Genomic DNA, 72,089 nt, shown 5'->3' on the forward strand with positions numbered 1-72,089 from the left:
AAGCATGTGCTAATCATGTTTTTGTTACAAGTAAACGAATGTTTTATGTTTTATGTAAAAACTTGTCATTTATTCCCATTAAGTAAGATAGGAGTTTCAAAATTTATAATAATATAATAATTATTTATTTATTTAAGCAGAAAATCACAATTCCTTATAGTTATTATTAAAACATTAAATATAAATGGTTTATACAAATAATACATTTAAATTTAAGGTAAGGTATCTTAATAATTAATTTTAAATATTTACAATGATATTAATCTGAACTTGAACTTGATATCTAATAATAACACATAACAACATATTATATAAGACATTATTAATATAAAATTTAAATAATATGGATTATCTATCTGCATCGGTAACAGAAGGGCAGGGCATGTAGCAAGACTGTCAAACAAGCGATGGACAATAAGGGCGACCCGATGGAAAAGCTCTATTACAGAGGAAGACCGCTTACTAGATGGGCGGATGACATTATCAAAACAGCTCACCCGACTTCAGGTTGCCCATGACAGATACACCTGGAGATCCTTGGAGGAGGCATCACCCGAGGAGGGGTCTTGCAAACTAATTGGAAAATATACATCCTTTAGTACACATAAGAATAAGTGTAATTTATTTTCTTTTTTTTTAAATTATAATAGGATTAAGTTTACTTTGATCTTGCAAGAAAAAAAAGACCTATCATTTTTTATATTATATATTAACTCAGACATACACAGACACATTTTAATAGACTACCAAATTGTCGAGTAGTTGTCGAATATGGCTACTCTACACCATTGGTGAAGAGCACTTGAGTTATATAAATAGCGCCATAATTTCGCATTTTTATCCGTTAATAAAGGTTTAATGATAGATATAGTCCTAACATAAACCAAAAATTGAACAGACTAACATTAAGCCGTGACACACGCTGATAAAATTATCAGCAGTGTTACGAATATTAAAAAGTTGAACGCCAAAAATTGCGTGACTGAAATATCTACTTACTATATATAGAAGGTATATAATGCGCATCTGAACACGTGTTTATAAGGAAATGGGGTATCCGCACCGAATGACAATAGAGGTTTCCCTTTCAAGCGGAAAATTTACGTGATAAAAATTCGGAATTGCTGCGTGTGAAAAAAATATGTAAAGGTCCAAAATAAAGTGGCTGCGGTAGGTGTCATTACTGAGTCTTATGGCGGTTGTAAATCAGCGAAGAACGTGAGAATGGAATCATTATGTTATAGGCATTGGGTGGTGGGACTGGCGCGTACGGTTTCTGTTTCTTTATTTAAACTTTGACCTTTAGCGACTGAACTTTGCCTTATTTACCTTTGACTTTAAGGTAGGTACCCTTACATGTTTAGTCTTAGTTTTATTAGACTAGATAATTTAATCAATTATTATCATTTATCATGCAAAGTTTTTGAAAGTATGACACGTACTTAAGGCAATGAACGCAAAAGCTATGCTGTTTTGAGCTAAGCAGCACTGTGGGCTTCATTTACTCTTACTAAGCTTGACAAGATCAGATGAACCTTAGCCGACACCGACTGGTCTAGAGCGGTCGCCGCACGGTGATCTGCAGTTTCCATACTAAATTCATATCCGCAATACACGGACCGCTCGAGCAGTTCCTGAGCGGTCGGAGCAGTCGCTCTGCGGTCGAGTTTCGAAGAGCGGTTGACTGCTTAGAGCTGCCGGACCCACCATATACGGACCGCTTCAAGCGGTTGCTGCCGACCGCGCGCCACTTCTTCCCGCTCCCCGCTGAGTACCAATTCTAGGGGTACAAAGTATGAAATATTCCATGCTGTTCTCTTGATTGTTGAATTGGATGTACCCACATATTACGGTGTCTTCTACGCCTACGCGTGCGTAGTAGTACCTACAAGAAGCAGTGTTTATTCATCGAAATCCATCTTGTTAATGAACTCGCATCAGTATTATTTTGCGGTCGAACACAACTGCTCCAATCAATCGTAGTCGACTGCATTATGCGGTCGTGTTACAGTCGTGTACGACTTTAACGCGACCGCTGTAAAGCAGTCGGTCTCGGCTGCAACATGCGGTCCGTCTATGGCCAGCGTTAGACCAAATTCCTATTGTTCAAAAATATACAACGTTTTAATAATCCATTAATACGTGACAACGGTTTTTATTAGTGTCTATATTATGTTTTGTTATCTATTTTATAATTAAGAATAAAATGTTTTTACTATGAATACTAGTATGGAGACTAAAAAAAAATAGTGAAGAAAAAACTGTGCAAATAGTGCACCCTACTTGTAAGTTAGTTCTCTTACCCCTCAAAAGATGGCGTTAAAAAAGAAAAAATAAACAAATTTATTTATAAGCAACAAATGGATAAATAAGATAAAATATTCAAATTTAAAAAGGCTTTAAATTCTAATAGGTCGGTAATGACTGTAGGATTGTAGATATTTTTTGTTTAAATATAATTTTTTTGTATCAAGGATAAAAATTAGGGTTTCCTCGTTCTTGGGGTGGTAATGCTAGAAGGTAATTCATCTTAGTTCACCAGAAGTCATAGAGATGGCTCTGATATTAAAATAAATTTAATTAAATAATGTATACATATATCTTTTTTAAATCCTTTTACATTAAAACTGTAGGTAATTAATTATTGAGAAATGTATTGTCATGTTTACGCAATACCAAATTTAATTATAAATAGATATATAACAATTCTTTTAATTTAAAAAACAGTAATATTTTCCTATACAGAGAATTGATGAAGACATGACTCGATAAATTCCAACGTAAAACCTTAATCTATACTTACCATCGCTCCATTGTATCCCAAAAGCGAACTCAATGAAAATATTACCGACAAGCCATATAACACCTATGAAAACATGTATAAAAAGCGAATTTTGAGACTAAGGCTTTTGAGGAAAGGCCGGGCTATATCGGCACTTTACACGCTCTACGGAACCTCCGCCCAAATGTAATAACACCGCCTGTTCTCTGTTTCAATTTAGAAACAAATTGAAATTGTTTTTATTTTAATAATATTACTGTAACAACGCCTTTCAGAGATGATAATAATTGTATTGGCGGATGTTCTTGAAATGTTTTTAAATGTTTATTCTTATTGGTAATTATTATTTACATAATTTGATCAAATACAGTTTAAAATGACTTGAAGATTGTATTTTACAATTTGTAAAAGAACGAAAATGATTTAGGCCTTTTGTTAATAACTTTTGTTTCTGCATTAATAAACTAGTGAAGTAGTCACCCATCGGCGTAGATATGTTCTGTTTCAAACTTTTTATACAGACAAGGAGATTTTGCTACTTAAGGTTTTAATATAACTTAAATAGCATCAAGGCTGTTACAATCAAATTTTTAATTTTAAAAAACATAGTGTATGAAAACCCGTCGATTAATTAAACATATTTATTAATATTGTAATAATTTAATAAAGGCATTAAGAATTCTCCGTGGCGTGGTTGCTGCGTCCTTTATCATGGTAGGGTCGCGGGTGGGACGCCGGAAAAATTGCACATAAATATTGAAGCCGCCACTTACACGTGCGCCCAGCGGTTGTATGTAGCTTAATGTGGATATACTATATATTATATTAAGATTCACGTTTACCTGAGACCATTGTCTAAAATAAGTATTGAGCTGTGTTTATCAATGATTTAATTATGAAAATCTAATATATATATTATAAAAAACTTAATCTTAATTAATTATTATACCTACGTGTTTTTTAAGCCCTACTTCTCCATTAATCAAGAGGGGGGCGTTGATTAACGGAGAAATTAATTGATCATTATTTTAGGCATATAAACAAGCTAATACTTAAACTTTTGAAACGACTTAATTCAAACAACAATGTAACTAATAATGAGAAAGAATTTATTTTGCTTGAACTTAAATTCGAATTATTATATTATAAGTGTTATTGTGACACCGTCCGCAATTATTATTGAGACCACACATTGGTTACAATTTGTATAACTTGTTTTTTTCTTGTGCGACCTTGTTTTTGCGGCTATAATTAAATAAATAAATTCTCCCGGATACATACTTAGGCGTCCAATTGTAACGGTAAGGTCAGTACTCAAACCAAACAACTAGTACCTTAAATAAAAGATGAAATGTTTAGCAACTCTCATGACATTTTTATTCTTTCAGTACAGTTTTTTGAATCGTTATAATTTTATATGCACTATTATTTAATTAATAATATACTATGTAGACGCTATATATGAGCAAAAAGAGCTGTGTTTTTTTTTAAGACAATTAACACCAATTGACCGAGTCCTATGCTAAGCTGATGAAGCTTGTGTTATGGGTACTAGGCAACGGATATACATACATATTATAGATAGATAGACATATAAATACATATTTAAACACCCAAGACCTAAGCACAACACCAAATGCTCATCACATCGATGTTCGTCTCAGCCGGGGATCGAACCCGGGACACATGGATTTGCAGTCAGGGGTGCTAACCACTAGACCAATGAGTCGTTAATGAGTGTTAGCACATGATACTGTGTAATTTACAAAAATCTTCATAAGCATCATTGTGACTGCACCAATTCAGAAGGATGATGTATAGACACCTAGGTATATAACATTTAGATTAACAATGTTAATGTTGTTATTGCATAACGGTAAATTTGCTAGAACCATATTACCCGTTTAAGAATGTCCACAATAAGCGAACGAAGGCAAGCGCAGGCCCTCTTTCTTTTTCTTGTAGCAAATTTCGCAACAATCTCACTTATTATGCCACACAAATTTCCGCGACCCCGGCCTCCTCTAGAAATTAAAATTTCCTACCCCCCACGGCTTGTACACGACGTGAATTGCTTAATAAATATAGCCTAACATTGTTTACATAAAATTATATCTAATTTAAATTAGTAGCCGGAACATTATGGACAGAACACGCACTCTAGTTTAGTTTTATAATCCCTGTTAGAAATGTACGTGAATTTCGTGTTCCGTTCTCTTATTGTTATAGTTTCTACCGTGTTTTATTTGTAACATTTTGCTTTGCCATTATAGTACCTACGTATTTGACCATTTTCTACCATCGAGAAAATAGTATTTTTTGAGTAAAGAGAAAATAGAGTATACAATAGGTCTGAATATCACGCTAAGATTAGATTTTACTATATTTATATAGTCTTCAATTATTATTTTCAAAATCTAAGAAAATTGTCAGTTGGTTTTAGAGACTCCAAACTTTCCTTTCCTTGCGAAGTAAAACACGCCTTAATTTTCGTTATTTATTTTATTTCCCTTATATTTATAGGATTTGTTTTTACCTTTTTAGAGCACAAAATAGTAATAATTTAATATTATTAATAATGATATTCATAACTAATATATTTCATTTGTTGCAGGTTACAGTCATGATAAGGTAAGAAATAAATATTCAAAATATACCACAGATAAATATCTTTTAAGTAGTATCCATTAATATTTATGTTTATCTACATTGTATTATGGCATAAAATTAAAATTATTTATTAGAAATGGACGTCTCGACAACTACAGTAAATTCCTAGAAGTTTTCCACGTTATGCTAATTCAGAAACCGAGCTTTGAACTCGCGTTACGAGTTTATAATTTTTAATGCAAAAATAAATTATTGTAAATTGCTTTGCGGGTTGTATATTAGTGACAAATTTTTATATTCTAAGCCGATTTAGTGATGATAATCTTAATAGTTATGAATTGTTAATAGATTTCAAACTAATTGGAAGTAACATTCCGTATTGGGGCAAAATATTAATGCTCCTTAACCCTTGATTTGTGGTGAAGGTATAAAGCAGGCCCTTTCAAACGGAAGTAAACTCTTGTATTCATAAAACCAATACACTGTAGCTGCTCCAGATCATCTCTTTTCAACACAGCGTAAAATCAATATGATAGAAAGAGTTAATTAGTTTCTTTTATTAATCGATATTCTACAGCTAACATATATTACAAAAAAATATACTAAAAATACCTACCAAACATGAAAAACATTATATACACAAAAAAGTTCAAACATTTACGAAAGTAGAAATTCAATAAAAACTATTAAATACATTTAACTAAGAAATACCTAATTCGGTTGTGTTGTGTGATGGTGTGAAATTGAGTGTGTGTAGGGTGTGTATGTGGGGTGTGCTTATGATGCAGGTTAATGCTACGGGTAGGTATTCTTAATACTTGTTTTAAGCATATTCGATAGTTCAAACAAATAAATGGTCGTTGTAAGTTCGGGCTGCGCGAAATAAAATCTGAGTTTTTGGCATAGTGTGTGTTAATGTGAGGAGCGTGAAACAAAACACGATCACGAGTCTGGTATGCAGGAACATGGATGTAGTCGTAATAATAATTATGTCTATCACCTACCACGTTTCTAAAGTACCTACTTGACACGAGTGTATGTAATGTTTATAATGATAAAATATCACAATCTTATGTCTGTACTACGAATTATTTGTTTGAAGTTTGTGACCTTCATGATATACATGAAATATACAAATTTTCACTTGTCACTGTCAAGGCAGAATAGAAAACCCCATCCATCCGTACCTCGACGTCCGTCGTTCCACAACTGAGCGATTTTTAATACAGTTTCCCCGCACCACCACTATGTGGAAACAACTTCCCACTGAGTATTACCGAACCAATACGACCTAGGGTACTTCAAGAAAAGAGCGCCCCAATTCTTGGAAAGGCCGGTAACGTAAAAAAAAGAAAAACTGTATTAAGTAGCGACAATAAATAGATAATTTTTGAGCAATTTCAGTCGTTCTAAATATCGTAAAAACTCGCGTTCAATCAATTAACCATTTATAAAACAATTGTCATCAACGTCACTTATATCACTTTGATGAGCTCTAAAGTGACAAAACAAGTATATAAAGGATTTAAAAGCGGTTCTATAAACTGCTCGTTAAATCTCAAAAGCGATAGTAAATTTTCTCAAGAGTTGAACTTTTACGATGCCACACCCACCTGAGACTTTGTGGCTGTATGATCCATACATCGATCCCCTATAAAATGTGCGATGTGCAAGCATTCCTTTTGGTCGATATATGGACGTATGGGTAATTAAATTTATCGCTGGAGTTAATTTAATATATTGGCCGTTTGGTACATGCCATTTGGTAAACAGCTCTTTTCAGCAAGTTATATGTAAATAGTAACTCAAACTCAAAATAACTGTATAGGTAACCAAGTTCACTTATGAACGTCAAGAAAGATGTTAAATTGATTCTAAATTTACATTTACCAGTTCGAAAATCAAGGGCGTAAAGCGGGCAAGAAGAACTGGCATGAAACTCTCCGCCACTATTTAATCGCCAAGTTTTGAGTCATACAAATTGTTTGAACTGGAGCAATCCCAAGGATTAGGATCATTTAAATAATATGTCAAATGTATAAAAACTTTATTGATTAATTTACGTTTAACAAGAGTTTTGAATTTATTCAGTGATAATTATTTGATTTCGCTTGGGAGTTTTTCATAAAAACGAATACAATTTCCATATAAGGAGTGGTTTATTTTCTGAAACCTGGTTGGTCGTACGCTTAGATTAGTTCTGTTTCGAGTATTATACTGGTGAAAGTCACCATTTGTTTTAAATATTCAGTAAGTCTAATCATTCCTCCACATTTCTACTATGTATAGTTAAATGGGGTTTTGCGGTAAGAATTTCAACAGTCTTTACTAACAAAAATGTACTTATAAGTATAGATTATGTCACTACAACATTTAATTGTTAATGACCATTGTACTTAATTGTATCTGAACAGCACTTTTATTTAACAATAAGTATTTAACAATAAAAGAAGGTTAACTGAAAATATGTAAAGGTTATGATATGTTGGAAATATACCTATATTATTATTATTATTTCAATAATAAAAAATCCAGTGTTTTGGTAGGAATATGATATATGAGTAGTTACTTGCTGTAATAAGCGTTTTTATAAATGAATCTTCTCTCATAAATACCAATATTTTTTTTCCTTAATAAGTATGATATTATTTATCAATAGAACTAGTAACTAAAATAATAATACTTGACTAAAGCTTCTATATTGTTTATATTAAGAAATAAATTTGTAATTAATAAATTCAAAATTCTTTAGTTAATTTCTTCTTAAAAATATCATTTTCATTTTAAAAACAAATAAGGTAATCAAACATTCAAGTGCTGACAAATGTTATTGCTCATATCAATATTTCAGCGCTTCCTAATTGGCAGAGGTAGGTAGGTACCTGTATAAAAAGCTAAATAAATTATTAAGGTAACTTTAAACAAAATCCTTAAAGGAAAAATTACACGTTAATATTTTTCATAGTAAAACTTTCATTAGAAAAGCCATGAATTATGTATGTTTCAAGATAAATTATCTATTTAAAACTATACAATTATTAATCTGTTTCATATTAGTGAATATTTTCTCTCTTATATCCAGTCTTATTGATATTAGCTTCTAACAAGACTGCATCGTTCAAATTGGTCAGTGAAATCAATTATAGACCAATAAAAAAATGCTCCTATCATAAAATAAATAACCTAAATTGTCCATATCGGAGTCGTATACGATTATGGGCTAAACATCACAATAACAACATAAACTCAATACTTATGCAATGTTCTACTGCCTCACCGTGTACCAGCGACCTGATAAAGTTGAAAAGGCAACTTAAGCCTATAAAAACCATGCACTAAACACATTTTAACAATCAAAAGTGTGCTAAATAAATAAAATTCCCACGCAATAAACAGTTTTATTTAAATAGTCGTAAAGTTTGTTATTGCGCACGTGGCTGCTGTTGTTACGACCGGTGAGCATGAATGAAACGTGTGAAAGAGAAAGCGCTCGCTCGAGAGGGACAGAAAGTGCCAGTTCGACCACGTGGCCGGCGTTACACCTCGAAGAGCCATTCTTATTAGGATTTTATTGTTTAATTTTATTGATATGGCTCTAAGATATTTATTTGTTGCAAACAATAAAATTTGAATAAATTATTCTTAACGAAAGCTAAAGTGAAGATGAATATAAAATTGGACAAACATAGACATTATTGGATTTTATTTTTGCATTATAATATCGTTGATGTTTCAAGAAATTATAACGTTAAAGATACATTTGTTGAAATGGTTACACTGACGTATTAATTGATATAACACACTTGCATACTATATTGCTTATCTGTAAAATGAATAAAAAAAAAACATTCAACTAATTTTTGTAAAAATATATAATAACCGTTTATTAGATTTATTTAGTACTTACTTCCATTTTGTTGGATTCTTGTAATAAGTCATCTCGCAGTATCCTTTATCCTAAAATTCTCCTTAAGGGTTGTTTATGTATACCTAATTGTAGTGACCAAAAAATAAAGCAGTTATGGCTTCCTTTATAAGTTAACTACTTAGGTAATACCTAGACATTTGTATAATTTATTAATAAAAAATATTAATAAGTTAGACTGCATTGTAAAATTTAATATAGGTAGGTACCTACTACTTAATCACATTATCTTGGTTTTTGTATAAAAATCTAATAAGAATACACTTCTAATTAAAGAATTTGAAATCCATGTTATGTAAGCAATTTTCTTTTAATTTAGACTATTTATTTCGTACATTTTCATTAATTACTCATTAGAGGAATAGCATTTCTAAGAATAGATTCTTGTTTACTGACTTGTATTTTTTACAATATTACCAAATCATATAACTTGTTGTATCTTTTATCCTTTATATTATATATAATTTGAAAAACATTTAATGGATAAGTAGGTTTAGAACCTATAAAAATCTTACCAGATAGATCACTACTCTGTTTACGAAAATTGTGTTACGCTATTGCATAAGCCCGTTCAGTTTGACAGCTTAAAGTGCCGGAATGGTTTGTGATTGGCGGTGAATGTTCTGCAACGGATTACTATTGGCGTAGAAGAGCAATGCGCGGGGAAGTGCGGGGCTCGGCGCCATTACGAACAATGGCCGGCGGAATGGTCGTTAGCGAATAGCTTTTATCTCTTTCTAATATAAGCCGCGCAGGTAGGAATTAATGAGACGGAGAGGGTTCCGGCGCGTTCCCCCGCAAGGCCACTCCGTCTCGCTCTTTCGCACGTGTCATGTTTCGCTGTCTCGTACACGCCGCGCGGCAGCGGTAACGCTCGCCACGACGGGGAATTCAGAGTCGTAGAGCCTCATACGCGGGTCATAAACGATCCGCGGCCATAGTAGAGGTGCACGCGCGAGGATCGATCCGAATCGCCGGCGATAAACGCATCTCCCGCGAGGCGATCGTCGCGCGCTGCGTCGCCGCCGAGCGATGAGTTCCAAGTTCATCATCGATAGCATGCTCCCCAAATACCACCAGCAGTTCCATCATCAGAACTTATTCGCGGGTGCCGGGACATCGCCTATAGAGGCGTCGCTTTCATCGTCCTTATCGTCGTCGCTCTCGACGTCGTTATCTTCATCGTTATCTGGCGGTCTGGGAGCAGCAGCTTTGGGAGCGGGCTCTCCGGGTGCCGGAAGCCCGCAACGGTCTTCGTCTTCATCATCGGCATCGCCAGGAGCACCGGCAAGGATGTATCCGTACGTGTCGCACCACCAGCAGTTCGGAGGGTCAGTGCCGTTTCCCACGGGGACTGGACTGTCAGCGGATGACAAGAGTTGTCGGTACCCTACGGCAGTAGGAGGCGACCCGATGGTGAATTATGCGCTGGGTCAGCACAACGGTGGCGCGGCTGTGTCGGCGGCATCAGCTAGTATGGCAGCGGCGGCTCAGTTCTACCATCAAGCAGCGGCATCAGCGGCGTCTGCAGCATCAGCAGCTTCAGTAGACGCGATGGGTGCAGCTTGCTCCCAACCTTCAGCGCAGCCTCTGCCTGACATACCACGCTACCCCTGGATGTCCATTACTGGTAACTGTTTATGAATGCTGCATGTTTGTTGCTAGACAGGCACACGTTTTATCTGCAAACATTTATTTTACATTATTTTGCCGTCGTATTTTAGCTTGAATAATTGCGTTGATTTAGATACCTCTACTTAAGTAATTAATATAACGATATAAGTATACAATATTCATCTCAAATTAAATTCAGGTTAATATACGTTTTATTACTGTAATAATTATCCAAATTGAATTATAAAAATAATCGTTTTGGTTACCTGTACGCATAATATAATGTAGGCGATACACAAGTAGGTACCTATTATTTAATTAACAATTAAGCTGCAATTATAATCACTTATCAATTATAAACAATACATTAAATATCTTAAATCATTAAAATACGTATTTTCACGATTTATGTTTATGATAATTATCTTATTTGATTGCACTAGGTTGTTACTAAGTATAGGTGAAATTGTTTTGTTTTATTGATACCATAAATCGTTATTGCGGTAATTAAATTATATAAACAACTCTTAAGTAATCAATTAAAATTAATAATAAATACCTAAAATTTATAGTAAGGCAAGCCAAATTAAAAATTTGCGTCGGCCGTCGCTTCTTAGTATTCAAAAAGATTTTATTTAATCATTATATATTTATTTTGTTTTATTACATTAAATAAGGGGATATTAATTAGTTTTTTTTAAGTTTCAAGTAGGTATATAATAAGTACTTAATTCCATCAATTTATATAAGGAGTAGGTACTAATTGCCAGCATAATATTAACCTACAATTGACTATTATTTTATAATGCCAAACAAAAAAAAACCCCTGAAATATGTTTTTTGTAGGTATTTTTAAGGCTCTTAAGTACTTTACAAAGCCTTAAAAATCTTAATAAATATATGATGAGATGATTATACCTATGGATAATATGTTTTTTTCCACTTACTGTACTGAAAGTACTGAAAGCTAAACATTCTTAAGCGCTTGACGTTTTACTTTCTAAAATAAGTGTTCCAAAATCAAATTTAAAGTCATTTTAAAGAAAAACTCCTTTATTTTTTTCATATATAGGGTCTAAATGCACCGTTTTAACTCAAGTAGTCTTCTGTCTCGCTTTTTTGCAGCGTAAACCTAATTTGACAGAAAAATACGAAAATTTTACTTACTAATTACTATTCTTTCATACGAAATATAGCAACGAAGTCTCGATTTGAGAAGTATGTAAACAAAACTAACCTAGTATATCTAGTTCATGATCTTGTGAGGTCCAATTTGTACTCAAAAAATGTACATCTATTAAAGTTTTACGGCTTGTACGCATTGAATACAATACGTTTAATTTTTATTCGCGGTTTATTGCGATACTCCGTTAACATCTAGGCTTTATTTGGACGCTTTATGACCTACCGATTTGGTTTAGCAATCATTTAAATAAATATTAGACACGTAATATGAATTAGCTTTCATTTAAATATATTTTTTATAGTGAGTACTGAATATACTTTTTTTTAAGCATATCTTAATGACAAAGTAATATTTTTTTAAAGATTTCTTATTGATATTAAATACTTAGTATAAATTGCATTTTGCGATATTTCAAAGAGCCGTTAAAGGAAATATATATATATATATATATATGTATATAATTCAATCAATTTATTAATTAAATGTCTTCTTAAATCTTGGAACCTAGAATTCTTTTCATGAAAAAAATAATTAAACCTCTTAATGATCCACTAATTAATGTCACTTTGAGAATATACCGGTGTAGCCTATACATAGCGAACATTAAAAAGATTTATCTCATGTAGGGCGTTTACCCATGATTTTGAATGAAATTAACATTTAAATAACTTGATTTTTTTCTTATTTGTACTGTTTCGAGTAGGTTTAACATTAATTCTCTTGATCATTTAATGTTTGTGATTGAATATTGCTTTTTTGGGTAGAATTTGGCTTGTAGAAATATATTACCGATTGTCGTTGGGCAATAAATAATTCCCAAAATCTACTTTGGATTTTAATACAAAGATTAGCATGTAAGTTTTGTGATATAGACATCCCTTTCTAAATTATTACAAAAATCTTTTTTACCGACAGTTTGAAGTTTAAGACATCATTCGTAGCTTCTACGCGCCGTAGTTTTGGTAAAGATCTACCTACTACTAAAACCGATGAAAAATATCATATAATAATACTCGTATATATATACATAACGTGTCATATCCTAACGAACATAATAATTTTAACAGCGAATTAAATTTACTGTGAAATCTTTTCACATCTAAAACCGTGGATCAATAAATTATAAATGTAAAGAAAATATAATCAAACGAATGCCACACCAATGTCCCAGTCATAGATCACTAAAATTAAACCAAATGGTCTATAACAGACTTGTTTTTATTTCGAAACGACCTCTTCAGGTGATTTGTAGTCGATGTTGGCTTATTAAAATATTACTATGACGGCCATATCAAAGGCAAAATATCAAATCTACCTCAAACATATTGTAGGCATATAATATGTATTTTGAAAAATATGTAACGACTTTTTTCACACCTTATAATTTTTGAACGTAGACATTTCCGTCAACAGCTCTTTTGTAAATTGGTCTTTTGTAATTCTTGAAATGTAGTTATAATAATAAGAAACATTGTAGAATATAATTCCCCAACTACTTCATTATTTCAAGTTCTGTATATCTAATGATATAAAATATCTTATTTGTAACATATAATGCCGTAGGTATTTTACAACAACGTAATACCTTATTATAGCGCCAACTCAGATTATTTAAAAGATTACCAATTTAATAAAAAATAAACTGATTATATTTGAAAATAAATTATTTATCAATGCATCTTATATTCTCAACTATTCCCTTTCCCGCCATACATTATCTACCGGTCTTTGATCTGCGCCTGGCGTGTATGGCGCATGCGTCAAAAAAACATGGCCGACCGATCTGACCAATGAAATCGCTCCGTTGCGCTACCCATGTGACATTTCTAATTCTTTTTTCTATTGATTGATAATCCCTCTTAAAAGGATGAAGCTGGGATATTTTTACATTATCAGTGAAATATTTTGTTTAAAATGAGTTATTGACGTGAGAAATCTTTGAGGCACTTCAAGTTTTTATCAGTTTAGCGTGATTTGTGAGTTTCTACTTGAAATTCTTATTCGGGATTTTTGTATTATCAATGTTTTATGTCAGCACTTCGTTAGCGAATGTGTAATCATTAACATTAGCGTTTCCGATTGGCACAATTCGATTAATTTTAGTGTCTTACAAAAACGCACTTAAATGCTAATTAAAAAATGCAATTAAAGTTACCCTGTAAAACGGTTTTATGGCTCATTTATGGCGAAATAATTTACAATAAAACTATTTAATTAATCTTTAAAGAAAACACGTTACGGCGAACAAAATATATCATGTTTCAGCATTATTTATAAATAACAGTTATGATAATATCTCAATTCAGGACCATTTAGTGTTAGATAGTTGTAATGTTATTATTTCGGTACCTACATATTTAAGTTATATTTTATTAATTTAATTGTAGAAAAACGCGATTAATTGTCATAGCGGGCGATAAAGTTAAACACACTACGATTTCATGAATAAGCACAAATATATACAGAACACACAAAATTTATTTTAAATATGTAACGACAGTTTCGCTTGACTCTGATTGGTCTATAGACACCTGTTCGCAATCAAGCGACGCAGTCTGATTAGTTTTTAAAAAGACTCAGTGTCTAGTTCACTAATTTTTAAGAACAGTGTATCCTCTCAACATTCTCATATGGGATTCGAACGTTAAAACAAAAGCGTAACATAGCCACATATTAAGTATCAGATTACTGTGTTGATATGAATAGCATCTTTTTGAACTTTAAACATTTTCTGCTCCAACGCAACACGCAAACTGTATGTACACAGCGTAACAGTTAAATGGGGTGTAAATAAACTGAAATCTATAACGTATACAAGAACTTAAAAAATATAGAAAATTTATAATAGCGTGCGTTATCGTAATTGTTAATTTTCATTTAATTTGAGATATCTCGGTCTAAATACGCTGGTTGTTTACGGCAAAAAATGGTAATAATTTGCTACTGTTTACTTATTAAATGCATACTCAAACACATGATAATTAGCTTTATTTTCTGTATAATATTGTTTGTAGTATAGATATTGTAGCAGCATAGCATTTTTTATACAATTTGGTTTCATACAATTGCTGAAATTTAGTCTATTTGATTGACACGTGTTGGACAATTGTTATGCATGCAACTCTACGAAACAAAGAACTTACTTTACGATTGATAATAGATTTCCCATTTCCAGATTGGATGAGCCCCTTCGACCGCGTGGTCTGCGGTGAGTTTAATGGTATTTATCGTTTCATATTTATTTTCTTTTAATTTTAAGTACTACAGTCTCTATATACGAGTATCTACTTGATATACAACTCTTTAAATATTACAAATTAAAGGTATGATTTTTGCCAAATTCCGTGTCTAAGTAAAATAATGAACGGAAGAACATGATATCGTGTATAGAGACTAACACAGAATTTCCGTAAAATTAATTTGCAATTATTGATTTGGCATGCTTTGTCGAATTATAATAACTACTGTTTTTATTATAATAACAACTTTAAATACTTTGGTTTCGATTCGTCCTATATTATTAAAAAAAATTTGCTAAGGTTTGATATGGGAAGTACCGGCGTTGTACTTTGTTTTTGATTTAACAAAAGATATTTTTTAACTTGCAAAAAATGCTTTCTTCCTTGAAAGGGTTTAAAAATTGCAATGAACACAAACTTTCACCGTAGACAAAAGACACGATTGTGCAATTGTCACTCCGACAAATACATTAAGGTAGCGAATTTAACAGTGATTCTATTCGGGCAGTAGGAAACTTTTTGTTATCAAAGTCTATAGTATAGGGGACAGTTATTTCCATTAGAAGCGATTACCTCTAGACAACCTTGGCATTCAAATAACAGGTTGTATATCACGCTAACAGAGAAGGGATTGAAAATAAAGCAAAAGCAATTTAAAAGATTAATTAATAATTCTTATGTTTTTTAATTTTTATCCATTAAATTAAAAGGTTTTTTTACCTTAGTAAATTCCAAATTTTTTACAACATCTACTACCTAGAGGCTAACTTTCACCAAAGCAGTAAAAAATTGACAAAAGATTCACGGCAATGGGGTTGCGCAAATTCTCTTTTTTTGTATAAAAATAACCCTATGCTTTGTGCTCCCAGTGTTTACAAATAAAGTTAGTCAAAGGGTTTTAAATCACGGTGTCGAAAGCTTTTAAAACAAGCTTAGGACACAGCCTATTGTTTTGTTGGCACGCTCGCAAATTGCTTTATTACACGCCGGCCGTTCTACGAAAGTCGATATCACCGAAATTGCAGACAAAACAACAATTGTTATCATATTATAGTGGTCGGACTCAAGTGCAAGGGCATAAACGCATTTGTAACGCACTCAGTGTCAGTATGTGTGTTCCACGTACAGTTTCATAATAAAACTGTCTCGCACAGAACATTTATTTGTTGTTGCGAGGCATCGCTTTGCAGTTGCTCAATTCCTTTACATTACAATATTCAAACAAAATGGATTACGCTACAAGTTTATAAAACTCATTTTATAGTGCTATAACAATTAAGAGCTAATCACTGTCAATCGTAAATCGACTGATATAACCCGCTAGAGCTGTGAAAAAAGTGTCTGCGAACAATAACATCTGAGAATTGACCATAAAGTGACGACCTTGCGGCCATAAAAATTTAACGAGGCAAGCCTGTGGTGTAGTATAGTATAAACACTGCCAGATTTGTGAACGTGATCGTCATAGAAACAGCTGGGACGACATGTGGCCAACCGCCAGCAACTTGGGCTCTGCGCTGGCGCGGGCTTGCACTGTCGCGTTTTTATCGTAAAATTTTAAAGGCTTATAAAAGAATCGTGGCGTGTGATTTATTAGTTTTTACTGTAGACCAATATATTAACTGAATGGTCTGTTCTTCCGTTTTATTTTCGGATAAATGAGCGTTAATGTCGAGTTTACTATTATTTACTTAGCTTTCACATTTAGTTCACGATTTGGCGTTTTCTGCGGGTAAGTGGGGCGCTGTGATAAAACGATATGTGCGATACGCCGGCCATGAAACCTACATAGTTTTATTCAATACAGAGGTCTTTGTACTGACAACATTTAAAATGTCAATGTCACTCCGCGTGTTACGTGCTACGCGCCACACTCGCGGTTTTCATTAGATCTTCATATCATGCTTGGCCTTGACTACTTACACGAATTACGCAACGGACTATTTTTAGCTATGATAAAAATGCAGCAGGGTTGTCGACCTCAATTCATACAACACGCGGTACATCTTTATTCGCGTAGCATCGGAATACTTTAGTTGACAGTCCATGCGCATTGCGCATAGCCAATGTAATTAGAACAGCGATTATATTTTAATATAACCTTTATATATTCAGTATAAAATTATACATACTACTTCAACATACTGAATAAAAGTCTTTATGAATCAATTTGTCTTACATTATTTTAGTTTGAAAGTAGGAACAGATAACTTTTAAAATAAATATATTCTAGAATAAATTCAAAAATACGTTTATTTCTGAAAATTACAAAACACCTTAACTAATTACTATACTTTAAAACATACTTAAGTTCCATATCCATATACTTTTTCAGTCCAGAATTTACTTGAGGCCTCTGTTTGTTACCGTCATTTGAGTGAAAAGATCTGACTGTATCTACGGTTATATAGTTTTTAAATAAATACATAAAAAGGCCAAAAGTCGAGCTTAGAGTTAAGTATGATTCCTGTATGTCAAAAACGTGTTAGATTTAGACCTACTAGAACTTATAGTTCTTGCTAACTCTAAGACGGCACGGTCTCTGTAGCCCTTGCTGCACTTTCTATCGTTTGCGTTAATACTTATCTAGTAGACTTTACAATCCTTTATTCAAAAGGACTAGATAAGGGCATGTATATTAGCAAATACAGTGTAAAATAATTAGTTCGCAGCAGTATTTCGTAATACACCGTTTGTTTAAAAGAACCCATTCCATTATAATTGGATAATAAACATAAAACGGGACTGTTTGATCATTTATTTATGAATTGGTTCGTATCCACGTTCCTACGAAACTATTTAAAACACTTTGAGTGTATCCATTTATAACGGAATCTATGAAGTTTGTTTATACCTATGAGAGTTTACGTGATCTCTTCAGCCTATGCAAGTTTTAAATTCCTGCGAACAATATTTAGATTAATATAATGTCTTCCGGAACTTTACATGGAGCATACATATTTAATCTATTCTTGCTAGATCTTGACACTACAATAGGGTAATGTATCTTAAATGTTTTCTACAATGGATACCATTGGAAACCAGATGGCCAAGAGGCCTTTTATAAAATTGTTACCAATACTATGTCTGATTCATCACATTTCTTTCATACATATTTGTCACATGCAGATCCAAAACATTTATGGTTTAATTGGAAATTGAAGCGGAACCGTTTGTTAATATGTCATTTGCATTACCAACTTCGCAGTGGTATAAAAAATTACTTTATATACAGCAATATGTAAAGAAACCACTGAAAAAAGTACTATAAATACCTATATATATCTCACTTATAAAGTATATAAACAAGTAAATAGACTCAAAATGCAACTCTCAACTCAGCAATACATATAATTCAAGTGATGTTAGCAATAGCTGCTAAAAATGAATAAGTACCTACCTAGTTTAAACAATCAGCAAAATGAAATACAAGTACTTACTATTTATAATTTTTTTTCCGTTTTCTGCCTATATATATTTATATAATAAAATCAAAGATTATACCTAAAACAAAGATTATTTCTATCTCTAATATGGGTATATTGCGGAGAAGAATATACACATATTAGAGTTAAATAGATGTAGAGTTTCCTTTCTTGAAAAACTGATTTTTCGGATTTCTTGCAACATAAGAGAAATATACATAGAAAAAAATTACTGTAAGAAACTGTGCAATGTTTGCTGATTGTACCTATATGAAATGCAGCACTGTCGACATCTTTGCAATTTTAATTCGTATCCTATTGTCATTAGAAATTTTATTACCCAAAGGGCGCTTGAAAAGACCTATTTTTACTCCAAGCACGCAGTATATTTAGAATAATAATGTTATACCCATATCACATATTACTCAATCAGTTAGCGCTTTATAATAAACAGTTTACTCAAATTCTGCTCATGCAAGTGCACACGTGACGTCGGACTTAAATTATTTTGAAGTATATTTATGATATTACTTTATTTACTTGAGACACGTAGTTAATTAAATTAACGCTTGAAGGGCGCTTTAAATAAATAACAAAATTCAGAAATTTTGTTCATAATATCTCAGCATCATACATATACATTTGTATGTATATATTTGGATGTTGCGTAAGAAATTACATACGGAATTTTGTGGCAATTTAACGTCAGCTTGCATATAAAATAAAAAGTTGCCGAAATTTATATCTTGATATTCTTATATATCTTAATTATATGAAATTTATAATTTTTGTATTTACGTAGGTATAGTTAGAATAAATTAAAAGTCCGTAGTAAATAAACACTTTTGTCAAAATAACTTCAAAAACATTTGTATTAACATATAGTACACATGATCTCTTGTTTGAAGGTTTACATAAAACAACAGTCTTAATTCGTGGAAAGAGGTACATTATGAAAACAGAATTTATCAAATAACCTACGGTTATTACGTGACTTGATTATAATAATACACTACAAATGGACAATTCAAACGCCTAAGATATACGTACAAGTTTGTATGCGCATTAACTATGAAACAGGTTATCAATATAAATATTCATATTTTAAATACATGCAACATTGTTTTAAAGGATTTCCCATAAGCTTTCGAAAGTGAAAAAGTTTAAGATATACTGGCATTGTTTTACAGTACATCGAACTTAAAGAGCTTAACTCGCTTTCATGCCAAATACTTTATGTTAATACTGATACTGTGATGTCTGCCAATTTGAATTTATTTTATTCGTCTGCTTTCGATATCGTTATACTAATGTACTGTTTCAGACAATTTATTATAGCTATTCAACTCCACAGCTAAATATTATAACTTTTTTGCTTGTACAATAACTTAGTTCAGGATTTGCGAACTAGTTGCTTAGCCGAAGTAAATATAGACTCCGTACGATAAGAGCTAAGCTCTCAAGCTGTCGATAGTTCTCAAAGGGCTAAATGAAACAAATACAATTTATATCTCCATTTGCATTGTTTATATTGAGCTTGTAAGGCGAGTAACGTGGCTTGTGAAAACATTCGCGTCAAGATTAAAGGTAGACCTGCTATGAATGTCCAACTAATATTGATCTTTGAAAGCTTACGATCGCCGTCAAATTCGTTGGGTGTTACATACATTGACGGATCAATACATATTGGTCGTTTGAGTTTGTTTACAGCGCGTTCAGCGTTTCCTACCAGTTTGCATAACTCGAGGGTAGGTAGTCTCAATAAAAACAAATTGGCTTTTGCCTGACCGCTGCTGAGCTTTACACACGTACAAGGAAACTTTGCGACATTCTCAAAGGTGATTTACTGGCATTTCACGTTGCGAACTATAAAATAAATAGAATTATATTTTATAGTCACGTTTAGGTCACAATTTAATATCAGCTTTATATTATTTAACTACGATATTTACAACGTTACATAAGTTTTAATTACTATAGTTATTAATGTAAAGCGTACATTATGTGGAGCCAATAAAATCCATTATAAATAGAGATAAGAACGATTCTCATCGGCTCCTTTATTCAGCAAAAAAACTAAGTAAATAAGCCCAAAGGCGCCAATCAAGCACAAAACAATAAAACAACGCGCTCTGTGGTAATAAATAAGGAGATAAAGGAATGGAATTACATTACAGGCTCTATGCGACTCTTGCGCATTAATCTCTGAGATACAATCGCGCGGTAAATCTGATACAATCTTGATGTAGTGGAGGTTTTCACCTTCGCGGGACACTAGTCAGTTTTTTACCGGCCTTTTGATTAATTTTTATATAAGTTTCGTTATCACCGTGTTAAAATTATAGTGAGCACTGATCCAAGAAATAATTTGTAATTAAAAACGGCTTGGGAAATCGTTAATTGGCCATAATACGTTTTAGTTTTAAAATAAATTAACATTTAATTTATTTCCGTAAAGTTCGTTGTGATTCATTCAAGTTGTCACACACCTTACGTATCGTTTATTTTATACAGGGTAACATAAAAAAGAAATCATTCAAAAAATACAATAATATGTGTGTGGTTTGGTCCAATTAAGGCACGTTAACGTAATTTCAATCCATTACAACGTAATAAAATTCATACTTTATTGACTTAATTGTAAGAGATTTTGGGGTACAGCTTTACAAATATTCGCATTTACTCCCTCAATAATTAATGTTACTTGCGTCTTTATCAAAAAGAGTCCGTTCTCATTCCGGTCCCGTCTTTGACATGAATTATAATGTTAATCTAGACTTCGCTCGTATCGCGTAGATTTTATGGAATTAACCGTAAGGAATTATAATTGAGAATTCTTAATTGGCTTCTGAAATAACCACCCATGGAGAATATAATGTTTCTTGGATTTATAAAAGCCATGACGTAAATAATTATTTGTTTATTGAAATATTTGAAACACAAATACTATGAAGATTATGTTTAGTTTCAGTCAGCAAAAATAAGCTTATAAAATGTATAATCGATTTCGTTGAAAGCAAGAATGTCGCACGAACGCTTACCGACAAACGAATAATTGAATAATTAAAACTACTGAGTATATGCTTAACATTTTTATACTGACAACTAAATAAGATCTTAAGCTTCTCATTACTATAGACAGACATAAAATGCCACTTGTTATTTTCGCTATTGCTAACGCAATTTTATTACCAGAAACTCAAAAGTGCATTCAACCCTACAGTAGGTGTCTAAAATTGTAATTCGACAATAAAATACATGCGATTGATATAATTTTGTATAGCCCTTAGTAGGGTCGGAGATAGGGAGACGCAGGGTGCGTCTGACATTGAAGTAGTGGCAATAACATAGGTATAATGTTAAGGGGCCGCTGCGGAGGGCGTAACTTTCGTACGGGATCGGAATATTTTGGTACGCGCTATCTTTTAATAACGGATTACAATGCGGGGTCGTAAATTGAAAATGAATATTTATTTACAAACACGTTATAGTACTTTCAAATAACTTATATAATTATTAATTTATTACTTACATTGTACGTTGATTAAATGTCCTCATTCAATGGGCTATTTTGGTATTTAACGCGATCTTAAACCATCTGCCGCCTACGTAAGAAGTTTTTATTTACGTCTTGCGCTTGTGTCCCCTTGACTCAGATCGCTATGGTAAATAAATTGTAAGCTGTAAGTAATGGAAATGTATTGAAGGATCGAATTGCCGGTGAAACTATTGTTTCATTTCGAAAGACAGAAGTTTCCGTTTCTATAAGAAAATATCAGTGATGCGTCAAAGGTTTGTAATATAAGGTATATTATGAAAGTAACCACTCGTATGAAAAACTAAGGAAATTTCGTACATATATAGATTTTCCTAGTTAATTTCCGAGTTTCGGTAATTTATGTGTTAAAGTGGTTAGTAAGAAAAAGTCATAAAAGCAATAAATTCACCCCTAAAAATCGAACACCCTCGAAGCTACAGAAAAATGACCAGAATAAATTGGTATTGTAGTGTTGGTAGCCGATAAAACATTCAGTTTATGGGGTGTCATATTTACATTTGGGACATCGACATGGGAATACTGAGGTGTTTACCTATTAGATAATACAATATGCTTACCCTTTGTTTCCGTGAACATATTCGTTATTTAATAGGAATTCAAAAACGCCTTCAAACTTACAATTAGACTGAAATCTAATTAAATAACATAATTTAAATGGAAAATATATTAAAATACAATCGGCGATGAGACTTAAGTATCTGCATCACAATCCGCATTTATTATTTTAGTGAGAACCTGTGAACTAAATGAATTGTATGTACTAAACAAGCTACGATTTGGCGATAGTACCATTTTTTGAGAAAACACGTATTCCTTTACTGAAGTACAAAACCGCAAATACCACAGCCTTGGCTGAAAGTTCATCTTTACTTATGAATATTCCGATATCTGATTTTTCCTATAATAAATAATTTCCCATTCGTACATAATTATAGTTATATATTACTAATGTAGGAAACATTATTAATTAAGAATTTTTACATAATAGCCAATATTAATATGTAACATGATTTATAATATCGTTTCGGAAGTTACGTATTTATTAACTTTTTTCCTTTATATTTAATTCAAACAAGCTAAATCAAAATGTACATAACAATAGGAAGTGCGCAAAATGAAATGCGCATATGTTAATGCCAAGTCAACTGTCACAAGAAAAATATTCATTTGTTTGTTTTGATATTTAGTACAGTCAAAAGTGGTAACTTAAACAAATCTATGTTGTAATTAGACTAGCTAAAAGAGCCTTTGATAACACAAAAATTTCTACATCAAATGTTACTTAAAACAGAGAAATTCTCTATGTAAGTTTGTAGGTTTTATATAACAATTAATATATAAGGACAGGAAGAAGCTAATCCAATTATAGGAGCACTTCAATTACACGAAGCCTGTTTATGTGTGAGGGTGCTAATCGATAGCCGATAAATACGGATCTGCCTTATTGCGTTTGAATTTATTCACCCTAGGTGTACAACAAAGCCTACACATACACATTAATGTGATGTATTAAACTTATATGACTTACATGGATTGGTTGGAAGATAAATTTCAAAGTCGAAGTCAAAGTCACCTAAAATGGCACCTTTGAACGTCAAATAAAACATAAAGAAGATTCTAGTTGCCCCTTCCAAAAGGAAGATTCGTATGGAGTAGAATGGGCAAGAAACTCCACACTTACTCTTTTAAAATAGGTTTACAATATTTTGTTTACATTAGTTAAATAATTATATGTGAAGACAATGTACTCTTAGAATTAAACTACTATACTAAAAAAGTTAGTATACATGTTCCTCACATATTTACAAATATCGAAACCGTAGAATATTATACATTAAAAAGTATTAAAATAATATTAAAAAAACACAATAAAACACTGTGTGAGATTAAATAAAATAATTTTTTAGTTTAGTTTGTAAAGGTAATCACTGTAACTGACTTTATAAAATTATTAAGATCAGAAAAGTGTCTGGAATGTTTCGTTTCAGTGTCACGTAACAAATTTCTATTTGGTAATTTGTAAATCCTGAAAGTTACTTAACATATTTTAAGTAAAGTAGGATATTTATAGAAGTTAAGTTACAAATACAGTAATTAGGTAAATTTAAAGAAAGTAATAATAAAGTATTAATTCCAATACAAGGTGTATCTAATTTCAAAAAAATAACTTATTTTTTGTTTATTTTTAAGAAAAATAACTTATACTTTGTTTTATTTAACAATTAATTCCAATAAATCTTCTGATTTCAAAAAAAAATAATTTATACTTTGTTTATTTTTTATTGCTAATTGCAAAGCAAAAAATTTGTATTTTATCTTTCTTCACTTAATTCAGAGCTATAGAAGAATCAACACACTATAAATATACAGGAAAAATTAATGACAACTGTCTGAAACTCAGCGTGTATACATGTTATATTGATACTCTCTAAAGACCGCTTTCATATCTCACAAAAAACTGGTTTATTTAAATAAATATATCGATTCGGTACAGAAGGCATCTTTTTCTCTTAGAAAATATGACAAATACTTATGATTTATGATAAATTTTAACTACGCATGTAAATTTAAATTGATATTTAATGAATAAAATAGAAATAAAACACTAAACTTTAAAATGCGTGGCTACAGTACAGATTCTTTATTAAATTAAAACTTACAGAGGCATTACGTAAGACGTTATAAACAAGATACTCTGACTGATGTACACAGATCAAAGTACTTTTTAAAAGATGGCTTCTTTATAACACTACTATTATCCAAATTATCTAAGTTACTTGAATTACCGTTTATTCTTAGCCACAACCACATAACATTGATCAGAACAAATTGTGTTAAACAAAACACCCTTTAAATGGCAACTCAGGATTAGTCGAGGCAATTTTTCGTGTAACGAGAATAACGATTCTACCAAATAAAATGTTTAGGGTCATTCCGGCCGACAACGAGCGAAAGCAGCTCTCCGAAATGCCGATAGCCCATTCCACCCCACGCCCCTTAGGGAACTAAATGGCTACGCGGCTATCATAAATTTTTAGCCACAAATTTGCAATCCCATCCCGGTGAGGGAGGCCCGGCATTAATATAACGCTAACCTTCGTTTGTACGGTATGCATATTTTTAACAGACGTTCCTGTTTTTATACCTTGGGCAAAGTATCAAAATATAAGCACTGGAAGCACTGTTTATACTATTTTCACAATAAACACATAGTTAAAAAAAATGTTTTCATTCATTAGAACCTTTCACAGTGGTGTACTCTGCAGTAAATGAAAATTGAAAAATAAAATAAATCAGTGGCGCTCCAACCTTTTAAGGTCTGGGCCTCAGATTTCTATATCCTAAGTTTAAGGTAGTTTAAAGGTAAGAAAGTAAGTTTAAGGCCAGCCGGTTTCCTCATAATGTTTTCCTTCATCAAGCGAATGTCAAATGCGCACATTGAAAGAAAGTCCATTCGTGCACAGCTGGGGATCGAACCTACTACCTGAGGGATGAGAGTCACACGCTGTAGCTAGGCCAATACTGCTCAATGAAAATTAGAAAAAAAACAAATTTGCATTACAAATTTACATAATGATTTCAACTCTAGCACAGAACGATTGAGAGGGTCTTATTCCCGTGGGTGGATTAATTTTTAATTACAATCGCTCTGTCGCAAATGGCAACCGCTAAATCGCAGTCTGAATGCGTAAAAGCCTTAATCGCTGGCTTCAATGGGGGCCTTTATACGCATTCTTGAGTTATAAGAGCTCTATAATTGCATTGATATTCGTTATTAAAATTCCAATCTACTAAGACATGGCACGTTACTATGTGATTAACACCTTTTTGGTATTTATTCTATATTGGAAATCACCAATACAGTTTTAAGTAGGCATAAACATTGTCAAAAACGTCTAAAGACTATTGAAATCAGTGTTCTAAATTTAAAATAACACATTGTTCTACTTGTTAGAATCGCTAGCTGTCGTTAAAAATACCTAACTCAATGTTACATCCAGTTTATCTATTAGCTTAATAGTTAGGGTCTATAAAGTGAAATAGGAATTCTCAGTTAAAATATAATGCGTTGTATAGTAGTTTACAAGCGCGTTAGGGACGTTACGCCGTCGTTCGTCGCTTAAGGGCACATAACCTTAGAATATAGCCTTCGTAATTAAATGCTCTAACGGACGATTATGTATGAATACGACACTCGAGAGGTGCCTTCAAATATACAGGTGTATGAATATTTTAGACTAACATTGGCGGTTTAAATAAGGTAAACCTTTAATGAAAAGGTTTCAAATATTTTTGATTTGCTGCGATATTTCATACGACTGACAAGATTTAAAAACACATTTTTTTATTTTATGATTTGAGTTGTGAGTCTACCGATTGATAATTTATTAAATTACCATTTTATAATAAAGTATACGTGGAATTATATTTGTATCTATCAACAAATGTTGAATTACTCGAAATATTTTAATAACACACGTAAATAACCATTCCAATGAATCAAATTGTACAACAGAAATCGGTAAAATTAGCTGAACTTTTATTGCAAAAATAAACGCTTATAAAATTAACATTCCTTTAAATTAGTGTATTTTACATAACAGCTGCCATATCGACCTATTCAACAATTATTATCTTAATTGATTTTTGCGATTGAATAAGGGCAGTAATTTTTAATTACATCTGACCAATAATCGATTTGTTCATTCCCATCGAATCCGTTTGTGCCCGCATTAAGCTTCAATTAAGGGAATTTATGTGTCTGATCCGATACCATATATTATGCAGTTGAATTAATAAACGCACAATAGGGTTAGTAATGAGCACGGTTGGCGGTGACCGCCTGTATGGAAGCAAATTAAATTTGCATGTTAGCAACCCTAATGCCCCTTGGAACGCCTTGTCCAGTTGCCATTTTGCATCGCAATTACTATGGGGTGCATAACGTTCGTATGTACTGTACATAGATCAATTTGTTAGCTCTATGTACAGAAATCCTGGAACACTTTTCTACTAATAAGACACTTGGTAAGAAAAATCGAGGTTTATTTTTTATATTTACGTTATTTATACTTGGAAAAGTGCCTCGTTGAAACTTGAAGCATTAATGTTAACATAAGCTATTAGGAATTTTCACAGAAATTTTTGCGCTAACTTTTGCTGTATTTTCGAGAATATTAAAAAGGTGGAGATAAATATAGTTTATTATAACAACAAGGCGTTCTCCCTTTTGTTTTTAAAACCTTAGAGAATGGGGCGCGAGGAATATTCAAATTTGTGAGCTTGTAGGGGAGTCTAATTCGTTTAAAATTACGTTACGATATTGCATTTTGAGTTGAAATATAGTGAGAGGGAGAAAATATTAGTTCATCCCTCGAAATTATGTAAAGGTATGAGCCAATTAAGCCAATGTGATACAAAGCCTCTTTAAGCGTGAAATAAGTTGTTCTATTATTAGCTGGAATTATATTACTTTAAACGAAATGATAAATTTCTTTGCTCAATTACCATAACTGTAATGGTATATTATATATGCTACATTTTCTTCTGTAATGTTGGTGTACCTTGCCTTCTTAAGAATAATCTCTTTACAACTATGCTTTGGCACGTGTTTCGTTTTCGTATACAAAATAAATAGTAAGTTCATATTATGTACGAATTTTCAAAAAGTTTACCTGTACAAGGTAACCTAATCAGTGACTTTGTTTGTAACGTGAACCCATTTCACAATAAATTTTTAATTTACAGAGCAGGTGTAGATGTATATTTTTGTCGGCAAATACAGAAACAAGTTACATCGAACGCATTAATATATTTTTTGTTTCAAGTAATTACTAGAACATTTGATTTAAATATATTTGAAGTACCCGCGATGGCATCTCTGTAAAAAATATAATCAATGTATACACTGCTATATGTATGCGCGCTGTAGCAGAATACTCGTTAATAAAGATATAATAATAAATAAGGGAAACCTTGCGAGAATCTTTTAAGGGATGGAAAATTGTGTGAGTCCCTCAGGAGGCACGATGCGACAGCTGTGGAGCCTAATGCCCTTTCTATTTATCTCCGATCGGGGAGTATGAAATTACGTATATTATGTATTGCCAATTTTATATCATTCCCTATACTGTAACAGATGCGAGGATTCACTTGATGAAAACATTAAAGTATCTATAATAACATCTATCACTTATAAGTCTTTCATGAATGGGCAGACTAGCCATAGTTACCAATATATAAAATAATTTTCATTTAATTCCACTTTTACAACATAAGCATAAGGATTTCTAGATATTTCTAGTCCTTACCTAGGATTGATATACCTACCTACTTATAGTTTTAAGCTTAATTCAGCGCCATCACTATTTCGTAGAGATTACAATTCCAGATTTTTCAGTTTTTTTTAGTTGCCCAAATTGAATTATTTTGGTTGTAACAAGAGAATAATGGTGAGCAAATTGTAACTTTGAGCGTAGAATATAAAAACAGAATATGAACAGTGTTGCAAGCGTGACAAGCGGTAGCATTGCCAAATTAATGTATGTTTTAAGAGTTACAAGTGTCACATCCGTTGAAATATCCGGAGCACTCAATGATTTATTAGCAATAAAACTATTGATAGAACACAAAACGTATTAATTCGATTTCTAGTATTGCGTAAGCGATGACAATCTCTGTTTTATGAAGGAGGCCTCGTAAACGTCTATTAATATGAATGGGCTCCAATTACTTTTACGATTCGCGTTTTGTTGGTAGAGGATCTACAAAAACTTTACGATCTGCGCCCCCCGGCCTCTGACTTACCGGGGTGTGAAGTAGCTATTGGATCGATGGACAATCAGACTCAACGGCAGATGGCACACGATTTGGCTATAAGCTATTCCTATTGAAGTGCCGATAGTAAAATCTACTAGAGTTTTAAAATATCATGCCTAGCATTCTATAAATCAATTCAATTTCTGATATTAATCCACACTATCAACATGGATGTTTCCAAAAAAATATATATAGTTGGTAGGTACCTAAATTACATCAAAGAGTATCCTTAAGTTTATCGTTTTTTTGCGTCGGTATATTTGAAACGCTGACCGCGATATCAAAGCTTTATAATACCTCGAACAAGGTATGATTCACGGAAGAACACGTCATTTATTCATTTACACAAAACTTACATTCCCGTAAAAAAGCTCTTTAATTCGAGAAAGAAGATATCAAAGTGCAAAATCTGACGAATTACGTAAGCTTAACATAAGCTGTTGAATTACCAATTCGAAATTCAAACAATAGAAAAGTACAATCTTCATTCAGCCAAAATGATCGGTTAAGGCCAATAAGAGCCAACTTCCTGTGTGTCGGTACGTCTAACGCCACACGAACGTACTCCAGTTTTATCGCTCGTATCAGTCATAAAATGCTAATGAACGAGCACTTCGGACCAAACATCCGAGCACAAGATTCATATGACGGTATAAAACGTAACCCGAAGTCGACACTTCGTTGAAACGTAATCGTAATAGCTCTATGTGCTTTCAAAACATCGAAGTAACACGAGCCGCAACGGCCGCTAAGATAGCGATGTTTTCGAAGCTCCATTATGCGAACGATATGTATGCGAATGTGTGTCGTATCCGAGTGCTTATTTGTATGTATACAGATTAGATGAGCATATTTTCACTTTCGCCAATCCGTATACGAAAACTTTGAACGTATGAAACCTAGCATGAGTTTATCGAATTGAATGTTAGTTTTTAGTTGTATTTTTTATTATTTCATGAAGCTACGGAGTTTCGTGATTTGGCTTTGTCTTTTTTGTAATTAAACAAACATGTTGTGTTGTATGTGGGTGTTAAGGTTGATTAAAATATATTGTCTTAATTAAATAAAGTGACCATGAGTTATTTGTTTCTCTTTCATACGTAGTTGTACTGATTTTTACGTTAAAAGTTTGATTCGAATAATTATTAGACAATCCGAAAAAGTATTTTTAGAGCAGACTAAGATAAACAATGAATGTTACTTTACTTACATGGTGACAAAACCGATAAAACTAAAGAAAGGCAGATAAGATTACGAAATAAATAAATAAATAGATCTTAAACTAATATACAGCAGATATTTAATCAAATTTTGGTGCGAACAGAAGGCATTTAATTCCGTTAATAATAACTGTAAAGCATTTCTAAAATTGAAGAAAAAGTAGACGCTACATACCATTTGCCATATGTGCGCGATAACTCGGAGCACAAAATATAAAAAACGTAAATAATAATAACACATTATACTTAATTATGTAATGTTGAGGTAGGTTCTGGTAATTGTACTGATATGATAGCAGTATCTATGAATATTACTAATAAAGGAACCATTAAATGACGCTTTATGGTAAAATTATTATTTCGTTGTTCAGACATTTGAAGGATATCACAAGGTGACTTATCCTTGTTTACTTGACTTATACTGGTTTTTACCTCAAGGTTTTTTGGCGATAACTACTCAAATTTACTATAAAATGATACATTTAGTCTGCACTGAAAATTTTCTAAATCTCATGCTTTCAGGTTAGAATACCTACAATGAAACAAATTATATACAATAAAAACTTACTAAATAAGTCGCGAGAAAAACATTGCTCCTATTAAAATATTATAATCTAGACAATCAATAGTATTTAGGAGCTAATATAAACATATTATCTATGTATTTTAAACCAACATAAATATAACCCTCAGAAATAATATTTAGTTATTCGAAAATGGAATGTGACACATTACACTGAGTGTAAATGTTTTTGTGACTCTCGAAACGCGTTATCTCTGAATGATGGAGCCATTTTCAAAAATAAAACGGCCCCGTTCTTAAGAATATATGACTGCCTCGCATTAATAAATTAACGAAATAAATTTAGATACTAGAGGCTTATCTTTAAAAATGGAACGCGTAATAGGAAATCAAAGGGGCATTTCTATGTTTTAAACATCCTGTTATAACATTTACACGTGGTTAATGTAAACAATGAAGATTTAAAAGTAGAGGGTAAGCAATAAGCATTCATTTCCGTAGCCAAAATAATGTTTTAGAACAATTTTTTTTTTTTTTGACAATTCACAGCAATTGACCTAGTCCCATGCTAAGCTGGTGAAGCTTGTGTTATGGATACTAGGCAACGGATATACATACATATTATAGATAGATAGACATATAAATACATATTTAAACACCCAAGACCTAAGCACAACACCAAATGCTCATCACATCGATGTTCATCTCAGCCGGGGATCGAACCCGGGACCCATGGATTCGCAGTCAGGGGTACTAACCACTAGACCAATGAGTCGTCAAACAATACCAGGCTTTAAGCCAGCTTAGGACACCGTTTTGTTTAAGTACTGAATTATAATTAACATATTAAAAGTAATTGCATATCTCTACTACAACTACTATTGTGTGTAACATAATGATTCTACTTAGCACAATAACAAAAGTCCGTCTCAAAATGTAATCAAAAATAACTTTGAAATAAGAAAAGCGCTATGTATTAATTATACCGTCGCAGTGGGCGTCTGACTGCAGCCAGCAGTGCTGTTTTATTTGTGAAAATAACTTCAACCGCTTTCTGAATAGGGCTTGGTGGAGAAATCCCGCTAGCACTATTGATTTTTCAGTTGTTCCCTATTTCTATAGTGACAGAGTTGAAATTGTCATAGAGCTGACTTAAGCTCTTCTAGTCAATCGCCGTGTTGCATATCCTGCGCCAACTACGTTCATTAAATTGGAATGTAACTATGTATTTATAATTGCACACTGAAATAGACTTAATTACGCTTTACCTATGATCTATAAACTAATACAGATTAATGGTAAATTGAACCTTGTTTTAATTTAAATTAAGATACAATTTTAAATGCCCTTTCTTTTGGAGATAATTAAATGTATTTATGACTATATTCGATGACTTAGCCTACTCTTAGGTAAACAACTCGGTAGTTTAGACAGATGCAAATAATTTCCAATTAAGACAGAATGACACTTGAACATAAATTAAATACACAAATGCACCTTGCATCAGCGCATATGAAACAGTTGTTAAATATGTAAAATACTGTTAATTACCGTTTTAATGATTACTTAATTATCAAATGTTTAATATAAATACAAAGCGTATAAATATAGATTTTTATAATTGTTTCCGGTCGATCCACGACAAAGTATTTATTCAAGCGTTACATATAAATACTACCTATCTTAAGTATAACGGCACTAGTTTTATATAATTATGAAATTAACACTTTTATTCTATGACATTTTAAAATAACGTTTCTACGTATAGCAACATACAGCGACTGTCAATTGTTTAACATTCACATAAAAGTACTTAAAACTATTAAAATTTTAAACTCATAATTAGTGTCCTAGTGTTTCTAAACCTTAAACGAAGTAAGTCAATTGTACCTACTCAAACAGAAAACTTAATACCGAAGCTTCAACTATACGGCTATTGATCCAAACCCCAAATACTCTAATCTATCTATCAAACACCTATGATCATGATGAAGGAGCCAATGAAGTTTTTTAGTTGATACAGCGTCATTATAACAATAAAATAAAATAAAAACTGCAATAAATGTGATTGGTTGACTAATGAAAACATTGAGGCTCATTAAATCGAATAGTATGTATAATGTGTCATTTCTGATATCATATGACCTGTTTATCTCGAATATGTCATCAATTTCAATAATAGTCCTCATAACAGCACAATGTATTTATTTTAATTAATATCGTTTAACATAAATATGCAATCTGCAATTCACTGTTCACTGTTCTCACATAGGCTTTAGTTATGAAATCTCTTATCAATATGTCACTATATCTGTACAAAACCTTGTTTGTCCTGACAATACATGTCATAGTGATTAAAATTTTGGATAGTTTAAGCATCAAGCATTCAATAAAAGTTCACTTTTCATTTAAATATTTGCAAAATCTACACCTAACATGAGATTTCCAAAGGAATAGTGTTTTTATGTATGTATTTTTTTAACCTTACGCTTATGGAGCAGCTGTCCATAGGTAATATATATCATAATATGTAAAGTAATTAATATAAATGTAGCTATAGTAGTATATGGAAATTTAACACATACACAGTTTGTTCTTTTGTTTAAAATCAGATATAATAAAAGAGGATCGATTTACAAAGTAAAATTTTCTATAGGTACACAATTATTCATGCGTTGAGCTAATGAAGGTAAGAATAGTTAGGGTAAGGTAGGAATTTTTGTAGGAATCCCCGTATCTTCCAATTATGTAAAATCTCATTGGTTATTTAAGATCGCTCACATGTATTTGTTTTTGAAAATATATAGCGAAATTAAGCAAAGGTTTGACGGCTGGCTTTTATAAATTTAAACAAGCCATTGTAAGCAGAAAAGTACGGTCATAGCTCACACCAAAACAAAGTAGCGAAACGCACTTGTCATATAGTATAACGTCTTAAGAATTCTTCTCATGCAAGAAATATGCATATGTGAGCCGTTGACCCTGTGAGCATTAAATCAGGTTGTCAACACTGGTTAGTTTGTCCGGTGCCTTGTTCACACTGTAATATGAAACTACGAGAATAAAGTATAATTCGTTCAACGAATAAAGGTCGCCTTGTCCGCTTATGAATACAAATAAAAAGAATTTTGTTTATTTAAATTAATTAAACATTCTAAGAAATGTGTTGTTATAACACACTTTTAAACAAAAAAATTCTTTATTATGAAAAATCTTATTATCAAAATCAAGCGCAATTTTGTTCTTTGACGTGATATTTATCACTATTTATTCCTCAAATGTATAATCCTCCACCTTAACGGTTTCACGTTATTTTCTCATATCAAAGGAAAAGGCTGATCACCTACTTATCTACAAAAATCAATGAAACAGATGCATATTCCAACTTTACAGGCATTTTTATTAAATTTTATTGAATTCAACGCTACTTAAACTGAGTACTACAATAGCACTATAATTTAATAAACCAAGTTTTAGATTATTTGACAGCGTATTACATTGTATTATTGTAACCCAATTTATATTAGCCAAGAGTTACAAGATTGTATCAATTTATTACCAATTTTAGTCTCAATTCGCGTCAGAATATCATTTCGTTACACATAAGAGGATATTTGTTCACAATTCTCTATTAGTATTCAGCAACGAGATGAAAACGTGACGTCATTGAGGCGCAGATCAAAGATCGCTGCTACTGTACATATACAAGTATATGAAATAGGGCTGTCAGACTTGACATTCGACCCTGAAAACACATTAATATTGTTTAAAAAAAGCATTTTGTATTAGGCCAGTGATTTGGGTAAAATAAGACAATATGCTTGTATACTGTCATATGAGGGCATTACACAGCTTTTCTGCAATGTGTACTCCAACGTAAACCTAATATTCACAAACTTACAAGTATAAGAACGGATAAAGAATAATTATATTATACTAAAAATGAAACTTTTTACAATTATTTCCCTTTGATTATATAGACCATCACGAAATAGATTTCCAACCTAATCTATTTTCAGCTTATTGAAATACTAGTATTTAAAGAAAAACTTTAATTTTAATTATAAAAAATGATATGCCGAAGATTGTAACTCAAATCTAATCAACCAAAATATATGAACAAAGCTAATGCTGAATGTTGGCAACCCTGACTTCATGGCAATGTCCCTTTCAAAGCGGAGCACAGTACAACATTGTGATGATTTAACAGGCGCTCACAACGAGCAAAAATAGTCCTTTCCGACTGGAACAAGCTTGAAATATTAGCTTTGTAGTCAAATAAATTCTCATATATCCACTCACTTTCCTGCTCCTATTTATAAATGCCTAGATGTAAAAAATGTTCGTTGCGAATTAATTTCCGTTTCACCATGTTATTAAGCAGAAACAGAATCGTTATAATAATTGCTATATGAGGCTACGTGATTTGAGGTAGTAACATAAATAAAATGAGCCCATTAATTTTACCCATGGAACAATTTAAATTTTTATTCCTTTGACTAGATTTAGAACTAATTAAATTACGCTTTTACGGTGTTATATATCACTTGAATTGCTTATTTCAAAAACAATAGCTCTTGATAATTGACTTAGTTATTAATGTAATTAAGTACCTGCTAAAATTAGCTTTATATGATTTTAAAGTTCAAAATTAATGCAAAAGTATAAGGTATTTTGTAAGTTTAATTTTTTATTGCACTGCTATTTTATTTTATAGCGCGAGAACTAATCTGAAGTACTAAGTTAGGCAACAAGCAATCCCGCTAATTTAGAAGATTTGTTTTCAAATTTTATTAATTATATAAGCTGTAAAATTTTAAGTTTCAATTTTAACTATTATTATAATGTCGCTATCACCTAGAACCTTCTACAAATTTACTTTCTAAGAATTGAACATTTAACATCTGGGTCTAAAATAGATAACTGAAAACCCACAATTTAATAAAACCTAAAAATATTTTAAGAAAAGTTTATATAGGTATTATAGTTCGGGTTTGGTCAAAACAACCGTGCCTCGTAATTTCTCATTCTAGCTATTGCAGGAGCTGGTCAGCTTTACCCGCCCCATAAATAACGTTCTTACTGGACAAGCGTTGGTATAATTCACATCTGACCCTTAATATTACGATCCGACAGGCCTACATTAATCAAAGCTAGAACGGGTTTCATACAAAAGGTGGGCAGGTTTATACAAAGTTAAATAAAATAATAAATAAGCAAGAACATTATGTGAGATTTATTTCCAAGAAAAAAGGGAGGTAAGAGCCGTGTCTTGTCTCAGTTTGTTTATAGTCCTGTGTCGGCGCAAGATACACTCTAATTAATGCTACGATGCATTCCACAATATATTGTGCGGCGACTTTTAACTCTCTTGTTTAAAATTCTAAGATTACAAATAAATAACTGATATCGCTTGTGTTATCTCGGCGGGATAAGAACAATACATTGTTGCTATCAGACACAATCAAGGATACGCTTGGTTTACGCTTAGCAGGCTTTCGACTTATATAGTAATAATCGATGCAAAAGTCATACGAGGTGAACTCTAACAAAGCTTTTGAGAATAATGGAGCTCAGCTGACGAAACGGGAGGTGCCTGATTCGTTGTCATGGAAACCATACGAAGGGTAGCCAACCTGACTCGCTAACACATTACAAACGCCAACAAAAAGCAAACAAATCCAAACCGCTCCCACATAAACGTGGACTCTATGTTGTGGACAGGAAGATCCTATTTTGGATAACAATGCGCATCATTTATGACCTTTCTCTTCGATTGTTTAATCGAGACGGGTGTATTGTATTTTCGGGTTCCATCTTTGCTTTTTAAAATTAGAATAGATAAATCTGTCTCGCTTCCACACGTCGGTATTTATCTTGTATCTCACTCGGAATCTTGCACACTTGTGATTTTAACATTATCTATTTTTAATATTTGAAACGGCTTTTTAAGTTTTTATTGTAAAAAGAATCGTCTGTAAATGTTAAATAGCAGCAGTAAAGACGTTGTTATGTTAATTTATTGCTCATAATATAAATGCGGTTTTCGGGATTCCGAAGAACGTGATTTATTCGATGCGAATTTATTTGACATAAAAACAGTATAGCTGACTCAATTGTACTTTAAATAAGCGTAACCCAGTAAATGGTAATTTTAATTGTTTCCAGGACGTTGTTTCTGCCAAAGACATCCTTTGTTCTCAAATTGTTTCTGATAAAAACGAGCAGTTAATAAAATTTATATCTTGTTTTTTAAATGTACAACAAAACATTATTTTAGAAATCATTGATGCGTTTTATTCTGTAAGAATTTAAACAATTTGTTATTGTTTTAAAACACAACTAAATGATTTTTTTCTAATAATATATTTAATCTTCATTATTCAAAATTATCATAGATTCTATAATAACTAGAAGTGCATATTTCCTTACTTAAGATGGCGGATCACGTTTTTTAAATATTAGAAGATCATCCATTATTCTCTTAGTAATACCTAAGCGAGTCAGGTAAAAGGTATCCTACATGACCGGACATTCCAAAGCTGGCTATCAATTATAGATACACGTTTCGTGTAGGGAAAACTATGTATCTTGCCTTATTTAATGACCGAAACCTGTCTGGGGACCGGCCTCTACCTTTTAAAATGTAGCCAGCTAGCGACGTGTTTAGAATTTACAACTACAAACTTTGACCACACAATTAGACAAAAATAGGAAAGCGGTAAAGGGTTAACTTTCACGAATTCCAAGAAACACTTTTTATTTAAACAATGCATTCGAAAGTTGCGCAACCCTTCCTCGCTTTGACAATTATTGAATAGATGTATTGAAATCGCCTTTGTCCTTCACGGACAGTGAGTAACCCTTTTCATCGTTTAAGACACCTTTTTAATGCCATAAAGTACTGATTCTATTAAAAACTAAGGTTTCAAAAACAATATAGTGGCTAAAATAATGTCTTTATAAAAGTAGTGGTAGTCGTTGAGGTTAATTTTCTTTTGAAATTTAATTAGTAAAATTAAATTTTAATCTACTAGGAATAAAAAGCTTAAATCAAGAAGCGTATAACTCTAAAATTATCTTCATGTGGCAATAAAATGCTAATGCTCCATTAAATTTACTTAAAGCCTTTGCGAATCGAAGCCAAAGCTCCACAATAATATATGACAGTAATAAATCGATTTAACAATCAAAAACGTATGAATACATTTACATATAATTTTGCTTTCTCATAATTTATTAGTATCGACATTAAGTATCTTTCTTTATTTTCAGGACCGAATGGATGCCCACGGCGGAGGGGTCGACAGACTTACACAAGATTCCAAACGCTAGAACTGGAAAAGGAATTCCATTTCAACCATTATTTGACGCGTAGACGCAGGATAGAGATCGCGCACGCGCTCTGCCTCACAGAGAGGCAAATAAAAATATGGTTTCAGAATCGACGAATGAAACTAAAGAAAGAATTGAGAGCGGTGAAAGAAATAAACGAGCAGGCTCGCAGAGAACGAGAGGAGCAGGATAGGATGAAACAGCAACAGCAAGAGAAACAGGCGAAGTTGGAGAGTCAACACCACGGTCACCACGTGACACACCATCACGATCCCATGAAAATGCCCATCGACAAGGGCGGAGATATCCTCAAAGTGAATAAGGTACCGACGTAAGCCTCCTCGGCACGTAGCAAATCCTGACTGATACTGTATCATAGTGTGAATACATGAATGGAAGTGTTGCGTCCATGAGGACCCGCGAATTACGTTAGTCGTCTCGTATCCACTAGTTTTATGATTGCGGCTAATTTAGGAGTGTCCTCGTTGTGGAGGTTCGTGACTTTTATTGTATTGATGTTCCTTTAGTGCGAAAGACTTGCCTCGGTGTCGTTCGCGTGGACGCTGGTGATGTGCTTTAAGCATTTATTTTGTTGCCATAACCACACCATGTATTGCAATAATATTTTACTAAATTTTACAAAAGTGTTAGCGTCGCTGGATGGTTTGCAAGTTCATGTGAATTTCGGTATTGTTAGTTAAGATTTTGAATCTGTGAATCTCAAAGTATTTATTACTGCAGCTACTCTTTATGTTATTTCTTTTATATTATAGTTATTATATTATGTACATTTTGATGTATATTTTATTTTACCGCTATTAGTGGTTCGGTTATGTTTAAAATTTATTCATAATCCCTTTATATTGTAATCTTTGTTGTATTTTGTCAATTATTGGTTAAAAGTACTTTTGTGGTTAGATCAAGTTGTGGTTTACTTTATTTTGAAATATATTGTTTATTTGAACGATTATATATTATTTTTTACAACATGTATGTCATATTTTTATTACTAATTCCATAAGAACGTCTAACGTATATTAAAGCAAAATACGTATTAAAGTACAATTCCACGTGTAGGTTTTTATTTATCTTGTTCTTGGAAATGCAATATTTTTTGAAATTGATAATTTATAGAAAAAATCGGATTCATAAATTTAATAACTTCGATTAAACAACATGTTGTCCAAATAAGTCAGCAGTTCAAAATTATATACGTAACATTGATACATATTAACAAATAATGTGTACTAAGAATAAATTTTACAAGTGTATCTTTAACGTTGAGTAGAATAAGTGTAAAATATCTTAGACGTAAGTTCTACTTTTTATGAATAATCTAAGTACCATACGATCTCCTGGTTTGTTTTTCAGGTTAGGTAGTATGTTCTTACAATATCTGGCTTTATCTTAGACGCTTGCTTTGATCTTAATCGAGTTTTATGATGCAATTCATTCATCATCAAGTATACTTTGCATTATGCATATTGTGCCAAAATACATCAACTTGATTTTAATCTTATGTTTTTCTAATTTTACACATTTTCCGGTCATATTCTAAATATCAGTTGCAGCATGAAATAAACTTGAACGCTTATACAAAAATATATAAACGTAATCAGAACAAAAGTAGTAAACTAGTAAAAATTAGTGTTGATAGTCACCATTATACGTAAATTATTGTCAGGGTAGAATTAAAAAATTAAATAAGTATCGATCGAAGAACATCGCTTAATTTTTTTAATCATCTCTTACTGTCCACATACATTTTTAAGTATCGTGATATCATTAGTAATGTAGTTATAAGTTTTCCTAACTACGATTACAATTCCAAGCCATCTTAGATTTAATACCTACATGTAGACCGCAATATATCGAAAGTTCATTATTTTAAGTTTTCCAAAGGAATAGTTTATTTTGGTCATATTGAATATATCAGCGGAGGTTTGATATGTGCAATAATGATGTTTTAAATTTGGCGTAAGGTTGTCTTTAGGTATAAAATTTCCATCTTTTGAAAATCGAACAAAATGTACTTAAATAATTTCGATATGTAGGCTTTATAAATTATACTGCATAGATATAACTATAGTAGAAACTGAAGATATTTTTAAGCGAAAAAAACCATTGGAAGTATTTTGAAAACGCTTAATTGCCTAATTAGTATGATTATTGGATAATTGCTTACGACTTGGACGTGCAGTTACAAACCATTAAATTACAATGTTTGTATACGAATTTGTTCAAATTGTTATCAATTTAATCGTTATTTTGAGCGTTTCTTTTGTCTAATAAACAGACTGTATGGATTTAAAAACCTCATATACTCTATTCTTTGTTTACACTAGCGACGAACTAATACGAAAAAAATGTTCTCTCTAGAGGGTACTCACATAGAACTTATGTATTGACTCGTGAACAGCACAACTTTTTAGATCCATATAGCCAGTTTGATACATAAAAGCAAGCCCTTGATCGATTATTAAAATTTCTTGTTCTTATTGTTTTATGGGAAAGTGCAAATGGAGCTAAACGAAAACTTCTAACGTTAGTTTCCAAGGTTTCATTTTCAACAAAAGCCTTTAAATGGTAAGAGTATGAGTAATGAAATTTGCGTATGTACGTCCGATGATTTATGTTAGGTTCTCCTTATTGTTTCTGCCTCGTAAAGAACTGTAGATAATTCACGTGAAACAATGAGCAATTTGCTAAATAGATTATATACGACCTCCATCCATCTTGCCATACCATAGCTAGTACCTAGGGTATTTGTAATACCTTCAGTTTTTTTCTTTCAAAATTTAAAAATATTTAATGAATTATTTATTTTCAACATTTTTGTTAGTTGTCAACTTCCGTTTAAGTTTTTTAGTATGTACCTATATTGAGTAATTAATTGTAAATAATTGTGAACGTTTTGTGGCGCATTATATTTTGTTTATGTTATGTATTTTATGTATGTAATGTGCGTTGTTCATCGTACAAACTTCGAATGATGGCAGTACGAGTGAACAAACTCACAGAACGTGACTGTGTCGTGTTAATATAAGCAAAATAGATGGGTAATTGTATATGAAACCCGCATTCAATATTGTAATATTACTTCCGAAGGTTCAAGAGAATAAAGAGTTAATAAAACAATTGATATTTTTAATTGAATAAATTTATTCTGCTATCCCTACAATCCTTTTCCCAGTAGAACAGATTTTTTACCAATTGTTTAAACTGTTTAAATATGTAAACATAAGAAAAAAACCTACTTCACAATGGCTACATTTATGCATTACTGGTCCTACAAAAAAAAATATTAATCAAACTTTTTAAAAATAAACCCAAACTTATTAAATTTTCTACGTAAGTTTTGAGTGCTTTCCAGAATTCTGCAAGTCTCTCGTGTAGACGTTTAAAAGTTTTATTTATTACACACGTAAACCAATATAATAATAATTCATATTAAACATTAAAAGTTACTTTCTCATTAATGCTGATAATTTAATTAATAACCAAAGTAGAGTAAGCAACTTACATTCCAACAAATTTCTTTTTCAAATCTAATCTGGAACGCTTTGCATTTGAATACTGGCATACAAAAATTATAGAATACTTGACGGCGATCATAAAATATATTTTCTTTAAACGCGTCAGTTTAATCACAGTAATCTGTGATACCAACAATTTGTGAAATAACTTCATTAAAATGGTATTTGTATGGTTTATGCGTCATCTCATTTTGAAGGAAAGGAAGTACCTAGAGAAAATAATTTATAGGCAATATTTATCACTCAATACAGTTGAAACTAATTTCATCTTACATCTATAATAAATCATATTGATTGACTTCATAATAGATTGTTTATATACTTTACGATGGTCATAAATAAGATATTTGCATCATCAGTGGATAGCCCCTGCTTAAACAAGGAGAAAATCGGATACTACAATGGTGTCAGCTAATAAGTTCAACAGAGTATATAAATTTTATAAATCATGATTTATTTGTCCCTTATTTTCTGTATATCTAACAATTAAAATTGGATTAAAACGCGTTTATAATGTATAATGTCAGAAAAGTTTGAAATTTAAGTAGTTTTATTGTTCCTTTCACTCAAAAGTCATCATAATGTATTTATTTCATGGTATGAATAGATTTGGGTATATTAGAAAGCTTTTATTAGTAATAATTATTGGTATATTAATTATCATCAGAGTCGTCACTCTTAAATATATAATAATAAATTAGTTTACCCATTTTTTTGGATCGAGTTTTTATGGTTACAAAATTTATCTCCTGCAATATTTACATAGAAATGTGGCTGAGACACAACAACCACACTACGTGTACTACATGAGAACTAATTTATGGAATATGATTTAAGTAGCTGATTATATAAAATAAGTAGCACTATGCAGAGAGAAATGTCGGTTGTTAGAGACCTTTGCCAAAAAAGGAACAGATACCGAGAAATAAACAGTGTTATATATATAAATGGGAATAAAAAAATGGAAATTTCGGAAGTTAGACGACAGGGCAACAAAATAGAAGAATATACCACCTTTATACTTTGCTACATTGCATTGCAACCTAATAAATAGGCTTAAAAGGCGACAAATCCTAAGTCTTGATAGACACGGTTGAAAGAGAGGAGCAGTCTCGATGGAGGTTTTGCTCTGAACGTCTAACAGCTCTCAACACATCTGCTCATAGCCTAGCTGACTGATTGCAAGATAAAGACTTATATAAAAAAAAATACTTTGCTACATTGAATATAATCACGGACAATATGGGGTGGGATTCATAATACACAAGATGATCTGAAAAGATCAGCTGGCATAAACTGGTACCTACTCCATAGCACAAGACCGACAAAAGAGGCATCTTTAGAGGAAGCCTTTACCCAAACCGGGAATTCCTGTTAATTCATAAATAAATAACATATCATATATATAATATTACTAACATAATCTAAGCTAACCTACTAACAAAAATAAATTTTTTGGTTACTGTAATATAGCAACTACCAACTATTGTAAAACTGGAACTAAATAGGTTTATTATTATTACATAAATAAATAAAAACTTTATTCATGACAGAAATATGGTTGTGACAAAATTCATCCATCGCTACTAACAGCACTATTATTCCGTGAACGCCTGATTTATTCCGTGGTACATGGTGCATGTTTAAAACATGTTTTTTAAGAATCAGTAGTCTTAGGTTTCGAACTAATTAAACGCAAGTCGTATAAGACATAATGTATGCGTGAATGTATGTAAATAGTTGTGTGTGCGTATTTGAGAGTGTAGCTGAGAGTTGTTATAAGCGTGAGCTGTGTCTGTGTTAGTTTTAGGAATATCATAACATAGATAATGCATACATTTATTTTTAATTCCTATTATTGATTGTTAAGAAGCCTCTGTATGAAATCCGATGATACGACCACCAATCAGTTTTAAACCAACTATTTTTTTTGTTATATATATAACAAGGAGCAAATGGCAGGAGGTTCACCTGATGCTAAGTGATCCACTACTCCGCCTCGCAAGGCATTGCCGCCCTTGTAAGAATTGGTGAACACTTTTCTTGAAGGCACCTAAGTCAAATTTTTACTAACATATAGACTACCCACATAATACAAATACATAAACGATTAATATATATTTTACATAATCCATATAATTGCATGTTGTGTTTTCTAGACTTAACTTATCTTTAAATACTTAATTCATTAAAACCTTTTTGCTAACAAAACTTACTAAAAAAATATATTAAAATCTCACCGTAACTAACATTCACACTGTCGGCAAGTCATTCTTATTACAATTACTGTCTACTAAATCATTACAAAAAAGAAAGCCATTGCCCTTAATAGGTAACTGCCCCTAAATACCAATAATGTTTGTCGGATCCCCGCCAAAAACAAACCATGAGTTATAACCATTTATTCTCCGCCATTTTCATCCATAGACACTAGTGCTGTCAAATAAATATCAGAGCTACGGAATTCACAATAGGTGGGATCTTTACACGTTGAACTCAAAATTGCGAGGCACTTTATTCCTTTTTTCTAATAAAACCTAAGCGATTCGAACCAGGATCTCAAACGATTTTCGGCTTAAAGTCATAAATATTTTTTGTACCGACCTTTCATCTGATTTTGCCTAACAGTTTTTGTAGATAGTTTTTCTAGTACCCCTATCTTTTGACATTAGTTTTATGGCGCCCGATATCTTATAGTGTGATCGTAGCAAATTCTAATGGCAGTTTAAACTGTTTAAAGCTATAACCAAAACAAATTCAATACGATTCTTGCAATAGATTTTTTATTTGACTTTTGAACTAAGTATAACCTTTCCTAAACTTTAAATTATTTAATTCCAATTCATACATCAATTTAAATAATTCATATAAAACCTAATAATAATAATTATTATAATGCACCTTTAATCTTTCAAATTAAAGGTGCATTCTAAAAAAACAACGCAGCAACTTTTAATTCTACAAAAAATATATGAAAAAAATTCAAACTTTTAATTTTGAAAATGGAACGCCAATGAAAAAATACTCCGCACAGGTTAACTACAGTAGGTAGAGAATACCAATTTCATGCTCTGGCGGTCACTCTTACAGGTTTTGTACGTGTATGTGCTCAACTGCTACTGTATATTACGGAACACTGGTTTATATTTACCTAACTTCGTCCGTTTTTTATATGTTAGGTTTTTTTTTATTTAAAAGAATGTAAAAATGACATACGACGGCCGAAGCTGATTTAAAGGAATTTATTTTACATCCATCTTAAAAATGAAGTATTAAGTAATTGAAGCTGAGAAGTGTACAATTAAAGATACAATACATATAAAAAAAATATAAAGATAAAATTGATACACTCTAAGTTTTAAGAAGTCACTTGGTAACAGGATATTTACACGCGGAAATTGGTTTGATAGAAAATTTAAAAGAAATTTTTGTACTAAAGATATGATGACTCAAGTATCAGCTAGTATATTATAAATTGCAAGAGAAACTTGCTCCAATTTTACATGGCGACCGAGATCCGCTCCAAAACTATCGTAAATATGATAAAATATAGAATTTTTACTCTTTTATTTCGATGTTGTTATTCGTTTTGTGAAATTTTTGATAACAATTTTGATATGGTTTCATTTAAAATTGTGTGTTGTCCCCATTGAAGCCCATCAATAAGGCTTGAATCATTTGCGTCTCCATAATCGATATTTTTTGACCGATTTAATAACACAAGTAATCGGGAATTTAACCCACTGTGGGGTTTGTAACTTTGCCGTATGTATAAAGCTTACGTAACAAAGGCGTTTTGAACAAGAAAAGCTCATAAAAATAACGAATATACTTAATATCATACTTCAAAGATTTTTCATATAACTCCAAATGTGTTCACAGTATTTCGTTAAAATATGAACTTAATCTCTCTTAGGTTTAAAATATGATTTTTATAGGGATATAAAAAAAGTATTTAAATAAGGAAGAGTGAATTAACTTAAAGCATGTATTTTACCTTTCTCTAGGAATCATATAGTTTCAAGTTATTACCCATAATAACTAGTTTCATCTAATACATGTACAAAATTTCACACGATCGTTCAGAAGTTTACGATCAAAAGATAGCTCACACACCCCTTTGCTTTAAAAACCTATTGTTAACAAACATTTGCTATTGTAAAACTTTGTATGTATTAATATTTTCCTAACATATATTTTATGTCACTGCTAGCTTTGACTTCTGCTTGATAATTTGTAATACAGTTTATACAAAGTATTCGGTAAAAAAAAGAGAAAATTTAATTAACAATTAATAAATTAACTCACGCATACATGACTTACAACAATATCAATTATGAGTCAGGAGTTCACTTGAATTATCTATATGGCAGAATTAATATTATTATTGTACCTTCTGCATAATAATTGCAGCAACTTATATTTTATCAAAAAAGCAAAAATGCATAGCAAGCAACTGTCAAAATAATGAAAGGCAATATGTTTGTTTTTGAGAACATAAAGTTTTACGAAATTTCAAATAAAGAACACCAAACAAATGCTACCAGTTCTTTTCAATTTCAATTTAAACGTAGGTATTGATTTTTGTAATTTAGATAAATTCGCTTTGTAATAAAATGTGAAAATTATACTGAAATTATTAATTAAATCCCTCAAGTCAGCCATTTAGTGCTCTAGGAAGATAGCAGACTACTTAGAGCTCCGTATAATAGCATCACGGTCCGTGCCAAACAACTTATACCTATTAAGAATGCAGTATTGATCGCCGACTTAGGTTATATAACACCGCTTTGTTTAAAATATTATCTTGCAAAATTATTATGAATTTGTAACACCGACTTTTCGAAATTTTTCTAATAACGTTGATTAGATATTGTTATTTTAATATCGTATACCGTTTATATATTATAAGAATGAATTTCTAATGATAAAGTATTTTTCTCAAAAATGATGTAAATTATATCCCAGTACTGAACAGTTATCTTCAAAATATTAGAGAGTTCAAGAAGCGAAGAAGTACAGGTACCAGTAATTTTTATTTCCTTTTTCGTTTTGGCTCACCCGGTAGCTTTCATTGCTTTGCGACTGCGCGAAAACTAGCTAATGGTTACATTGATTTTGCAGATAGAACCCAGGTCGGAGTGTTCACTCGGTACCACGTTCGACTAAGCTACAAAATTCTGTCCCTTTTCCAACTACCTACGTCCTGACTATATCGCTACATTTACAGCATTCAACAAATCCCGCAATGTACGTTAACTGGGAATAAAAAATTGTATTATGTTTCGTGGTAAGGAGGCATCGCGGTAGGTATAATAATAGCTATCTTATTGGCAATAGTCGTTTGATACGAAGCTGGTTTGGTGTGATCAACAAAAATGAATTGGTTAAATGAATTACTTTTGTTCATGTTTGAATTATGATTTCATTACTTTTTTTGGCATATATCACATAAACAAATCGCAATTTATGCGTATTTTTAATTTAAAGAGATCGATCGACAATTAAATGATAGTTAAATAGAAGCAAACCGAAAAAGCAATAATTGTTTTTGGTGAGATAATATAGAAGATATAGGCATATATAAAGATCAATGGTAGAGTCGCAAAAATGTATTTGCACCATGTTTCATAGGTGGGTAGCGGGATCTCATATTGCGTGGGAAATATTATGTGACGAGTAACAAATTGCAATAATGTAAGCCTCGGTGCGGCAAAACGACGATGTCTTGGCTTCCTTTCTTGCTTTCTTCTTATGTATATTTTTTTGAATGATTTCAACTCTCTGTATTCACAAAAACCAGACGCAATAAGGATTCTAGGTGTATGCGTTATTTAAAAAACATCCTAACTATATCACGAAAAAACCAAGTAATTAATTAAAACTCAAAACACTTCGTGAAACCGTGTACAATGAATTTTAAATCACCGAAACAGACTCTAATTTTAAGAAGAAATCTTGATAGAATATTAAATGTTTCTTAATAGAACATAATATGTTTAAAATTGCCTATTGGTAAAAAATACACCCTCTTATTTGATAATTTAGAATTGTAGCACCTGCTACATGCTTCGTAGCTGATTAGAGAGTTTCCATCGATCAACCAATCACTTAACTATTTCTAGAAGTAATCCTTGCGATTACCTACGAATACCAGTTCAACGCGTATATCATAAGAATAATAGATACAAAAATTAACCCACCTTTATATAGAAGCAACATCCCATTATAAACGATCATGTTTCCCATACTAAAACAAATACAACCTACAAACAAACCTATAGTGTCGTAGAGGGCACAATTTCACCACCCCATACGACTTGAAGCTCGAAACGGGCCTTATCTATGTAGCAAGGTGATTTACTATAATTACAAAGATAGCGATGCCTTTGTTATAATTTTCACGTTTCCCGCGCAAACTCATGAAAGCCCGCCATTTTGTAATGTGCCTTGTTTTTTGATAAGGGTATTAAAATAACGCTATTCGGACCGCTCTTTACTTAGCTATGGAATTTATTTACTGTATTTGTACCTACGTGAGCTCCCATTTTGAATGCTAATTTAGGGAGGCGCTAATGAAATTGAATCTCCACGTAAATTAATGTTAGCAATTGTACTGTTTGTATGTGGGTTTATTGCTTTTATGGACAAGCTGATACCCGCTGCTACGCTCGCTTGGTGTAAGGATAATCCCTGTTTTTATCAAAATTTAGTGTAAAAATAAAAGTCAATGAAATATATAAATACTTTGATGGAATCATTAAGGAGATTTAAAGATATTTTTTTATACAATTAATAAAATGTTAATGTTCCAAACCTGAACTGATCTTTGGAATTGAATGCTACTATAGTATCTAAATATTATAAGCCTATTTTCCTTCGTACAAACCCATATCGATAGCAATATTTTATATGAAATAAAAGGAATCGTTTGTATTCCCGGCAGAAACAATACGGGAGGCAAGACGATACACGTAGTAGGTAACTGTCTATCTTATAAGAAGAACGTGTACATAGAGTAATATTTGCCAGAAACAGGATTAAAACAAAACACTATCGCATTGGAATAGTTTTATAATTCTAATTTGTAAGATTACAAATATTAATTTTAAGTAAAATATTTGATAGGAATAGGGTATAATAATACAGTCAACACCGTTTAGAACAACATACCGTTTATATTGACCAAAGTCAAAGGTCCTGGCTGAATTCTATTGTATACGTACTTAATAACAATGTCATCGGCTGTTACGACTATCGGTTTTTACGACCAAATATGAGTGGTTCTTTCGATGTCGTAATAACATATTTTGACTGTATATAATAATATAAGTAAAATATAATTCCTTCAAGAAAAAAGCGTACCAATTCTTAAAAGGCCGGCAACACACTCACGAGCCCGAACCGTGCAACCGAGCCCGTTTGAAAATATCTTTGAATATAAATATGTAACAAGTAATGTGTGATTTGTTAGCATGTGGTCTTGTGTACAATTAATATGTATGTTGAAGAAAAGCGTTGTGAGTAGGTTGTAGCGCCACGGGATATACCTAGTAAAAACTGACTTAAAAAATAAATACTGGTCTAAATAATATATGGTCCTAGGATTAGTTTTTCTTTTTCGTTAAAAATGAATAGTAAATTTGTTTACAAATCCATATTTAGATTTGAGGCTGTCTTGGATTAGACTAACTGGATTTACGGTTAATTAGCAAAGTTAAGAAGTGAAAATAGTGGTAAGGTTTCAGGACATTAGTGTAATCGCAATTCTTTATCTTGTGAGCATTTTTATACATTTAAATATAAGTTTATTAAAAATTAATTAGTATTATATGCTTTAACGAACAATATGGTTGAATAACCTCGCAGGCTCATCTAGCATACCTATTTATATACAGATAAAGGTATATCTGTAAGGAGCATTGTAAATGTTAGAAGCCTTCGAGTTTTTGTATAGCCCTAATATTAATATCGCGATAATGCAAATTCCGCCGGTTTACGGCCCCCGAACTCGTTCCAGCCGCCATTACTGAAAATTCAGCAAGGTTTCGACTCTGGAGGGCTTTCATGTATTTTCGCTGTGTTATCAAGTACCTTTTTAGGGTTCTGTAGGACTAGGAGAATATTTCATTTTCATTAATATTTTTCTAATATGAAATTTTGACAGACGCGAATTTTGACAACCCTACATAAAAATCCAATACGATTTTGACATAAAGGACTCATAAGCGCTAAGTCTCAACTCTGTTAAGTGTACAGACTTCTTCTTTTCAATAAGAAACCTAATGTTGAACAGGTTAAGACGCATCTTTCTAGAATTTTCTGTGATTGTTATAAGAAAGAGTTGTTAATAGAAATAGGTAGTAGTGCCTAATCATCCGGGTTACCAATACAATTTACTCCAGTTGTACATATACGTAAGTTATTTAAAACCTCCGACGACAATATAGTTGGGGAATTAGCTAGAAAATATATACTTATAATAAAAAATGTCTCAACTCTGTGTGTTACTCTAAGTACCTCTTAAAAGTAATTCATTATATCAATAACCTAATAGGTCGCTCGATAACGTACGTCAATAAGGTAGCATTTGAACCAGAATGACGTTTAGTTAACGTTCTTACTAGCCTAGTGCATTGTTAATCCCAATTATTATTTATGTAATTTTTGTCCTTCTTGTCAATAAGAATTTTTAATGCTTTTTTCCTAAGAGTTTTAAATACAGTTACGAAGGTAGCTGCATACATTGGACGATATCGTAAACTTAAGTAAGAATTCGTAAATGTAAAGATTAGGAAATGAGGGCCAAAGGATTTTTCAGAACCCTTTATTCAAAAACCCAACTTACGCGAACGCTTTTTCTTGTTATAACAATTACATACTTACTAAAACAGTTTGCATATCTAATTATATTAGAACTTCAATGAAAATCATTAGAAGTCAAGTAAGTAAATATATTAGTAACTTGTAAACCTTTGACATTTCAAAAAATGATTATTTTTGGGAGTAAAAATATTGTTACGATTTTTTTTAAATAACATGAGTATAAAATTGTATAAAAAAATTCTTGTGTAAATAGTAAACCTATAAACACAATTAAAGCAAAAATCCTTCTAATTCTGCACACATCATGACATCAACACCATATTATACTTCTATTCAATTGCATGGAAAATCGGACCCACCCTAAAATTACGTTTTCCGTCCCTATCGCGCTTACCACTAAATTACACGCCAAACAGGGATAGAAGATAAATTAAAGTAATTGGGGGTAATATCTGTGTAGTTTCAGTCTAGACGAGTAAAGTTGTAGGTTGAAAATTAAGGACGGAATTGCGAGATGGTTAAAATATATTGTAATGGCACTTTAGCTCACGCTTACTTTAATTTATGTGGTACAGAATTGGACATTCCGCCTAAAACTATTCTAGAGTAGGCAACATTATTTAGGCAAAATTCTTGTATAACAAAATACAATTATACCTAGATATAGGAATGCTTGCACAATTCTTACTACACATTTCTATTATAATGTAGAAGTAATAAACCGTGTATATTTTGCTCCTGACATAAAAATAATAAATTTTTATCGAGCTTTCTCTTTGAGCTCCGTTTTTATACTTAAATTGCGGAACATTGTATAGCGAAATGTTGGCGATAATTTTTATTTTAGCAAGCAGACATTTATGTGTAAGTATGTACCTACCGGTGTCGTGTTCATAAATGCCCTCAAAATGAATCTTTACTTTCTTTAAATGGATGCAATTAATATCATTTCTTATCTATGCAAAATAGAAATCTGAGAACAAGGATGTTATAAAAAATAAGGTCGGTCACTAAAACAAATAGATACATCATAAGAATCACCTGGCACACTTTTATGCCCCTATAAAAGGCCACAAGCACCCATAAAAGCATTATTGCCTATTAATTTCACACCACATTAGCGAAACATACAATAAAACTTAAACATTAGTCGGTGACAGTGATTCAGGTTTAGCGCCATCTATCAGCGGTACGCGGAGGCTTTAGAAGAAAAAGATTATGGCGGCTATAGCCGACTTTTACGACGTCGTAAAAGTACGTACCTAAGCCATAAAACCGAAGGGCACGCACGCCCTCTGTTAATCGTTCAGAAACCGATATTGCAAGGCCTCAAGATAGATTGCTTTAAGGAATAACTTTTCGACGTTTGTCTATTTATGACCGCAATAATAGGGTTGAGAAATAGCCAGTTGACTTTATAATTTTTTTTAACCATCGATTACCTAAATAGCACTGGAGTAAAATGTTCTTACGTATTGAATACATACGTTGATTCAATACAAAAAAGACTATAGTAGGTACTTGATTCAGGTGATATACATATAAAGACAACTGAAATTTTGACACAAATTCTTTGTGCGTTCAATTCCTGGCTAATAATTTTTCTTTCTATGTGTGCAATCACTTGTTTCTATGGTTAAAGTTACACTTCGTAAGAAATCAGCATGTCTAAGGGTGAGATCTATAGTGCGCACTTGGACTTTGCTCAGACTTTACTTACGAAAAACACTAAGGTTAAACTATGATTTAGTATATTTATAGAAATTTTAACGGTGAGATTAAGCTAAGCTCAAGCTAAGACAGAAATTGATGTTTCATTTCATGCAATACCTTCTTTATTATCCTTTAAAAAAGTAAAGAATGGTTATAGTTAAGTCTGAGCAAAGTCTAAGTGCGCTCTATAGATCTCACCCTAAGACCCAAACATCGACGATAATGTAACAGAAATCTCATCACATTTATGTCAAATAAGAAAATTATCCAAGAAATAGTTGCATTTTGAGTTAAAGTCCCATATTGTTTGTAGCGCCATTGGATTACATATAATTGTAAGAAAAACTTTTAGTAAGCTACAATTTATGTTACTGGAACCTACTCAGTAAAATCTTTTATATACGCTTTAGTGACAACCCTATTAAACCTATCCCTACTTCCAAACCTTTCTCCGTTACGAAAAACTATCAAGAAATAATAAATACTTAATAAAGATTATAGCACTTTACTCTCGCTTTAAACACTACCTAACTTTTTGGCTCTAGTCAAAAATGGTAGCAAAACTATAAATATGTTTAAAATTGGCTCTTAAATCGGATACCCTTCAGTCGTTAAATTTTTATGGTTTTGAAAAGTAGACTACAAATTTATAGACACTTTGACGTGTAAACTTAACAGGTTGTTAATGTTTTTATATTAAGAACATGAACTCGATGAATGAATACTTAGAAGTTTTTCATCCTTAGGTGCCGATTGCCATGATCTATTGGTGTGACGAGTCCACTTTGAATTGGAATTTATTTGAACTAAAATTTTTAAAATGACTATTAATTCCATTAAAAAACTTATGTGAATAAAATTTAAAACAGTTATAATGATGAATACACTTTGCATAAAATGTTATACAATAAAATTATATTACAAGAACATTATTAATTTTCCAAATGATGAAATCTTATAAGCATTTTGTTATTCAATTAAATTTTTGAATATGGAACTTGAAGTTATACTTAGTTATTGCTATGATAAATGATAATGATGGTCTAGTAGGCATATAGAATAAAGAAAATCATTTACAAAAGCTAAAATTACTGAAGAGCCTATACAACATTGAAGTATTTAGGCACTTTAGATACTTTCATATAAATACCTATTTATACAACTGTTTGAAGCTAACCTAAAAACCTAATGTTTGATAGTTATTTATTATTATTATTATTTATTTTATTAAAGAAAACAAAAAGTTAAATACAATTAAATTATGTGACGGTGGAACATAAATTGGTTACAAGTTTTAGGTCCACTTAATAATATAACGTCAATAGTAATTTATAACACATTATCAATATATTCATAATTATTTTGCGAAATTTGTGGAAACAGCATCTTGCGTTGACACGCATAAACTACTACAACCTGACTGCAACTGCACATGTTTAGACTCTTACGCAGTACGTGCGCGTGCTCACAGATGGCACTATAATAAAAATATTATGTTATAGTTGTAACCTCGCTTTTACTTCAGAGATGGTGTTGTAGTTAACTTTAACCCATACTTGTGTTTATTGTATACTATTTAACCTTTTTATATTTCACTAAAATAAATATTTTATATCAGATAAGATTAGAACATATTATACATATACCATAACTTTTATAATAGTTATTATTATTAAAACCTTTTTATTAATATGACCATAGATTTTTTTTAACAAAAACAAAATATTTGGTCTACAGGAGACATGTCCTGGGACACGTAGACCTCTTTTAGCACGCTTTCCATTTATTTCTGTGGTTTCCAGATCATACCTCCATCGCGTGACCTGTCTACCTCTTTCTTTTCCCTCTTGTTTTTCTACACTATCTCTAAGTTTATATTTAATAGACAGTATTATGTGAGTAATAAATATAGCACTTACCAGGACAGCAGCCAATCATTTGTATCACTAATTCATCACTATTATAAGCGATTATATTAATCCAAGCGCTAAGTTATCTCGTAAATCGTTTATTTACAAATATTATTTTATTTGAACTTCACTTATCACTCTTTCTACTTAACTGAGTAAAACCCTTACCATTCGTATATTTCAGTTAACGGTTAACGAAAAAGGTTAACTTTATTACGCAATATAGTTAAGCATGGGCCGTTTGAAGTACCGCTGTAGCCATTATGTTAATTTTTAACTATTTATTACAGTAATTAAGTAAAAAACTTTCTTGTTTCAGGTACAAGCAAAGATGGAATTTGGGAAGTAAAACAAATGTAAATATTTTTTTATTACTGCATGAATTCTTCTAATACATTAAAAGGGATCAGATTTTTAGGCAAACAAAAATATTATCACAATACTTACACAAAATTGTCAGTAGAAAACGTGATTGCGTTCGATACCCTGCGAAACAATGATTACTAGGGACTTGTAAGTATTATACCTCTTGCCTATAATACCTATATCAGCAAATCGTTCTGCTGCAGAGTGAAATTATACTAGTGTAACTACTGGAATTATGTTTTTATGTGACAAAATAATTAGATATGTTTAGAATTGTATATTTTCTATAACTACAATTTTCTTTTCTTTATTCACTTTAAATGAAATATTGGGTACAATACTTTTATTTTGTTTTTTTATTTATAGTCAAAAGCTGTGTTGGTCTAGTGGCTTCAGCGTGCGACTCTCATCCCTGAGATTGTAGGTTCGATTCCTGGCTGTGGACTTTCTGTCCTTGTTGGCTTCTAACATTCGCTCGAAAGGTGAAGCGCCTTGCCTTAGACCCAAAAAGTTGTCGGCGTGAGTCAGGCACACCGCACAGGAGGCTGATCACCTACTTGCCTTTTAGATTGACAACTGATCATGAACCAACTTATATATATTACAATAGCCAGAAATTGAATTGTTTGTTCACCACTTTTAACAAAGCATTATTTAATGTTTGTATGATACACTATCCACCAACAGATGTATTACAGTTAATTCCAGTCCACTTTTACACTTATATTATGCTAGATTTAGTTACTGTGCCAATATGGATTTAATTAGAATGCCGTTTACGTTCTTGCGATAACAACTTTATTTACACAGTAAAACGATTTAAATCCTATATAAAATACAGAATTTCGTTAACGTTACTACGAATATAAATATTTACACTAGTTGCAATGTATTAAGGCAAATATTACAACGCTTATTATAAAACAAATGTTTAATTTACAGTCAAATGTTTAGTATAAGCATAGAATACAAAAGCAATAAGTACTAGACAATAAAAAATATTTCTTGTTATTTATATTGACAACAGTTTTATGAATTAATATAAGTCTGAAATAACGGGTTTTTTTTCATCGCTGTTGTAGCACCTTAACTTAACAAAACTGTAACAGTATCTTATATCAAACCATATCTAGATATAACAATTACATCTTTATAATACCTCTAAACGTATTCAGCGCTAAGTACAACCAACCGTTAGTCAAATCTAATACGTTTTTGACTTAGAAGAGTTATTTTCTCTGAATCTAAAAAGCGCAACGTCAGCTTACCGTATTTTTAGCATTTTGACAGCCCTACTTTTGTTTAGAAAAAAACGGGATTATAGAAATCGTATTTTTTTAATTTACTTTAAATGAAACAAGGAATAATACTATTTTTACTTTATTTATTGAATGGTGCGTTGTTACGTCAAGGTCTTTGACGACCACATAAATATCAAGTACATACTAAATATAACACAAAACAATCACAAGACAGTGCTTACAATTACCGAGCATACAGGTTTAAAATTTGCGTATCAATTCAAATAACAAAACACAGCAGAATCTCAAAAGAATAAACAATCTCAAAATAACATTAGTATTCAAGCGGGATTCCGGCGTATCAGTGCAATATATCGTAAGAAAAATCTCAATTCCAGAGATCCGCTGTTAAAGGACAACCGATTTATGACCAATTAAAATCTATATCGAAGGACCAATTAAAAAGGTTTTGCTTTATTAGAATTGGGTTCTCAGTTTATCGTGAACGCCGATTGAAGCAGTTAGTGTCACAAGTATTTATGTTAGTACATTTACATGTGGCTTAATTAGACTACTTTAGATAATGAAAACGAGTTGAAAAATGAGGTTATTGTTGCATGTTAAATGCTAGCTTTTAAGAAATGTATGGAAGAGTTTGAAGTTTCATTAAGTAATCACCATCCAATTGAAAGTCTTTCATTGAAATTTTCTTGCATTGGTAGTTTACTAGCCAGCACCGTTTTTGATATATGAGCCGTCTGGAACGTAAATTAATCAAAAATATCTAGTTTTAAGAAATGTAAAACCATTTTCCTATGACGAATTTGACAGTGCTCAAGGCGAGTTCGTGAATAGAGATACAATATACTGTTTAATAAGATCATTTTATGGATAATATAGAAGTTACTGTGCTTGTTTTATAAATTTATCTTTTTTCCAGTGGAAGGGATGATCCAGTGAGGTTAAGTGGCTCCAAAACTCATTCTCTAAGCTCAATACACTTTGCCTACATGATCTTTATACTTTACCTAAGATTTTGAAGGGATAGTGTTAAAATTAAATATTCCTTAATTGGGCTTGGAATATGTAATAGATTTTGCTTAGTGGATATTTACTGCTTCTAGTTAGCAATTAATAATAATGAGGTTTATTTGCCTCTTCACAATATTGCACTTTACAGGTTTACGTGCTACCAGTATTAACCATCTTTGTGGTGCCTACCTATTATAGGACTATAGAAGCCCTATGGTAACATGTCACCAGGCTTTCATCGTGGATAGAAAATATACAAAAAGACGACTACATATTATGACTAACCTAATATAACAAAGAAAATCAAACGAAAGTATGAGTGGCTGTGGGTGTGTGAATATGTTTAAGGGTTGTTAATTAAACGTGAGTGAAAGAATTTAATTTAAAGTCTACCTCAAATGGCTATCAGTCATATATGCGCGTTGTATTCTATTCGGACTCATTGATAGTACTTTAACTGTGACGCTAGTGCTTGATCTGCTCTTATTAGGGCCATGTACTGAAATTGTAAAATTATTTTTATTTTTATCAACGCGCTTGGTACGTATTTGTTACTTGATCTTATATAAATGTGTTCAATATACTTATTAGCAATAATTCTTATTGGAATGATTCAAAGCTGAATGTCGTGAAGATCGTACATCTGTTCCAAATATGCCCACAGATCGTGCAAGTTTTTTTAAATTTAAAGTTTTGTTACGTAATCAATTTGGTTGTGTAATTTAAGAGTATGGTACTACTATTGGTAAAGGAATTTTTATTAAAAAATTTAGATAGTATAATATTACCGTTTAATTTATAAGTACATCATTTAGTTGGTTACAATTAATATATAAAAAAACAGTGTTACTAAGACGCGCTAGAACAACCTTTGTTGGCCTTACCTGAATTCAACAACAATTAAATAAGATACATACTTTGACATCTTAATTATTGACAATACAGCATGTTAGGTGTAAACAACCTAATTCGCTTATTAAATATTTGTATCATCAAAATTTAAATTATTTAAAGCATTTAATTACGGTACCTTATTGCACATAGCTTTATGAGCTTACCTTTGTTAATGTAGAAAGGCTTAAAAGCTCATTTACTAAGTAAACAATAAAAACGAAGGAAGTACTTCTATAATATTCTTCTAAAGTTCTTCTAAATATTAATGGTAGGTACCTACCTACTTAATTTGACAAGGTATATATAGATATACGTTGTTAATGTAAATAAGCCTTGGCTTAAATGAGTATGTTGGCCTATTGGCTTTAACGTGCGACTCTCATCCTAGAGGTCGTAGGTTAAATGCCCGGATGTGCACCAATAGAATTTCTTTCTATGTGCTCGAACGGTGAAGGAAAACATCGTGAAACCGCTTGCCTTAGACACAAAAAGTCGACGGCGTGTGTCAGGCGCAGGAGGTTGGTCACCTTCTTGCTTATAAGATTGACAAATGATCTTGAAACAGATACAGAAATCTGAGGCCCAGACCTAAAATATTGTAGCGCCACTGGTCTTTTTTGCTCATGTTTGTTTTAATGCCCATCGTTTACATTAACGTACAATTAAAAACGTCTGAAAGCTTCCTTTATTAAGTTAACAATAAAAAAAATACTTTAAGGTAGTATACCTAATTTCATATAGTATAGGAGATGGTACATTTGTTTTAATGGCCATTATTTACATTACAATAAATTCTTATAAACCTGAAAGGCTCATTTATTAAGTTACCAATAAAAAATACAATTAAAATTCAATCCGGAAGGCAATGCAATTAATTAAATTAATCCCTTTCCGATAGCCATGGGCCGTATTGGGTTCAATACAACAAATTTTCAATTACCCATACTAGTCGCAAATTCAGCTTGAATGTAAATTATTTGGCGTGTGCATTATAAATATAATTGTAGGCTGTATGGGCGGAGTGTGTTGGGCCAATGGGAAGAGAGGTTGTGAGTAGGCGGCGCTTATTGGAAGACTAATGTTGTTCCTCTGAAGCCTTCGTCGCGACTGCTACGCTGCTACGCTGGGGCACGCATGACCTTTTTAGTAGGAATATCATAATGCACTTTATGAGAACTATCTCAACCATTTATTGTTGCAACATCGTTTTACTTAATAATAATGAGTTCACTTGAGTTGCTTTCTATATTATTAGTTATAAGATTTATATATAAATATATATTTTCAATGTTTTTATGTAGGTTAACCGGTGTGGGTATAATTAATGTGTCGTTCTATCGCATTAGTAATAACTGTAATACGATAGAATAATGATGTGGAATAAATAAATAAAAAATAAACTTATAGGCATAGTTAATTAGAAAATGCTACTTATTTCTTTGAATTAGATGTTTATTATTGTATTATAACTGGAAGTCTAGAAGAAAAACTACTTAAGAAGTATAATTACTTAAGTGGGGAAAGTGCAGTGGGAAAGTACACATTACTTTGTAATAAAAGATTTTCAGACGTCGCTTAATGAGGTTTGATTTTTTTTTCAAGAATCGCCGATTATAACCATAATCACCTAAAAAACTTTACCATTATTGTGACAATAAACGTAAACAGTAGCGCCATAATAAAATAAAAACGTGTAATCTTACACTTAAGCGATATACGGACATTTACTACCATTAAATGACTCATAAAATTGCCCAAATATCCCTCAACAGAAGAATTTATTGTACAAAATGTCGATTAGGCAATAAAGAGTTCCCTTGAACTATCTCCGGCTCTCATGTCAATCATTTACGTCAAACAAAATATAAAAATAAATTTACGATATATTCATACCATTATGCGGTAGTGGAAACGGCTTCATTACCACTTCGTATAGATAACAATAACCCAAGTGATTCATATAAAATATGTAATAGTTTGTTCATTGTTAATTCGTACTATGGTGAGCCTCGGAACAATAAATTTGCGATTAGGTATAAAAATGTCTTCCCTGATTTATGCGAGGGGAAGCTTTCATCCATATACCTGGAGTGCTTTGTACTTTGATATTCATTTAAAATCGACCACAATGTAAGTTTGAAAATGGATTTTTTTGTTAGCGTGAAATTGTTTTGCACGGTTCGGTTTATATTGGCCATTAAAACATTTTGCGTACTTGTCAGTGTTTAGATAAATTAACACTTCAGCGCATTCACTACACTACTAGAAATAATAGGTTCTGGAATCTTATATCAAAATTATAAATGATTAGTCCTTATAATAAAAAAATCACAAAGCCTCAATTAAAACAGCCTTAATACGGTTCGGCAAAAGCAAAAGGACAACGAAGATTCCACTTAAATTTCAACGTATTCTTTATATGACCATTAATATTTTTTCAAGTCTTATTTATTGAGTCCGTAAGAATTGGACCCAGGCAGGTGGTCCACTTAATCAAGATGTTACCGAAAATAAAAAACTTGTAGCTATATTTTCTGTGTTGGCTGAATTATAGTTTGACGTAACTTACAGCCGGGTCGACCGTTTTGTTTAGTTTATATAAAGCATTTTAATGCGATGGGAAAGATGTTATGAATATATCAGCAATAAAGAGTTGGGAACCAGTTCTAGTAATAAAGTACCTGCGACATGTTAATAGTCGGATTTAAAAATGCCACTTCAGAATTGTAGCAAAATGATTCAGTTATCGTTTTAGTTTTAAGTATTTTTATGGTAATGCTAAGCATTAATTTGGTATTAAAAATGTTTCTTGTATAACCAATTGATATTTGGTAATCGATAATCTCTGATTTCATATATTGTGATGACTTTTTAGTAAGCTAAACGACGAAAATACTTGTTTATAATGTAATTTTTACATACCTACTTACACAGTTATTTAGTCGTAATCTTATTTTTGCTCTCAAACACACACATGTTACAAGGAAGACAATAAGATATATATGAAAATATGTTGTAGAAAGGATATACATGTGTGAAAAGAATATGAGAACTTTACTAGATCCATGCAAGTTCCTCACACTTCAGTAGCCCGCCAAATCGCAGCACATAACTCACAAAGGGACTCTTTGTATTGAAACAGTCGCATAGCTCCGCCAAGCATCCTCGAATACACTGTAAATACATAATTATGTGGGAATAAAGAAAAAAAAATAGCAAATAATTAACACAGCAAGGTTTCTTAATGTTGTATGTGTCACTATGAGTACGAAAGATATAAAGGAAATACCAGGAATAGCACAGAGCTCATAACAGATAAGCAGTTGATTTAAACTCATAGATCTCAAGATTTGTAGCGTCTCCGAGACGGTTTATGTTAGTGTTAGACTAACAGATAGGATTTGATAAATTCTCTCGCTAATAAATATAATTATTACACATAAGAAATTATCGCGGCAGGTGTCTTGGTCGTTTGCAATCTTACTTGTAGTTACTACGAGTATACATACCTATTTTTCAATAATACATAACATTGTATAAATGGATTTATTATTTTTCAATTGGTCCGTGTTTGATTAGAGTTAGTATTTTTACTTGATTCTAACTGATAATTGACAGATGTCCTCAACTTAAATAATAAGAAACATAACGTTAGAAGTTTTGTAATAGTTAGGAAAACTTATTCAGATTTACGTTAAGTAGTTAAATCTTATTATTGTATTCAACAAACTGAGTAACTTTTGTCATATCTCAAATTTTTACAGCTCTATTTGTGTCCAAAAACAAATATCATATTATTATAATGAAAAGCAAAGTCAATCTTAAATGAAGCCTCTTTTTATAATTAAATCGAGATTTGCGATAGAGCTTTTCGAGCTTAATCCAGTGTTGAACAAAAAAGCTCCCCGAACTTTTATCCTGACAGAGGGCAAAGGGGCGAACCAACAAAAGATAAAAGAGATATATAAGTGGCCCTCGGCAATGCCATCAAGTCGTTACAAGAACAGTAAAATATTTCAAATTGTGCCCAATGTTGTGGAAAACGGAAGCTACGCGTTTTAGTCCGAAAATTGAGTTATATTGGTTTTTAGTTAGTCCACTGGACAATGAGATTCTGGGAACAATCGTATGTTTAAGGTTTACTAGCAGCAGAGGAACTTTAATTATCGCATCAGCGAAACAAAGGAGATAATGTTACATACTTAAATATGCCGTATTGCGCCATTTAAAGTTAGAAATAGATTGATTCTTGTATAAAAGGTATCGCTTAAAACTACAAAACTTATGTTAAACCACACTATGTATAAATAACATGAAATATAAATATATCAGAAATAGAACAGTAACAACAAACTTAGATTGAGATAAGCATAAGTAACGAAATAGGTACTTTTCTGAATAGTAGGTAGAGTCTTTCGAGTAGGTAAGTAAGAGTCGAAAAGTATGAAAACTGTATATTTTTGTAGGAAATATTGCTCATAATCTTTCTATGAAAAATTTCTGAACTGAAATTTAGTCAGTTAATATTCATCATTCAAAAGTTACTACGATGTTAAATTGCTAATGCAACTACAACACACTTAAGTAGAAAAAATATAGCGTGTTATCAATAATTATAGATATATATGTGTAACTACATAATGACCGCCCCACGCTAGTGATAACTCTATGAACATTACAATTTATCATCGGACCCACATTGACCATTCCCATGAAACAACAATGGATTACAATTAGATGCAAATATCATTCAAATAGAGGGTCAGTTCAAATATTGCGAAGTTGTTAAATTTCCCTTGTGACCACCCCGAATACATTAAAATCGTATATGCGATCTATGTACGATATATCAAATGAAATAAAGATATTTGAGTGTAACGTACCGAGAAATCTCTCTATGCGTGGCTGGTTGTGGACAATGGTATAGTTATGTCGTTCTTATAAGAAATAGTTACACAGTAGCGATAGGTGGCGCTCGTTATACCGGAAAGGTTCCATTTTTGAAATTACGTAAAAATAAAGTAACGTCATAACAGAATCAAATTATAATGCTATATTTTATATTATTTATTTATTTTGTAAACCTACAGCTAACATAAATTATATACAATAACAAACAGTTACATTAAAAATATAGCCAAATACGGAATACATAATAATACATTTAACTACAAAATGGTTCAAGAATTTATAAAAGGAAACAAACAAATAAAAACTATTCAATACGTTTATCTAAGTGGTACCTACCTAATTTGGTTGTGTTGTATGATGGTGTATTATTATTATTTTAATTTGAATTACATATTAATAAACAGTGTTTTAAAGTAATTTATAGTCTTAGTTATAAAAAATTTAATAATAAAATAATGTAAATTAATAAATAATAATAATAATATAATTTGTAATGTATTAAATAATAAAATAATGTATAAAATTAAATAATCTATTGTGAGCTATTGATAAGTCAAATTATATGACATAAATCAAGTTCATTACCCGTAACTGATGAGGTTTTAAATCAAAATAAAACCACATTAATTTCTAACTTTATAACATTTGACAGTTAATACATCTATCTATTACTTAGAGAAAAGATTTGTATTTTATATCTGTATTGAATTAATTCAAAAACAATCTGTACCCATTTCAAATATTCTTTCACCATGAATGCTTCTTTATCAAATTTAAATAAAAAAATCCACAATATAATGATTTTTGTATATTGCATTTCCTAAAAATGATGATATTTATGATTTTTCGATTTTCTTACAAAACTTGTTAGCATAAATTCCATATTCTTTTCAACATTATGGAAATGTTTGGATGTTCTTGCGAAAATTATTCAGAGTAGGCGTTCCGGCTACGTTTATTCGCTTGTTGAATGATATTACTTGCATAACTACGCCATTTAACATCATAAATATTTTTTTAACATTGTTGCCTGTAAGTATAAGTAAGCTAAAACTTATCTAAAGATATGTCATATATTTTATTTATTAATATTTTTTACTTGCTTATTACTCAGGCTATACGTATTTTGTCTCCTGAATGTGAAACCTTGATGACGCAGGCTGTAAATGCTTGGTTTTGCTTGTAGCGTAAACGTTGAAATAACATTATAAATAAAAGTAAATAATTCCTTTTTTAATTCAGTAAAATGCGTTCTAAATTTGAATTATCTATACATTTTTTTTAATATATATAAAAAGCCGATTATGTTAAATTAAATTGTTACAATAATTTACTGATTATTAGATAGTGTAGTACATAAAAATACTCAGATATTACAATGTAAAAGCTTTAAAGATGGAAATACATACTGACATAGATAAAACAGTGCTTTCCTGCGTTATGTAAGGTAGAAAAGGTAAAGCCATAGGGAACATAAACATATATTTTGTATCCCTTTGTGGGAAGACATTGTTATTGAAATAAGGTAGCGTGGGTCGTATCCGAAAGCGTCCTTTATCGCTCACTAACTTCATCTATAAGATATTTCAAAAGTACCAAGCCCCTTTCTTAACCCTTGGAATATAGGAATTCAATATTTTTAAACGAAGGCAAGCAATCAAAATTCAATTAAATTTTTTGTGAATAAACGTGCTAATTACTTATGCAATATTTAAATTACACCCTTGCTGTAATGCAATAATTTTTTATCGACCACCTCTTGGTCTTACGACAGTAGTTCGTTCAAAATTATTAGCAAAGTTGAAATTAAATTTATACGGTATGTCACGCATACACTTGTGCACTGCAATCTATCTTTAGTGCACGGCTAGTATTAGACTATTATTATGAAGAATTTGTTTGAAAAAAATAATACAACTTATGAAATGACTTTTTGTGCGAAATCTTAGTTTTGCGCCACCAAGTAATATTTTTTGTTATTTTATCTTCTAGCTATTTTTATATTCATCTATCTATCTTCAGATCAATTAGTTTGTTCCTGGAGAATTGTACTTATATATCAGAAATGTAGAGCTCCAAACTTCAAACGATTATTATGCCACTGAAAAAGTTTTATAATGCCAATTTTTTAGACAAACATTAAAAATATCTTCTTTATTAAATAAATAAAGCATTTCTTCAAATCCCTTATTAATAATTTTGGACTTCACAAAGCTAAGCTGTAATTAGACTAATGTTAGTATCATCATAAAAACTCACAACTATATCTAATAAATAATTTAACTTAGATTCTAATAAATAATCCTGTATATATTAACATTAATATGTATTTATGGGTAATAATAGTGATCGAGAGGTTGTTCAATAAAGACATTTAATAAAATTGTTCACCCATAAGTATATAAAAAGCTTTTGATAAATGTTGTATAGTCACGCAAATGTATTTAACGAAACAATGGATAAGTAAGTTACAAAAATAATTAATCATCAACGGTTGAAATTATGAAACTCAAAGAAAAATATAGTATTTTTGCCATCAATTCGTAGTTTTATACTAAATCAAATACCTAAACGTATGTAATATTGTCATCACATAAGCCCGTAGCCAATGAAGGACTCACATTTCCGTATCCGTTTCATTGATAATTTTTAATATAAATAGCATCCATCAACCATCCCAAAACAACTACTGTTTTGCTAGAATTCATACCTACAGTCACCGGTGCCAAGCACAACTTGCAACCTTTTACTTAAACTTTATACTAAGAAGAATAGATAAAGGCTTTTATTAGAGTAAAAGAATCTTTCAACACAACATTGAACACAAGAATTCTGTTCAAACAATTTACGCCTACTGCGTAACGATACGAACGGAATACGCTTTCGGCAATAACCGGGCATTCAAACAATTTAATGTGGCATAAACAATACAAACATGTATACCCGCGTACAGGCTATATTTATCGTCTATGGTATTGTGGTGCGATCGTTACCGTATATCGTGGGGGCGTAGGGTGGTATGAATTCTGATACACCGACAATTCCAATACAACCTACATACAGATGTAAAGGCTGATGGCTGATGTATGTTTAAGAATAAAACAGCAAATACCTTAAGTATTCCTTATTACAAGTTGCTTTGAATGTTCATGCAATTACGTAAGTATAAGAAGGATCACAGTTAGAAATCACAAGATTCTTATTAAAAATTATATTTGTCTACTACGAGATATAAATTTTGTTAGTTTGTAAGTTAACAGTTTTATATGATAATGATGACTTAATTAGATGAATGCAGTATCTTGTTTCTGGCGTACAATACATAGCGTTGTCACTACTATTATTTCCTTTTTCCGCGGGCCCTTTTGGTAAAAGGGTTGGAATACTCCTGGGTGACCGGTGAGCTATGTTAATGGTTTTAATGGTCGTATGGCGATTTATGTTTCATTTTCGATCTCGTTATCCACGCTGGATTACGGACCCTCGTAATGATATGCAAATATCTTTGTTTAGTGGGATTGGACTTTAGGTTGTAGGACTTAGTATTAAATATATGAGTATATAGTTACTTAGTAAGGTAAGTATATATTCATTTACATAAGCGTAATAAAAAATTAATGCACATCAATCACAAATTTCTGTTAAATACGTAAGTTCAAATTATTAATAACATTTTCCTTATTCATTACTCTGAAATAACATAGTAAATACGTTTGTAAACATATAATGACAGTCGCAGTAAAATAAATTGATGTAAAAAATAGCAATTTATGATTAAACAATATTGAGCCTACTTCCTAATTCATAATATGACATAATTAGGTAATTGTAAACAATATGTTGGAAATTTTTTAAACATTCTAAAGTTTATATAATAGTTTTATTGTATAATATATCTACTTATAGCCGTAAAATACTCAGCTATGCAATTGGTTTTTTTGCGTTCGTAGTAAATCAAAAAGTTTGATTTTTTTCATCTCTCAACTGTCGAATTAGTGTTAATTTCAAGAAACCAGGCACTATTTATCTCACAACGGTCACAAAACAGAAATTAAATTAGTTTTTTTCCATACATACAAATACATAGAATTGCATATATTAAACCCTAACATGCTTTATCAGAATTTAAAACAGGGATTAACGCCGTCTAGGCTCGTATCGCCCTCCCTAAATCAGGCTCGCGCAGGCTTTGACCGGATTTTACCGGATTAAACCGGTAACGCGACTCCTGCAATGTGGTGATATCGAATTGTTTATGTGTTGCGCTATGGATATTGCCTATTTACGGTATTAATTTTAATCACACGCAATGTAAAGACAAATGTTTATCATTTGAATCGGCTACATAATATACTTATACAATAACATCCGGATAGAATATAGGGTTCTTGAAATGTTAAGGCCCTAAACACGAGAAAAGAAATTTAGGGAACTATAATAAATTTTGTTCCCTTATAATCTTCTTAAAAAAGACACCTTACATAAACTAATAAATAGTTAATTCATTTATTTTAAATCACAATGAATTAATATCATAATGAAAGTAAAAAAAATAATTAATGTTGTATCTATTACTGATTTCAGTGTGTAAAAAAGATATTATATCAATATAGAATTCAGCACATGATCTTCGAAATCCATCCCCCGCTACGGCGTAGCACTAACGTATAATCCTTTTCGCTACAATAGCAATTTCAAACTTCCTTAGGGGCTTTGAATAATCTTTCTTTATATCGCATTCGTAGCAGCGTCTACGGAAACTTCTATCTCTTTCTACCAACTCAAAAACAAACTTACACGACAGAGACAGAAAATCCATGCAAAACGCTTCGCTTCCCAATAAGGAGGGAACGGTAATGTGTATTTAAATTTTGGTTCAAGTGTAATAATTTCGTTTTTTAATTTAATTTGTAATGACGTTGTAAATCTCTAAAGGGAACATAAAATAAATCTTCTTAAGTAATCTTGAATGAGCACGCTTGAAGGGGATTGTAAATTAAGATTATACCGCGTTAGAATTGAAGTAATAAATCTACGATTATGAGATGTTTGAGCTCCATCAAGAAATGTCAAATATATTTCTTGATATTATTATCTCTTCCAAGAATTAAAACGTTATTCCACTAATATATTATAAGTTATTAGTTTTTGAAAAATAAATCAGATATTAATTCTTAATCGCTTACTTATTTTAATATCAAGCGTATTCATAAAACTTAAATGGGCCCACTGATTCAAACATTAGATCTTCACAATACATTTAAAATCAAACTGACTAAATTATTATGGCCGTATAGTTATTAAATATTTACCGCCAACGATAAAACGATCTTCATCTATCATAAGAAAAAAGCCAAACTAATATTACAAAGACTTCAAATTGTTTTGATGAACCACACTTTAGCTATAGAAAAAACGCAAGGCTTTTAATTAATTAAAATTCACAAAAAAACAATCTATATCAATTCGTATTAATTGTCAGCGGAAAAGCGTTACTTTCATAGCTATTTTAATAGGTAATTTTCATAAACAAGCTTGGGAATCCGGAGAGGGTCGGGAAAGGTTCCTTTAGATAGAAAACAGCTCTGGTATAATGGCTTTTTGGAATGGCGTCGTCCGTCTTGACACCCCCTTTTCACCCCTCTTCACCCGCTTTCACCTCCCCAAGGCGAAAGGATGAATTCTTATTTCCTCATCTCGGAGGCGTCCGGTGCAGACCTATGTAGATTGCCTTTTTCGTACAACCGTATAACATAACAATGGCCTGTTTTCAATTTTGTTTCGCCTTTTCCTTTGGTTTCTTAATGTTATATGTTTCTTTGTTTGCAAGGTCGCATTATAAAATACAAAGAGTGTATTGTGATTTTTATAATTGTATAGATATTTGGGATACCTCCCAAGAACTTCAATGCATACTAAATTTAGGAAGTTATACGCTATTCAATTGTTTTACTATAAAGTATAAAACTATTGCAGACTAAAACGAAGAAGAAACGAATAATTCTTGCCATTTATTTGGTAATATATTTAAATATAAGATTATAAATATTTGGATGTAGTCATAATACAGTAAATAATATAACTAAAATTATTACAGCTCTATATTTATGTGGTTGAATACAAACATTCCACTGAAATATATATTGTTGAATTTTGAATGTCGATTTCAGAAATCGCAATGATCACAGAGATTAAATGCATAAATATAGGAAATATTGGAACAAATGAACATATCACTGTAACAAATATATTCAGTAGAAGCGTACAAAAAGGTCATAATAATATTTTAGAGTGAGCAAAGCGACTGCATTCATGAAGTGCATTTTGAGCCAAAAATACTTTGACACTGTGCCAAAACACGCGGAACCAAACGCACATATTTCAATATTATCACAAGCTCTTCAGTTATTAAATGTTAATTTGTACTTGAGTGACTGTATTGCCCTATAATAACCGAAAAGTTTTAAGAATATTTGATCAATTTTATATTAAAATATAAATATGTTTGTATAAATATAACCTGGAAGCTTGGAGTTCTCAAAATGAACACGACTTTGAAACTCGCTGTTTTTATAGCATAAGTACTTTCATATAGACACAAATTCCATACATTAAACGATGTACTAGTAGATATAATAGTTAAGAATTTTGATGGACACAGGTGGCGTACCCTCACACTATTGCAGTATTCATTGACATATATTAATAAAACGATTGCTGTAGTGAAGAACACAAATTTTGATAATTGCAGTGACCCAAGTAGGTAGTAGGTTCTGTATAAATTCTGGCGGGAAAAATCAAAGCTGAAGAGTTGCTTCATCTGGCACAGGACAAGACGCGCTTCACGAGTCTGATGGCCAGCCTCCAGTAATAAAGAAATATCACATGAGAAAGAGAACGGTAGGATCTTCCGCTAACATATCTTACTGGCGCTTTACTGCTGGATAACTTATATAATTTTACAGACATCTGGTAAGCTTAGTAATATTGATGTAATGTGCTCATTTAACATCAGTGTTGGTTTGTAAAGATACAATAGTATACTGTATCCTGTTTTAGTAGTTCTTAACTAAAAGATACTTGTTTTAGTAAGATTTAAATGTTCATTAAAGAATGAAATAGTTAAGTATTTTCTGAATAAATTCTGTAATGTATATTTCATACATAATATTGTTAATAAAAACGTGTTCAAATTACATATTCACATTCCATAACGATACTGATGGAATTATTATTTTTTATTTATTTCATGATACGTTTGTGCTAGGTCTGAACTGAAAATAAAACTTACTAAAACTGAAAATACAGCCAAACGAGCAGTTAATGAGTCGACACAAATAATCCAACCTCAAGGCATTCTCCGTAATACTTTGTGTCTCGCAAATTGTGAGGGGAGGCTGGATAAGATTACACAGCGATCATAGCAGTTGTTTCAAATGAGAACCCGCCCTTAAGAAGATAAACAAGTAACGTGTGCGCAGAACGACTGAAACGGGGAATTTATATTTTATAACTCGCGATTTTGTTTTGTCTTTTTGAATGTTGCTCTATTAAAATTATATCATGAAGAAGAAAAATACCCAATTTCGTTTCTAGTATGAGAGGTTTTCTTTTTTGCATGTATGGAGACAACCGAAAGCCAGTTGTTTCGGTAGTGCATTTCCGGCTATTAAAGGAGCTCATTGTTGCACCAAGTTTTTTCAGAAGCTCCTACTTGGTAGATTTGAATGGATCTCTCATTAAATTTTTATTAAATGATTTAATGGTGAGAGAGATCCGTTCAAATCTACCAAGCAAAATAGGCCAAATAGGCCCATTCGCTGGTCCAATATCACTTATCTTGTAGATGCCTTGTTAGTAAGGTGCCTTTTCTTTAATTGTATTATTACAAGAGTCGTATGTCTAACAACACTAAACGCACTTTTTTGCTAACAAACTTCAAAACATTTCGTAAAATCAAAAATATAAAAATGAAAGTAGAGCCACTTTCCTATGATCTGTTTAAACGTAACATTTCATCAAAATTGTATTTTTTTATATCTGCAGTTGGTATTTTATTTAAAACATCGCAATAGCATGTGTTTTATGGTTGTATTACTTGTTTTAATATTTTTCAACGTTTTGATTTGAATATACTCGTAGTATATTTGTAGTAATAATAATACTCTATCCTTGACTTCAGATTGCATACGTTTTTCGATCATGTTTATTTTCTAGACAGGTCGATGATGAGTTTTGTGTCTGACCCATGTCATCGCCTAAACCCAAATATGGGTTTGAGACGTGATTGTTTCTTCACGATCTTTGACTTCGCTTTAAAAGAAAGTGCTAATTTTAAAGTTATATTTAGTGCCAAGTCCAGATTGAGAGTGCCCAGGCCGTAAAAACTCAGAAATGAGGGTTGTACGCTAAAGCCACTAGGCCAACATTGCTCTATTAGAAGTGCCTTTGTAAAACAAAAAACAAAGAAATGAGAATAAATTATCAAATACTACTATACTATACTATTAAATTTTGTTATAATCACTTTATATTTAATACTGTGTAGTTTTGTAAAGTATAATTCTTATTATTATTTATGTCTGTTAAACGAATTAATGTGCGTTTTCTATCTTAATCTTTTACTCTTTATTCAACTATTTGTAGAATACGTATATATGAAATGTAAATATGGCCCACATATTGCAGGTAAGCAGAATTTTATCCAGAATGTTAAACTATACCAATATTTTATAATAATAATACTTTATAACAAGCAACTTAAACGCCACAGTAGAAATAATAGGAAAAATTGTAGTATTCAATATAAATACTCTAAAAGAAGGGAAAACGTTTAAATTTGAAAGATTTATCCTTTGAATTCTTTTGGTTAATATATAACTTTTATTAAAATTGTAGATGAGTAAAAACGTTATTATAATATCAATATGATTATCTACCATAAGGCTATGCGTTCGAACTCTGACTGTGCACCAATGAGTCAGTAAGCTAATCAACATTTAGAAAAACGATTTATGATGCGTAACGTATTATTTTGTAGGTCGGTTGAAAATTAAAAAAAAACATTTTAATACAAACATAACAGACGTTGTAATACACTTTAAAAGTAAAGTGGAAGTGGGCCGGTTATATTGCCCGCGTTTGTGATGACAGATGGGTCAAAAAGAAAATCCTTATTTGGAATGCCAAAAAAGGATCTTATTGACCCACCGCTTTTTTCTTCCCAGAAAAAAGCACGCACGCGCACCAGAAACCTGGGATCAAATAAAAGAGATAGCGGGCAAGATTGGAAAATAGTAGCGATGATGAGAGACAAATGGAATTTGGAGTAGGCCTTCTCTCCGTCGGAGGTTGTGTTTAGTACACGATTAAATATAATAACATAAACTTAATGTAATATAAGGATTACATGTATGATGTCCT

General features: G+C 31.6%; 1 protein-coding gene across 4 annotated transcripts; it reads left to right on the top strand.

The window, feature by feature from the left end:
* The first annotated feature begins 10,177 nt into the window (after positions 1-10,177).
* LOC125049566 (homeobox protein abdominal-A homolog) lies at positions 10,178-41,375 on the top strand. 4 transcript variants are annotated; one of them, XM_047648937.1, is made up of 3 exons: positions 10,178-10,947; positions 15,278-15,325; positions 38,178-41,375. In XM_047648937.1, the coding sequence occupies exons 1-3, from the start codon at positions 10,350-10,352 to the stop codon at positions 38,570-38,572; spliced, it is 1,041 nt and encodes a 346-aa protein (XP_047504893.1). In that variant the 5' UTR covers positions 10,178-10,349; the 3' UTR covers positions 38,573-41,375. The 4 variants fall into 4 exon arrangements, with proteins under 4 accessions (XP_047504893.1, XP_047504895.1, XP_047504892.1 ...); XM_047648939.1 differs by having other exon boundaries at positions 15,293-15,325; XM_047648936.1 differs by having other exon boundaries at positions 10,180-10,947; positions 15,278-15,337.
* The last annotated feature ends 30,714 nt before the right edge of the window (positions 41,376-72,089 follow it).

This window comes from Pieris napi, chromosome 5, assembly GCF_905475465.1.
Source record: "Pieris napi chromosome 5, ilPieNapi1.2, whole genome shotgun sequence".
In the NCBI taxonomy this organism is placed as follows: Eukaryota; Metazoa; Arthropoda; class Insecta; order Lepidoptera; family Pieridae; genus Pieris; species Pieris napi.

Excerpts from the sequence above, each read along its gene's own strand:
- LOC125049566 (XM_047648936.1), top strand. The coding sequence starts at position 10,350 with ATGAGTTCCAAGTTCATCATCGATAGCATGCTCCCCAAATACCACCAG. Across the intron at positions 10,948-15,277 it reads CCCCTGGATGTCCATTACTG|ATTTCCCATTTCCAGATTGG; the intron begins GTAACTGTTTAT and ends GATTGATAATAG. Across the intron at positions 15,338-38,177 it reads GGTCTGCGGTGAGTTTAATG|GACCGAATGGATGCCCACGG; the intron begins GTATTTATCGTT and ends CTTTATTTTCAG.